Below are 72,089 nucleotides of genomic sequence, written 5' to 3'. Positions count from 1 at the left end.
AGAGAGAGAGAGAGAGAGAGAGAGAGAAGTGGCAAGGGAAGGTTTGAGAGATAGAAGAAAAGATAGAAATAGAGGTATTGTAGGGAGAAAGAGAGATATATATAGAGAAAGAGAGACAAGAAGATGGGAGATAGTGATAAGTTGAGAGGGGGAAAATATATAGAGAGAGGTGGACAGGGAAGGAGAGAGATAGAGATAGGTGATAAATACAAAAGTGGAGGGGAGACTTGGAGTGAGGGAGAGAATAAGAGGTATTTAAAGATAGCTTCTGGGTAGATAGAGATAAATAGATAGAGAGAGAGCATGGAGATGGAAGGAGGAAGAGAGAGAGATAAAGGGAGAGCTCGAGAGAGACAAAGAGGTGAGATAAATAGTAGAATGGAGGGAAGGAGGTAGAGAATTAGGGGAGATAAAAATAGATAGGGATGGAAAGAGAAGTAGGTAGAGAGAGAGAGAGGGGAGATAAAGAGAACAAGAGGGAAGATGGATACCCATACAAAGAGAAGAGATAAATACATAAAGGGAGAGGTGATATAGAGAGTATAGATATATGGGAACTTGATAGAGAGGTAGAGTAAAGATTGCCTCTCCTTCCCTCCCTCTCTTTGAATACCTCTTCTTCTCTCCCTCACTCCAACTCTCCCCTCCACTTTTGTATATCTCATCTTCCTCTATCTGCTTCCCTCTCCACCTCTCTTTATCTATTTCCTCCCTCTAAACTTATCACTATCTCCCCTCTTCCTCTCTATCTTCCTCTCTCTCTTCCTCTCTCTATTCATACTTCCCTCCACCTCTCTACTTACCCCTCAGGACACCATATAACCCCTTTTAACATCCTAGTACACGACGTGACCCCTTAGGAGACCATATGACCCCTTAGGATAATATGATGTCCTAAAGGGTCATATTGTGTCCTAAGGGGTCATATGGTGTTATAACACATGTGTGGCCCCTTACGACCTCATATGACCCCTCAAGACACCATATGACCCTTTTTAATATCTTGATATGTACAACATGACCCCTTAGGAGAATATGATATCCTAAGGGGTCATATGGTGTCTTAAGGGGTCATATGGAATTCTAACACGTGTGGCCCCTTAGGACCCCATATGACCCCTCGGGACACCATATGACCCTTTTTAACATCATGGTATGTATGACATGACCCCATAGGACACCATATGAAACTCTAAGGGGACAATCTAAGGGGCCATATGGTTTTCTAACACATGTGTGGCCCCTTAGGACCCCATATGACCCCTTACGACACCATGTGATCCCTTAGGACCATATGATGTCCTAATGGGTCATGTAGTGTTCTTAGGGGTCATATGGTGTTCTAACACATGTGTCCCCCCTTAGGATCCCATATGACCCCAAATGACACCTATGACCCCTTAGGACACCATATAACCCCTAATGACACCTTATGACCCCTTAGGACACTATGACCCCTTAGGACACTATGACCCCTCAAGACACCATATGCCCCCCTAGGTAACTATATGACCCCTTAGCACACCATATGATCCACTTTAACATCCTAGTACACGACATGACTCCTTAAGATGCCATATGAACCCTTAGAACACCATATGATCCTTTAGGACAATATGACATGTCCTAAGGGGTCATATAGTGTTCTAACACATGTGTGGCCCCATATGACCCCTAATGACACCATATGACCCCTTAGGACCCCATATGACTCCTAATGATACCATATGACCCCTTAGGACACCACATGACTCCTTGAGACACCATATAATCCCTTTTAACATTATAGTACATGACACAACGCCTTAGGACACCATATGACCCCTTAAAACACCATATAAACCCTTAGGACAATATGATGTTCTAAGAAGTCATATAGTGTTCTAACACATGTGTGGCCCCTTAAGACACCATATGACACCTTAGGACACTATATGACCCCTAAAGACACTATATAACCCCTTAGGAAAACATATGACCCCTTTTAACATCATAGTACATATAATGAGCCCTTAGGACACCTTATGACCCTTTACGACACCATATGACCCCTTACGCCAATATGACGTCCTAACGAGTCATACGGTGTATAAAAGGGTCATATGGTATTCTAACACATACCATATGACCCATAGCAATACCATATGACCCCTCAGGACACCATATGATCCCTAACGAGACCATATGATCCCTTAAGACACTACATGATCCCTCAAGACACCATATGACCCATTAGGACACCATATGACCTCTAATTACACCATATGACCCCGAACAACACCATATCACCCCTTTTAACATCTTTGTACATGATATGACCCCTTAGGATAACATTTGACCCCTTAGGACACCATATGATGTCCTAAGGGGTCATATTGTGTTCTAACACATGTGTGGCCCTTTAAGACTCCATATAACCCCTAATGACACCATATGACCCCTTAGGACCCCATATGACATCTAACGACACCATATGACTTCTAAAAACACCATATGACCCTTTAAGACCCCATATGACCCTTAACAACACCATATGACCGCTTAGGATAACATATGATACCTAATAACACAATATGACCCCTTTTAACATCCTAGTACATGACATGAGCCCTTAGGACACCATATGATGTCGTAAGGGGTCATATGTTTTCCTAAGGGGTCATATGGTGTTATAACACATGTGTGGCCCCGTAGGACCTCATATGACCCCTAGCAACACCATATGATCCATGTGGACATTGTATGACCCCTTAGGATACCATATGATGTCCTAATGGGCGATATGGTGTCTTGAGGGGTCATATAGTGTCCTAAGGGGTAATATGGTGTTGTTACGGGTCAAATGATGTCGTTAAGGGTAAAATTGGGTCCTAATGGGCCACACATGTGTTAGAACACCATATGACTCCTTTAGACACTATATTGTCCTAAGGGGTCATATGGTGTACTAAAAGGGTCATATGGTGTCCTAAGGGGTCATGTCGTGCACTAGGATGTTAAAAGGGGTCATGTGGTGTCCTAAGGAGTCATGTCATGCACTAGGATGTTAAAAGGGGTCATGTGGTGTCCTAAGGGGTCATGTCATGTACTGGGATGTTAAAAGGGGTCATATGGCATCCTAAGGGGTCATATAGTGTCCTAAGGGGTCATATGGTGTCTTGAAGGGTCATATAGTTTCCTAAGGGGTCATATGGTGTTTTTAGGGTCATATGGGGTCCTAAGGGGCCACACATGTGTTATAACACAATATGACCCCTTAGGACACCATATGACCCATTAGAACATCATATTATCCTAAGGGGTCATATGGTATCCTAAGGGGTCATGTCGTGTACTAGAATGTTAAAAGGGGTCATATGGTATTTAGAGCAGTCATGTGGTGTCCCTAAGGCTCATACGGTGTCGTGAGGGTTCATAAGGGTAACTAAGGGGCCACACATGTGTTAGAACACCATATGACCCCTTAGGACAATATGATGTCTTAAGGGGCCATATGGTGCCCTAAGGGGTCATGTCATGTACTAGGATGCTAAAAGGGGTCATATGCTGTCCTGAGGGGTCATATGGTGTCGTAAGGGGTTATATGGTTTTATTCATGGTCATGTGGGGTCGTAAGGGGCAACACAAGTGTTAGAACACCATATGACCCTTTAGGACACCATATGACCTATAAGGACATCATATTGTTCTAATGGGTTATATGGTGTCCTCAGGGGTCATGTCGTGTACTAGTATGTTAAAAGGGTTGATATGGTGTCCTAAGGGGTCATGTCGTGTACTAGGATGTTAAAAGGGGTCATATGGTGTCCCAAGGGTCATATGGTGTTGTTAGGAGTAATAAGGGTTCCTAAGGGGTCACACATGTGTTAGAACACCATATGTCCCCTTAGGAAACCATAAGAGAGAGAAAGAGTATTAAAAAGGCTAAATGGGGACAAAGGGAGAGAGGTCCTAAGAGGATTTAAGGGGAGAGAGAGAAAGTATTAGGACATATGACCCCTTAGGACACCATATGACCCATCAGGACATCATATTGTCATAAGGGGTCATATGGTGTCCTAAGGGGTCATGTCGTGTACTAGGATGTTAAAAGTGGTCATATGGTGTTCTAAGGGGTCATATAGTGTCCTAAGGGGTCATATGGTGTCATTAGGGGTCATATGCGGTCCTAAGGAGCCACACATATGCTAGAACACCATATAACCCCTTATGACACCATATGATCATTAGAATCCATCATATGGTGTCCTAAGGGGTCATGTCATGTACTAGGATGTTAAAAGGTTATATGGTGTCCTGCGGGGTCACATGGTGTCTTGAGGGGTCATATGGGGTCCTAAGGGGTGAGACATGTGTTAGAACACCATATGATCCCTTAGGATACCATATGACCCATTGGGACATCATATTATTCTAAGGGGTCATATGGTGTCCTAAGGGATCATATGGTGTCCTAAAGGTCATATATTGTCTTATGGGGTCATATGATGTTATGAGGGATCATATGGTGTTGTTAGGGGTCATATGGGGTAATAAGGGGCCACACATGTGTTAGAACACCATATGACCCCTTAGGACACCATATGACCCATTAGGACATCTTATTGATCTAAGGGGTCATATGGTGTCCTAAGGGGTCATGTCACATACTAGGATGTTAAAAGGGGTTATATGGTGTTATATGGGGTCACATGGTGTCTTAAGGGGTCATATGGTATCGTTAGGGGTCATATGGTGTCGTTAGGGGTCATATTAGGTCCTAAGGGGCTACGCATGTGTTAGAACACCATATGACCCATTAAGATCCATTATATAGTCCTAAGGGGTCATATGGTGTCCTAAGGGGTCATGTTGTGTACTAGGATGTTAAAAGGGGTCATATGGTATTGTGAGGGGTCATATGGTGTCCTAAGGGGTCATATGGTATTGTTAGCAGTCATAAGGGGTGAAACATGTTAGAACACCATATGACCCATTAGGACATCATAATTTCATATGGTTCCCTAAGGGGTCATGTCATGTACTAGGGGGTTAAAAGGGTTCATATGGGTTCTTAAGGGGCCGAACATGTGTTAGAACACCATATGACCCCTTACGACCCATATGAGAGAGAGTATTAAAAAGGATAAAAGGGGATAAGGGAGAGTGACCCTAAAAGGACTTAAGGGGGAGAGAGAGAGAGAGAGAGAGAGAGAGAGAGAGAGAGAGAGAGAGAGAGAGGGGAGGACAAAGGGAGAGAGGTCCTAAAAAGACTTAAGGGGAGGGACACTATGTGACCCCTTAGGAAAATATGATGTTCTAAGGGGTCATATGGTGTCCTAAGGGATCATATAGTGTTCCAGTTCACATGTGTGGCCCCTTAGGACCCCATATGACCCTTGACGATGCCATGTGACTCCTTAGGACTCCATACTATGAGATTTTTCCAAGATCAAGAGGCAATGGAAAGCACAAATAAGAGAGACAAAATAGATGATAGGAATAAACTTTATTCTATCAAGAGACAAAATATGATCAACTGGATCATTACAAGATATAGATTGTCCATACAAACAATGTAGATTAGCCTGCTTATATAGGCAAGGATTATGGATATGTGAGCACACAAAAATGACATGTGGATCAATAAGAAACAAGGGTAGGTAGGAAATAGGTATGGGTAGGTAGGAGAAACAATATAATATTCCACATGAGGTGGAATGTAACAACAAAATAAGATCAACACCATAAAAGGTGGAAATTCTCCTACACACACTATCCCAATGTGGCACAAACACCCAAGTGTCTCATACCCAAACTACTATGAAATGCATGTACCTAAGTAAACTTAAGTAAGGTGTAATAATATCCAAAATGAATAATTATTTACACAAACACCCCCCCTTAAGTGCAACTTAGGGGAATGCACTTAAGTCTACAATGCAACTAAGCAATGCAAGATGGGTCCTGGCTATGAGGCCATGTTAGGTACCCATGTACAAATGCAAATGCAATCTCCCATAAACGGAGAAAGAGAGAAAAACCCAATGGGAAAAAACCCTCACCCAAAAGAGAGATGAAGAAAGCACACAATGCTCTCAATGATAAAAAGAAGAGACCATGAAGTCCCCCCTCAATGTCAAATCTCCTGCAAGGATGGTCCAATGATGATGACCAAAAATACCTTTCCATAAGGAAGAAAGAGAGCCAATGTTGCACAAATAATGTCAAAGTGTGACAAAACCAAGTACCAAGTCGATGATGATGAATCACTCACTGCAACAAAAAGAAGATCAGGCATGGAGACAACCTCTTGTGAGCATCATCTGGATACTCAAAAATAGCAGAAATACCGGTACAATCAAAGTCTCATGGGAGCCATGCACAAATGTGTACAATCTAAGTATCAACTGGAGCCATGCACCAAGTCTCACAAGATATTCCTAATCTACGTGTACAAGAGGATTACATCAAATAGTCAACAATAACAAGATACAAAGAGGTGTGACACTTTATGATAGTGCAAGTACAACATTGCTCAAGCAAGAGAATACATCATGATAAAATATTCAAATGTGGAAACATGAAAATGATGCCACCAACAAAGAAGCCCTGTAGAATACTGTAGATGAAGATGTCTCCGAATGGAATTTCACCAAGAGATATAAATGAACAATTGACCCCCCATAAAAAGATCATGTTGGCACTTGTAAATAATGGCAAAGTGGACTTCTGATTCCAATGATTACAACTTCTCAAAATGAGATATAAGAGACTTCAACAAATACTGCTAGTGATCCAAACTGAGATCCAAGCAAAATACAAGTACCAAATAGGCCAAAAATGACCAAATACTGAAAGTACAATATCCACTAAAAATCACTACAAAATAATGGCAGATTATGAAAGTAGACAAAAAATTATACACTTTCAAAAAAAACGGCACCTGAAAAGGAGTCCATATGAGCCCAAATGAAGTCTCCAAAGTTGAAAAAATCAGAATTTCACAATTTTAGAGAATCTGTATCTGAAAATCAGAAAACTCCTATACCACTATATAGATCACAAAATTCCACCCCAAAACAAAAAAAATTGCTCGAAAAAAGGAGTCTGGATGAGTGAGATATCACTATTTGAAAATTGCCTACAAAATTATAATTTCTGGAAAATTTCCGTCGAAGCTTCAAACTTCAAATGTCTCTAGATTTGGCCTCCGAAGTCCGATTTGGATGAAACCAAAGGCAAAACTGACTTTCTTGGACCTCCTCAATCCAATGGTAACCTCAGATTTGAACCATCAAGCTTCAATAATAACCTATAATAGAAAGCTCCAAAATACACAATCCCAAATAACTTCAAATTTCTCTCAATTGACAAACCAATGACACTCTAATGGCTCTGATACCATGCGAGACATGGACCAGCTCTGATACCATGTGATATTTTGCCAAGATCAAGAGGCAATGAAAAGCACAAATAAGAGAGACAAAATAGATGATAGGAATAAACTATATTCTATCAAGAGACAAAATATGATCAACTGGATCATTACAAGATATAGATTGTCCGTACAAACAATGTAGATGAGACTGCTTATATAGGCAAGGCTTATGGATATGTAAGCACACAAAAATGACATGTGGCTCAATAAGAAACAAGGGTAGGTAGGAAAATAGGTGTGGGTAGGTAGGAGAAACAATATAATATTCCACATGACGTGGAATGCAACAACAAAATAAGATCAACACCATAAAAGGTGGAAATTCTCCTACACACACTATCCCAATGTGGCACAAACACCCAAGTGTCTCATACCCAAACTACTATGAAATGCATGTACCTAAGTAAACTTAAGTAAGGTGTAATAATATCCAAAATGAATAATTATTTACACCAACACATACGACCCCTTAGGACACCATATGACAAAGATATATATATATATATATGATGCTCTGTAAAAAGGATTAGAAAATCTGTTTGATGGCAATAAACACAAGAGCACAAGAAACAAACGTTAGTGTTAGCAACAAAAGATTATCCTAAACAGGCATATCAAGAGAGATATTGAGCATGAAATAGAAAGAATACAAACATAGAATAGATAAATTATACTCCTCCAAATGCTGATCAAGATGCTCATAGTTGCTCCTCCCTTGTTCCTCTCCTCTCCAAGTTCCATATAAGTGTAGCTCTCAGCTTTTAACACTAGCCATGGATGCCATATGGAGATCCAAGATGGTTGAATATGATAAACAAATGCTATGCAAGTGTAGATAGTGATGCTATGAAAAAGCTCTATGCTAATACCAGTAAAACAACAATACTCTAATGCTTCCTTCTTTGTTTGAAAAGCAGGGTTCTATTTATAGAAGAAATAGGGAAATGAAGGGTTAAGATTGAGCAATCTTAACAAGGGTTAGGATTGAAAGATATTCAATCCAAGTGAGACTTTCAACCCAATCCCATGTTGACAAGTGTCACCATGAGGAGGCTTGAGAGGAGAGATAAGGAGCATTAAATTCTTGAGGGGACATGATGGTTACCCTAGGGGGTTGGGTTAGAGTTAGGTTAATGGATATTCCTTTTATCCAAGGGATAAATGAATGTGCAAGGGTTAAATGGTTACCTTAATCAAAGAAATAAATGCTTTGAAGAGACCCATGAGTCAAAAGGATGGCTAAGTTAGAGGAAAGTCTCTAACCAAAGGTAAAAGGTGAGTTAACCATAAATGGTTATGTAAGAGCCTTTAATGGTTTGGAAGACTTTAGAGGTTAACCATTTGAAGACATAAAGCCTTTAATGGTTATTGAAGACTTTGGAGGTTTTGAGAAGTGACTCCAAGTTGCTTAGGAATGTGACAATATTTAGGGGATGGATTAGGCTAATTAGAAGGAGTTAGAAGAATCTAGAAGGAATTTAGGCATGCAAGTGGATTTTGTAGGAGAATGCAAGTGGGAGGAATTTTGGGATTTTCAATTAAAATAAAATCATTTATTTCAATTAAATGGTGTAATTTGCATTTGGATAGATATTTAAATAAATATTAATTTATTTAAATGTGAATGTGAATTTTGGATTTTATTTAAATAAATCTTAATTTATTTATATGAGAAAAAGGAAGATAAAACATTAAATGCTTGAAGACTTTTAGGGAAACCATTAAAGGCTTGAGAAGACTCTAGAAGGAAGCCATTAAGTTTGGAGACTTTAAGGGAAACCATTAAAGGCTTAAGAAGACTCTAGAAGGAAGCCATTAAGTTTGGAGACTTTAAGGGAAACCATTAAAGGTTTCAAGTGGGTGAGGATAAATAGGATTTTAAATAAATAATTTATTTATTTAAAATAATTGTGCAACTTGCATTTGTAGGAAAATGCAAGTGGGTGGAGGATAAAGGTGATTTAAATAAATGTTAATTTATTTAAATGTGAGAGATGAGATTTTGGGGGATTTTAATAAATATTAATTTATTTAAATATGATAGAAGATTTAATTAAACAAATATGATTTAGTTATTTAATTAATAGTCTGAATTTGGTTAAGTGAATTAAATCAAATAAATTGAATAATTTATTTAATTAATAGGAGAAGAGGGTTAAGATGAATTAATTAAATATTAATTTAATTAATTATTGATTGATGGTTAAATAATCAAATAAATACTAAATATTCATTTAATTAAGTGGACAAATTTATGTGACTACATTTGCCCCTCTTTGAGATGATGTGGTTTTATCTCGTCGTTTCAAAGAAAGAAAAATAGGTGTGAAGAAATATGCCCTATAAATGTTAATTTAGTGGGTGGTATGCCCCCTCGAAAGATGGGCCAATTTTTTTTTAAGAATCGAGCGATCTCTCGAAAAAGAACGAGAAGTGGAGTGGAGGTAGAATAAAAGAAATGAGCAATAACGGTGAAAGAATGGAATAAAACATAGTGAATACGGAGAAATAGCAAGCCAGTGAGTACCCGTAGGTTATGCAGGAGATACAGTGCAAATGTGGTGTTGTGGTTTTGATTGATACTATACAATTGATCAAAATTGGTTTGGACAATCTAGTGCAGATGGTTTAATTACCCCGGTCGAGTCAAAGCATGACAATTGATGTCAGTTGTTCGCTTGGACATGATAAAGTTTGAGTAAGTGAATCAAAGTGACCTGATGGTGACTTAGACAATTGATGTAATTGCCCGATGAAGTCAAGGTATTTGAAGCAAAATACTCGTTGAGACTTAGACAATTGATGTAATTGTCTGTTATGATTTTGTTTGATTGGTTGATCAATTGATAGTGTGTGTGTGTGATGGATAGTTGTGATAAATCATAGCAGCCCCGTTGAGACTAGGTCATTATGATAAATGTTTGTTGTAGTCTAGGTTTGCCATAATCGATTACCTGTTGAGACCCAAAGATACTTGATCAGATTATCTGTTGATAGTCTAGGTGTGTGTGAGTCGATGTGCCTATGTAGACAGAGTAATTGGCTTGATTGGTTTGATGGGAGATGATGTAGGGTATGTGATGTTGATTACCAAGATGGGGAGGGTGAGGGTGGGGTTCGATGTTAGATAGAAGAAATGGAGGGCTTATGACGCATTCCTATGGAAGAAGAGGAAAATAGAGTATCCATTGTCATTACTATGTATGCATGATATGCATCTAATATGAATGTATGGATGGATGGAATGCAACGGAATGCAATATATACAGATGAGGTGAAATGACGATCCATGGTGCTTTATTTTTCATCATTGAGCTTTAAAATGTTGTAAGAAAACACAAGCAACTTGACATAATGATTCAAGATGACCTGAGTATTCCTTACATAGATTTTGATATAGAAAGTTAATACAAGAAACTTGATATAATGGATCAAGTTGACCTGAGTATTGCTTGTGGAATAGACAAGGATTATCTCCTTTCATGCATGACTTGGAACGTCCTCCTTGATCTTTTGTTGATCATATCCTGAGACAAGTTCATACCGTAGTAAGAGACAAATCATTATCAAGCATGGATGAGGCAGTAGGAACCAAAGATAGAGCATTGTACCTGTAAGCAAACAACATATATAAAGAATAAAGAATATGGACCCGTGATAATGGTTCATGCTCATATGGTCGAGGTATACGCTGTAGTCAGCAAGCCGTAGTGATCTATGACTGTATTTGGCATATGATCACGTAACTTAGTGAACTTCCCACATAGACACCATTAGTACATGCCCCAAAACTTCATCAGAATAATTCGTAGAAGACTTACAAACAATGCTTAGGAACCGTCCCAGCCACTCTAATCACTTGTGGATATCCCAGAGTAGCATAGGAACCTGATATATATAAATGAATCAATAACCTATAAATCAACCAAGTATTTGATAGCTTAAACATAATTTTATTGTCAAAGAAAATGTCATCTTGTCTTTGTTTTGGTAAGGAAGGATGCATCCTTGTTTAAATAGTTTGCGTGTTTGATGTTGATTGTTTGGTCGATGTGATAAGTGGTGATCGTTTTGAGTATGTCACAGTGTTTGTTTGGTATCTGCTTTGAAAAACATATGTACAAGGTGTTGCCATGTTTTTGATTGATTTTGATGTTTTTGAAATATTTTTGGATTTTGTGAGATAGTTTTCCAATGTTTTTGGATTTTGATGATTGTTTTCCAATGTTTTTGGTATTTTGTGAGATAGTTTTCCAATGTTTTTGGATTTTGTGAGATAGTTTTGAATGAAGAACTCAATGAATCATAAAAATAATGTATAATCCACTTCCATCAAACAAATTAAGGGCATTGCCCTCAGTTTAGACATGACTATGAAAAAGCGGGATGCGAGACACGTGAAGTACTATCCTTGATTGCAAATCAATAACAAGCCATGGTTTGGATGGATGGATGAGTGGATGAATGTGAATGTGATCGTAACAATTTTGAAAGACAATGGAGCCATAGTTGTTACGAGTGGTGCCTGTTTGCCAGGTTTTCACCATCACACTTACCCAAGGTGCAACCGGAGTGGTTGTTCACCATTTGCATGCATGACTTTTCTTTACTATTTTGATGTTTTTGTATTTTCTTCAGGATATTTATCTGAATGTTTTTGGTGTTTTTCTGTACAACTTTTAGGTATAAAACCGTTTGAGGTGCATGTTGTTGATTGAATCTGCTAGCAGTTCTCCTTCTCAAGTAGCCAACTGATATGCCCCAGACCCAAATACAGTAGTGATAACATATGGACCCAACAAGTTTGATTCAACCTTCCCCTGATGTTCTCGGTTTGGTTGGTTACGAGGATTCTCTCGAAGAACAAGATCACCTACCTCAAATGTGTGAGGTCTAACTTGATGATTATAGCTTCTGCTCATACGCTGTTGATAGACCTTGAGGTAATTGTATGCAGCTTGTCGTTTCTCATCAAGTAGCTCTAAGTCTTGGAGACGGGATACTCTATATGCTTCATCATTGATGATATTATGCAAGGAAACCCATAGAGATGGTATCTCAACCTTGATAGGTAAGATAGCTTCTACGCCATAGACTAGTGAGTAGGGAGTTGCGCCTGTAGGGGTTCGAATGCTAGTTCGATACGCCCATAATGCTAGATTCAATTGAACATGCCAATCACGACTAGCATCATTGACTGTCTTCTTGAGGATTCTTAATATGTTCTTATTTGATGCTTTGACCTGACCATTGCCTTGTGGGTAATAGGGAGTGGAAAAGCAGTGTTGGATGTGAAATTTCTCATAGAGTTCACATACATCTTGATTTTTTAAAGGAAGACTGTTATCTGTGATGATGGACATGGGTACACCATACCGGGAGATGATGTAATTAAGGATGAATGAGGCGATCTGCTTGCTAGTGACTTGGGTAAGTGGAATAGCTTCGATCCACTTTGTGAAGTACTCGGTGGTGGTAATAATGAATTTGTGGTCGTTGGATGAAGATAGATGGATTTTACCCACAAGGTCAAGGCCCCATTGACAAAAAGGCCATGGTGTTGTGATTGGTTGCAATTCCTATGCTGGTGCATGTATCAGGTCTCCATGAACTTAGCATTTCTTGCACTTTCTGACAAAGTAGTAGGATTCTTTTTCCATGGATGGCCAATAGTATCCAGTGCGCATGAGTTTCTTGGCTAGTGAAGGACCGCTTGCATGAGTTCCACAAATTCCTTCATGTACTTCTTCCAAGGCCTTTGTTATCTCATCCCGCTCTAGACATCGAAGGAGAGTACCATCAAGACTGAGTCGGTATAGGGTTTCAGCAATAACAGTATATCGAGCAGTTTGGCGAATGAAGGTTTTACGTTGGTTATTCGATTGGTTAGGAGGAAGTGTGTGATCACGGAGGTAGGTGTAGAACTCACCGTACCATGGGGATTTGGAACCGATAAGGCGACATATCATCTTGGATTTGGGGATATCATAAGCAGGAATCCAAAGCTGTTCGACCAAGAACTCGTGGCATGTTGAATTATGTGGAAGATCTAGGAGAGATGCAATGGTAGCCATAGCGTTAGCAGCTCAATTCTGATCTATGGGTATCTACTCAAAGGTGATAGTGAATGATGCCTTTAATTTGTCCACCATTTGTTTGTATAGCATGAGTTTGTCATCCTTTGTCTAATATTCATCTGTTGCTTGTCGAATGACCAGTTGGGAGTCGCCATATACTTGTAGTTCTTGTAACTTCCATTGTATGGCTACCCTGAGTCCTATGATCAAGGCCTCATATTCAGCTATGTTGTTTGTGCATGGAAATGTGAGCCTGTAAGACTTCAGGATGTTGTCACCTTGAGGTGTGATAAATAGAATGCCTGCCCCCGAGCCATGCCTAGTATATGAACCATCAAAGTATAGTTTCCATGGTTGTGCTGTTGTGATCATGAATATCTCTTCATCTGGAAAATTGGAAATGAGAGGATGATCGCCCATGAGGGGAGCATCGGCCAACTGATCTGCAATAACTTGGCCTTTGATAGCCTTACGGTCCACATACTCGATGTCAAGTTCACTTAGAATCATCACCCACTTGGCCAAGTGGCCTGTCAATGTTGCTTTGTTGAGTAAGTACTTGAGTGGATCAATCTTTGCAATGAGCTGTACCTTGTGTGTTAACAGATAGTGCCTCAATTTAGTAGCTGCCAAGATTACTACTAGGAAAGCTCGCTCAATAGGTGTGTAATTGAGTTCATAGTGAACCAGTGTGCGAGAGATATAGTAAACAACACACTCTTTCCCTTCTGCATTGTGTTTTGCCAATAGTACACCCAATGCTGTATTTGTTGCTAATATATAGAGTAGTAAAGGCCTACTTGGATCTGGTGGGACCAGCAATGGTGTATTCATGAGATATTCTTTAAGCATCCGGAATGCTTATTGGCATCTGGTATCCCATTGAAAGCAGATGTTCTTGTGTAACAGGTGTGTAAATGGGCGACACTTATCTGCCAGTTGTGCAATGAATCTTCGGATGGATTGTAGCCATCCTTGTAATGTCCTTAGCTGACTGATGTTCTTTGGTGGTGGCATATCCATGATTGCTTTGACCTTTACTAGATCGAACTCAATGCCTTTGCTTGAGACAATGTATCCTAGAAGCTTCCCTAAGGTTACCCCAAAGACACATTTCTTTGGGTTGAGTCGCACATGATATTGTTCCAGTCTATCAAAGATTTTCTCTAATATTTCTAGATAACCTTCTCTTGTGAGTGATTTTGCTAGTAAATCATCAACATAATCTTCCATTATGGTATGCATCATATCATGGAAGATAGTGGTCATTTCCCTTTGATAGGTCGCTCCTGCATTCTTGAGACCAAAAGGCATTACATTCCAGCAGTATGTGCCCCATGGACATGTAAAGGTTGTCTTATGTTGATCCTCTGGTGCGATCTTTATCTGATTGTACCCTAACAAGCCATCCATGAGTGAAAGCATGGCTTGTCTTGTTGTTAGGTCCATTATTATGTCGATGTTTGGTAGGGGGAAGTCATCTTTAGGACATGCCTTGTTCAGATCTCTAAAGTCAGTACAAATATGGATGCCCCCATTTAGTTTGCCGACAGGCACAATATTGGAGATCCAATCTGCATAATCAATTGATCTAATAAAACCAACATCCAACAATTTCTTAAGTTCTGCTTTGACTAGTACAACAATCTGAGGATGCATCTTGCGAAGTTTATGCTTGACAGGCTTGGCTCCTGCAACAACGGTGAGGTGATGCATGACTAAATCTAGATCAAGACCAGGCATGTCTCCATATGACCATGCAAAGTTAATCTGACGTTTCTGGAAGAATTCAACAAACTTGGGTTGTTCCTCTGAAGTCAAAAGAGATTTTAGATGTATGTGGTGAGGAGTTTCAGGAGTCCCCACGTTGTATTCTTTTGTTTCTTCAATGAGAATCGTTGATCGTTCCTAGTGTGTACTAGAGGGGAGGATGTCAAACCTTTCATCCTTAGGCACCTCAGAGAGGTTTTCACCATTGGATACACTCTTTCTTTTTACTTTTGTGGGATCAAACAGTGCCACAATGTGGTTTTCACTAGAAGATCCATGTTCTATTGTTATATTTTTGTAGCTGAAAGGTTTGGCATCCGCCCCAAAGTATGTTGCGCTACTAGGTTCTATGGCAAATCCAGCTTTGTGATCCCCCCTTGGTATGTTATCCCGTAATTCCAAAAATTCAATGATCACCTCATCGTTTTGGAAGTGGTCAAGGCATGGGGGATTAGGTTGGTTCCATTCGATGAGTTCAGGATGGATAATGGGCATTACCTCATTGATTAGGTTAAGTTTGTTAGATGTGACAGTGAGGGTTAAGACATTGTGGTGAAGGTTGTTGATGGTACTCTCCCTATCAGAATCAAGCGTAGGATGTGATGTAGGGTCTGTGGAAGATGTTTCTAGCTCAGGAACCCAAGAGGTCTTTATCTGTGCTTCTCCGTAAACAGGGATGTCTTTGCGGGGTGGAAGTAGTGATGTGTCTTCCTCATCTGAAGTATTAAGCTAGATGGAATCAAATTCCCATTCATGTGAGTCAGTCTCTGAGTTGCTTTCCAGTATCTGATTACTATACCATACTGGGATGTCCTTTGAGTTAAACACTATAGGTGTGATCAGTTTTGTAGATGAAATGATTGGTGTTGCAGGAAGGATTATGGGGATCAATGAATCTGATATGAGAGTATTGGTAGTGTTTACTCTGCTGCTTCTGCTGGAACTACTGGTGTTGTAGATACTGTTGTGGGTTCTGATACAGTTGCTGCTGCTAATGGTGTTATTGATGTTATTGCTACTGCTGATGGGATCGCTGGTTTGATTGGTGGGATGAAGGGTGTTGTGGATGGTTTTGCTGAGATTTTTTGCCTCGATGGGGCAATTGCCATGGTGTTTTATGTTGCTTTTATAATCAAAGGTGACCTCTTTGTAATAGGCTGATATAGAGGTTGGTTGGGTTTACCTTTGAATCTGAGCTTAGGAAAGATCTCCTTTTGAAAGCCTAGGCCAGTGTTATCTTTGGGCTTTAATTCCGGCTGTAGTGGTTCATGTTATCCTTGCTTGCAAGGTCCTAGACCACTCTGACCATCATAACCCATTCTTTGCATAATGAGAAGGCCTTTGCCATACTGATCTGTGCAAAGCTTATCTTGTGGGATGTCCATGGTGATTGGGTCTTTATAGATCCATTCTGCTAAGTCCTCATCTCTGGTTTCTTCTTCTTGACTCTTTCCAAGGATGAACGACGTCAAAGTGCATGCTGGCTTGATCAATGACATTTGAAGTAACCATTGAGGTTTATCATGAGTTCTAGGAGAAGTAGGCATTTGTCCAACACAAAAGAGTTGGCTGAGATTGTATTCCCCAAGACCTTCCTCTGCTATTTTCATCTTGAGCTTCTCTTGCTTGAGTATAGTGGTGTTTGAACTAGAAAGAGAGGCTGGACTTAAGTATGATGTGGATGAGATGGCTTCTCTATTGTTGGGAATGGTAATCTCTGGTTGATGACTTATATTATGACAATATGAAAAGGGGTTTGCATCGCCCAAGATTGTAATTTCTACACCATTATGCGGGAACTTGATACATTGATGGTAGGTGGATGGAACGACTTGCATGGCATGTATCCAAGGTCTTCCTAATAATAAATTGTATGGCAGAGGAAGGTCCAGAACTTGATAGATGATGTGTTTCACCACAGGGCCCACTCGGATTGGTAGCACTACAGCTCCTTTGGATGAACGCTCTGCATCATCATAGGCTTTGATTGTTATCTTCTTGTGGGGATCCACTGATTCAATTGCATATCCCAAAGCTGTGACTAATTGTAGCTTATAGATATTTAGGCCTGCTCCATTATCGATCAAGACTCACTTGATCCTATGCTGGTTGATAAACCCTTCAATGTGGAGTGAGGCATTATGAGGTTGCTGGAAGGATGTGTTGTCACTTTCAGAGAAAGTGAGACAAGGTGATGACCTTAGATTTTCGACCATGGCTTGGAACTAATCTGTATTTAGGTTTGTAGGAACTAACGCCTCTTGGAGAGCTTGATCCAAGTTTGTTTTATGGGATGGAGATAGGCGCAATAGCTCTAAGATAGATATCAATGCGGGCGTTTTGTCTAACTGTTCCACAAGGTTATACTACTTTGGGATAGATGGGGTGCCTTGTCGAGCTGCTTTTATGGTAATCTCACCGCGACGTGTAACAACATTGCAAGTGGAGCTGGGATTTTTGATGGTGATAGTTGCAATTTGTTCACTGGCATCATATAGGTGATTCACAGTGTAATTATATGCAGCTTGCATATAATTGGTGGTATCTGTGTTTTGCCCTGAAGTGGAAGGACCGCTTTGATCTTGTGATGGAAGTGGATTTTTAAACATGAGATGATCATTGTTTCTTGTCTTTGGGTCATGTCCTTCGATTTTGATTTCACCTCGGTCAATAAGATCCTGAATAAGATCTTTTAATCTGTGACAATTGCTTGTCTTATGTCCTTTCCCTTGATGGAAGTCACAATGTTCAGTATCCCTCCACCATGAAGGTTTGACCATGAAGGTTTGACTTGAGGTTCATAATTTGATGTTTTGGGTAAGGTCACCAGATTTTGAGAAACCAACTGACGTAACATTGTTTCAATGGGTTCCCCTAAGGGAGTGTATGTTCATTTTGGTTTAAAATTTTGTTGACGTTGTCTGGGTTCCTCTTGAGATGTATTATGTCCTTGACTTGGAGGAGCAATTGTGTTATTCTTGGGTGGGGGGTTCTGTCCTGCAAATCGTACCACAGGTTGTGCACTTTATCCACAACCTCGTCATTGATGACATTTTTGTTTTTGTTCCAGAAGTTAGGCTTGTCACTATTGAAGCATGGGTGAGGGTTGTCCTTTGGCTCATTATATATCTTGATAAACCCTTTTTTTATGAGAGCCTGCTCACATTTTAAGCCTTTTGTGATCATGTCATTGAAAGAGTTTGTGTCTTTTACGTCTAGGTGAAATTCCATTTCTTCGTTTAAGTTGGAAATAAATATTTCCACTAGTTCTTGTTCAGGTAACTGAAGAGAACGTCTGCTAGACATTTGACGCCATCGTTGCAGAAAGACTGAAAATAGCTCACTTGGTTTTTGTTTAGTGTTACATAGATCAGCCATTGTGATATCACGTTCAATGTTGTGTGAGTAATAAGCCAGGAATTTCTGGATGAGTTCTTCAAATGTCCTAATGCCACCTGGTAACGGGAAAACCATGATGTGGTTGTTCCTCCCAAGCTTTGGGAAAAAGTCGCATTAGGTATGTATCCTCGTATGCCACTTTGAGGCAAGCTGAATGGAATTCTCTAACATGATCACGAGGATCTCCTTTTCCTCGGTACTTTTCAAACTAGGGTGTTTCAAACCCTCGCGGAAAAGGTGGCATATGAAGATTCCTATCAAAGGGATAGGGACAAATGTCATTAAGTGAAAACTGATTAATTTTCGCACCACTATGAAGTTGTTGGGCGAGATTCTCAACTTGTTGCCGCAACATTTCTATTTCATTTGGAGGAGGAGGAGGTGGGGGATTACCTTGATGAAGGTTGTATTTGATATGTTCTCGACCTCTTTCATCCTCATAACAACTTTGGCGTTATGATGCTTGTCTTAGTTGTGCAACATCAAATTCAGAGGGTAGTTTAGCCCCCTCTTGAGCAAGTCTTAAAAAGTGAGCATCAGTGTTGCTCCTGAGTATTTCATCAAAAAGTTTTTTAAAGAGAGGGTTGTGTTGTGCCCTTTCTATTGCCGCCGGAGTAGGAGTGCCTGGATTTTCATCACTTATATTTCCTCCTAGGGCTTCTTGGAACTCATTGATATTTTCTTCCTCTTCCTCTTCAATTTCTTGTTGTCTAGATCTTGATCTGGTATGAGCCATTTTGTTTATAAGTTTTTGTTAAAGTTTGATGAAAATGATGATGAGTTGGTGATGAAATGAAAGATTGATGTTTGATGAAGTGTTTCGCATATGAATCTCTAGCACTAAAGGTAGATGGTACCAAAGTTCTTTCTTGAATTGCTTGTTGTGTTTGATTGACAAAGTTTGATGTGATAAGGTTTAGAGAGATCTAAGATGTGTTATAGACTCAACTGCCTAGTAATGAGAGGATTCACTCATAGACTAGTTTTAACCTGCATAGAAATGCCTCTTAGGATGAGTTTATCCTAGATGTAGAGACACTCTAAAAAGTGATGTTTTTGTGTTTGATTCAAGCAATATCGAAATAGAACTTAGGACAAAAACCTCTTTAATGTTTTGAGAGTTGGAATGGATTTGATGAGATGTGATTGTGGTAATGGATGAAATGTTAACTTCAATAAAAGCTTTGTGTCACATATAGCTACGTTATATGTGATGCAAATATCTGGAAAGAAGTCAGGATTGATCTTGCCTCCTTTATTTTTGTGATAACTCAAAGCACGATATTGCATAAAAGCTCGGTGGTTTAATGACTCTTGATCAAACTCGTTTGATTTCCCTTGAAGATAGAGACGCATGTGATGTAGAAAAGCTCTATTAGAGACACAGATTTGTCTATTAAGATAGAAGAATTTCCTCCTTTTGATAAGAGCCTTTGAGCTCAATGGTCTTTTATTCAAGTTGATGTGTTGATGAAGATTCTTCTTTCTCAAGATGTGAAGAATGGTCATATAGTTTGATACTTTTGCTGTTTGATTTTGATCCTTTGTTGGTTTTTGAAAAATGTTTGTGTTGGATGAATAGTTGTTTTGGAATTGATTTTTTATTTTTCTTTGACAAGAAAACAAAGCAAGCACACAAACACAAGAATGTCGCCTAAAAAAGGTACAAATAAGTGTGGGTCTAGATCAATCCAATCCTTGGACTTTTATGACCCTTTCCTTCAAATGTATTTTAGGTGTTTTCCAAAGCCTAAAGTCGGCTCAATTTGCACTTGGTCTTGACTCAAAATGAAAACACTTCAAACACTCTTTATCCCTAAGGCCAAATGGCTAGTTGCGATAAGTTCAACCCACATCTTGATATTTCTTTGACTTTGGTACTACATACCTTATGAATCTCGCCATGGTAGGTAAGGATGTGATATACTAAGTCTTGCATGAGCATAACAAATAGATGATCCCTATGATGGGGGAGTCACCACTCTTATCGGGCTACAAGTAACCTTTCAAAAAGCTATTTTTCTACTCAAGGAAATATGTATGGTGAGTATCTTGGGAGCAAAACCTTCTATGCTCTTGCACTGAATTTATCATAAATATCCTCAATCAATAGAACACGTGGGCTACTACTTAAAGGTGTTTAGTAATGTTCAATGTTTTTGGACATAAGTTCATTCTGCAGTGACTCACTTAAGAGCCTTATAACTTGTGGTGGGGCCCATTTGCCCGTTCGGCAAGTTACACTGTAGGAACAACTATACCCAAGGCTACAACTTTCGCTCTCACCTGATTTCTATAGCGGCTTGAAGGATTTACCACGCGAGGTCATTCCCAAGAGTGATGTGTCTCTTGGCAGATCTCTCTTAAAAATATAAACTTTGAGTGTTACTAACACTTTTCTCTTGCACCTAGGACCATGAAAGCCAAGGGAGAGGATAGTGTGTGTTAGAAGTAGGACCACTCGACAAACTGTGCACAAGCATGCCAAACACAAAAGATACATGTTCTTTTTAACTCATCATTTGCAATGTGATCTAACTATTTGGAGATGTTGCTCCAACAGTCATGGTGTTCTTTTTATCCTTCAATGGCAAAATGTGTTGTAATCTAGGAATTGGAAATCTTGGTCAACTGAATTAAGAACACGTTTTGCTTGAAGTAAATCGATTTGAGAATAACTTTGACAAATTGGGGATTCTTTTTAACTTGCACAAAATGAAGTGTTGATTGTGAATTTTAGTTTGATGCAAGAAATAAAATTTGCCTTGTTGATTTTAAGCACCAAAAAAAATTGTTCCTAACTTTGCAAAAAAATAATTTTTTGTGTTTGTTTTTGTGATTCTTTTTAACTTTGAACAAGTGTGATTCTTTTTTAGAGCTCCAAACGAAAAGATGTGGTTCTTTTTAAAACTCCAAATGAAAGTGTAGTTGATTTTAACCCAAAAAGAAAATGAATTTATTTTATCCTAACTTGAAAGACAAAGTTAGCAATATGAACAAATTTATTTCCTAAGCTAAAATTGCTATAAAAAAAAATCCTATTGTAGGGGTTAGTTAAAACTTGCACAAAAGATAATTAGTTAGAAAAATCCGCATGTTTTGGTGGGCTTCTACAAGCCTAAAAAATTTTGGTTTTCGGTTACAAGAAATTTTCTTACAACTCTCTGTTACAATAGCCCTACTCTGTGTGAAAACAGAAGCACTATTTAACACGAAAGAGCAACAATATAGACAATAGCGCTAAAATATCAATTTGTGAAGGCGCTAAACTAAGAACAAAAGCGTAAGAGCATGACCTGTGTGTCAATTAAAACATTCAAAAGTTAGTAGCCAGAAAAATGGTTGCTCTTTGATTCACGCCGGGTTCACCAAATGATGCTTTGCAAAAAGGATTAGAAAATCTGTTTGATGGCAATAAACACAAGAGCACAAGAAACAAACGTTAGTGTTAGCAACAAAAGATTATCCTAAACAGGCATATCAAGAGAGATATTGAGCATGAAATAGAAAGAATACAAACATAGAATAGATAAACTATACTCCTCCAAATGCTGATCAAGATGCTCATAGTTGCTCCTCCCTTGTTCCTCTCCTCTCCAAGTTCCATATAAGTGTAGCTCTCAGCTTTTAACACTAGCCATGGATGCCATATGGAGATCCAAGATGGTTGAATATGATAAACAAATGCTATGCAAGTGTAGATAGTGATGCTATGAAAAAGCTCTATGCTAATACCAGTAAAACAACAATACTCTAATGCTTCCTTCTTTGTTTGAAAAGCAGGGTTCTATTTATAGAAGAAATAGGGAAATGAAGGGTTAAGATTGAGCAATCTTAACAAGGGTTAGGATTGAAAGATATTCAATCCAAGTGAGACTTTCAACCCAATCCCATGTTGACAAGTGTCACCATGAGGAGGCTTGAGAGGAGAGATAAGGAGCATTAAATTCTTGAGGGGACATGATGGTTACCCTAGGGGGTTGGGTTAGAGTTAGGTTAATGGATATTCCTTTTATCCAAGGGATAAATGAATGTGCAAGGGTTAAATGGTTACCTTAATCAAAGAAATAAATGCTTTGAAGAGACCCATGAGTCAAAAGGATGGCTAAGTTAGAGGAAAGTCTCTAACCAAAGGTAAAAGGTGAGTTAACCATAAATGGTTATGTAAGAGCCTTTAATGGTTTGGAAGACTTTAGAGGTTAACCATTTGAAGACATAAAGCCTTTAATGGTTATTGAAGACTTTGGAGGTTTTGAGAAGTGACTCCAAGTTGCTTAGGAATGTGACAATATTTAGGGAATGGATTAGGCTAATTAGAAGGAGTTAGAAGAATCTAGAAGGGATTTAAGCATGCAAGTGGATTTTGTAGGAGAATGCAAGTGGGAGGAATTTTGGGATTTTCAATTGAAATAAAATCATTTATTTCAATTAAATGGTGTAATTTGCATTTGGATAGATATTTAAATAAATATTAATTTATTTAAATGTGAATGTGAATTTTGGATTTTATTTAAATAAATCTTAATTTATTTACATGAGAAAAAGGAAGATAAAGCATTAAATGCTTGAAGACTTTTAGGGAAACCATTAAAGGCTTGAGAAGACTCTAGAAAGAAGCCATTAATTTTGAAGACTTTAAGGGAAACCATTAAAGGCTTGAGAAGACTCTTGAAAGAAGCCATTAAGTTTGAAGACTTTAAGGGAAACCATTAAAGGTTTCAAGTGGGTGATGATAAATAGGATTTTAAATAAATAATTTATTTATTTAAAATAGTTGTGCAACTTGCATTTGTAGGAAAATGCAAGTGGGTGGAGGATAAAGGTGATTTAAATAAATGTTAATTTATTTAAATGTGAGAGATGAGATTTTGGGGGATTTAAATAAATATTAATTTATTTAAATGTGACAGAAGATTTAATTAAACACATATGATTTATTTATTTAATTAATAGTTTGAATTTGGTTAAGTGAATTAAATAAAATAAATTGAATAATTTATTTAATTAATAGGAGAAGAGGGTTAAGATGAATTAATTAAATATTAATTTAATTAATTATTGATTGATGGTTAAATAATCAAATAAATACTAAATATTCATTTAATTAAGTGGACAGATTTATGTGACTGCAATATATATATATATATATAGAGAGAGAGAGAGAGAGAGAGAGAGAGAGAGAGAGAGAGAGAGAGATGTATTTAGAGAATAAAGGGGAGATATAAAGAAGGGTGAGAAAGATAGGTTTAAATCTTGGAGAGGGGAGAGTGAGATAAAGAGATGGGGGAGAGAAGGGGAGAGGGGGAGTGATAGGTCTAGAAATGAGCGCGCGCGCGCGAGAGAGAGAGAGGGAGAGAGAGAGAGAGAGAGAGAGAGAGAGAGAGAGAGAGAGAGAGAGAGAGAGAGAGAGAGAGAGAGAGAGAGAGAGAGAGAGAGAGTGTGTGCTTAATGATTACTGAAATTTGATTATGTCTAAGAAATTATAACATCTAAAGCTTGGGGAGAGATGAGAAAGTGAGATAGAGAAAGGTGAAGAGAGGAGGAAAGAGATAGGAAAATAGATAGGTCTAGAGCTTAGGGGAGGCAAAGACCGTGTGATAGAGAGATAACAATTGAATGATGATATAAGTCTATTGATTATGGAAATTTGACTATGTTTAAAAAATTATAAGATCTCTTAAAATCTAGAATCTGCTTTCTGACTCCTAGAGATTTGATACCACTCTCAAACATCCTGACAATATATACATAAAATATAACTTATACTTAAATGTTATATTTTATGTATATTACATGCTAAAAAAACTAAGGGAATGCTAAATGAATTGCATACAAGTCCATGTTACTAGTCTAACTTTATGTAAGCAAAACACATACATGTTTTGTATTTTTAAAAATATGAATGCGTTTTTATTTATTTTTAAACATGATCGTGTTTTTGTTTTAAAAAACTCATAAACGTTTTTAATTTAAATAAACCATACGCATGTCGCCTTGTACTTAGGCTTGGGAGCCTTTTTCCCTCCTTTTTACGTGTTTTCTTCTTCAAGTCTGGTTTCTCAATTTCATTGTCATCAGGTTTACATGTTATCAAGTGAGTATTTTTAAAATTTCCAATATAATTTCACCCATCTTTTGAGCTTTCTAACCATATAATTTTTTTAAAATTTGAGCAACATTAACATATTAACCTTGAATTTCTTTTACCAATGTCTCCATAGTTCTCAGAGACATGTGTACCATTTTTTTTGATCTACTTATCCAAATTTAAAATTTACTTTATATATTATTGTAGTGCACTTGATTCTTTACACTTTAAAAAAAAATTACGTTTTCGATTATTTTGGTGCAGGTTATGCTTCGCACATGAACAGGTACCTGATTTTTAGGATGTGCCTGTTTCAAAAAATCATTACAAAAAAAATACATAACTTGTGGTGTTCACTCTTAACTATCTTTCTACCAAAATATTTGTCAAAATACTAAATCTAACTATGACTTTTTTGATGCGCACGCAAGACACTATGTTATGTTTTTAAGAAAAAATCAGGATCTGTTTTTTGTGCGTGAAGGATTGGACCCCCTTAATCTTATCCAATTTTGAAAAAAAATAGTAGTTTGGAAACTAGATTTAAAGTAATACAATCTTTGTTCTTTGTGTATCCTCATATTTTGAGTGGAATAGTCTTCATATTTTGGTTTAGCTGATTTCAGAAAAAAGGTGTCCACTTATATCCCCCTTTTTGCACACCATCTTGGTGCACTTACCCTTTATATATTGTGAGTTGATTGTCAGTGTGGTTTCTCCCTGTTTGAGTTTTCCACATAAATATGGTGTTCTCTTATGCATGGTGATTCATTATTTCATATTTCACTTTTGTTGCTAAGAATAAGGTTAATTTGATTGTGGATTGTGAAATAAAGTTTAAGTATTTTGTTCGGACTGATTCACCCCCCTCTCAATCCTAAAGTGTGTTCAATGGCTACCACATTTCGATACAATCATGTGTCGGCATTTATTTCTTTACACAACAATTTCATTCTTGAGGATGCTCTTTTTGTAAAAAAATTCCCTAAATCCTTGAAAGATACTATTTTGGATTGGTTATTCTTATTCAATATCAATAAAATATTATCTCATAATCTATCTAGAATAATAATAACATATTTTTCCTCAATTCTTCATGGATGCCCAAGTTATGCATTTCAAGAATGATGGAGAGATAATATTATACACTAGAATTGTAATTTAAAATCATACTATAGATTATAATAGGAACTTGCTATATAAATTAGAACAACTTAGAAAGCTAATAAGGAAAAATATAAGGAAGCTAAGGTAATGAAACAACTTCCTACACTAATCTTGAGGGGAAGGTTGTGAAAAGCTTTTTAGACCTTTCCAACAATTACAAAAATAAACAAAAAAAACATTCTTGCCACAACAATGACAACATAATGATTTATGTGACAAACACCCTTTTAGGAGGAAAATCCACACTCCAAAAATTGCTCAATTATATATTAATCAAAAAAATTACAAGATTAAAATATACTTGTAGAGCAATCCTTTCATAGAAGTATCACCAACCAGAGATTCAAAGGAAACACAACAACCGTCAGACTCTCAGTATACATTACAATGTCCATCCATAATATCCTTGACATAATCTCTACTATCAGATGTGAGACCTAATGATGAAAAATCCAAATTCACAATAATAAAAAATTAAGTAAAGTTTGGCTTTCAAAGACACTACCTCTAGACATCCCAACGAGATGCCCTCTACACACTCCCCCACCTCTCACCCATGCGCTCAACTATCAACAATAACATTTTGTAATTTTAAGGTTGTGACTCTATTTTCCTAACAAAAAATATTTTAGATAGAGAAAAATTCCATGAAGTTGCAAGAGAATAAAGTTATCACTAGATAGTAAATTGGAGCTTAAAAACCTACAAGATAAGAAATAAAGAATAAAGAAAAGGGTGGAGATACTTTGATTCATTGGAATAAATATCGAGATATAGTCCAATATTACAAGATGGGGTAGTTAAAATGGAAGAATATGATTATAGAATTTTGTAAAAATAAAGAAAACAACAATAACTGCAACTCCACAAAAAATTTAAATAGAAGAGGAGACTTGAAATATACAAGGTGAAACATGTTTTTGTGGTATAAATATCATAGATGAAGTTAGATAAAGTATTAAAGAGGAAATGAGAGAACACACATAAGAAGAAAAAAAGGCATGGAGGAGGAAAATATGTGAGAAGTGTTGGAAACTTGAGTTGTTGTAATGTGTTGTCATTGATGTCAACATGTCTTGTGTTGTCATTGATGTCACTACGTATTGCAGATGGTCAGAAAGTGAATGTTTTGGTATTATTGAGTGGTCTAGTGAAGATGTTGAGGTGTTTCCGAAAGGATGGTGTAGTGGAAGTTTCAATATGCAGGAAAAAGTATTTAATGTCCTAGTGGAAGAATGCTTTGCATTCCTCTAGTATGTGGAGATTGTGTTGTGGCTCTCGATATATTGTTTATGTTTTGTGTATATTGCACTATCAAGTTTGCAGGTCCTTTGTTTATTAGATGGTAGAGTTGGTTGTTGATGTTTTTGACAATGAGTTTTTATGTCAGAGTTGGTTTGGAGAATGCTTGGTGGCTTCCAAATATGTGGATTCAAGTGTTGCGGTTTGGAGGACATATTTTTGTGGTTTGTGTAGTGTTCCAATTCAATTTTTAGGTGATGATTTGATTGGCAAGTGGAGTTATAATGTTTAGAGTTCAATGTTGTCAATCGGTTTGTTTTTTGGTTGATTGTGGTGGTTTATCCTACTTGGATCATATTATTTTGGTTTGAGTTTGATTTGTATAATGAGTTTGGTTGGTGTTTTGGGTCTCAACATGGTGTGTGGAGATCCACATTCTATAATTTGCATTGGTGATTAGTTCTGGGTCGACTAGCTATGCTTTAATGTTTATCTACATGATTCATTTGATACCGACTTTGGAGGATGTGTTGTTGTGTATGGTTCACTGGAATCATATGGAAAGGATGTTTTGTGATGCATTTAGGTCTTCTCTATCTCCTGGATTGGACCAGAATGGATATTTTAGGTCTAGGTGGCGAAATTTGTGTAATATTTTTTATTTTGTATGTGGTCGACCTAGTTAAGGGTTTTAATGATTAATCTTGTGTATAAAGGAGTGTGGATGTGTGTGAATTGACAAGTAGCCGATGTGAATGATTTGCAAGCAAATTTGATGTTAGAAATGTGTGAAAGTTAGTTGTGAAGAGCTTTGATGATGATATCTTCAATGTGGCATTTTTTTGAGATAGTATTTGAAATTAGATGTGTTTTCCATGATATTGGTCACTTGACACAATGTTTCAAGGACAATTTCATGAGATCAAGAGATCTTATTATTTTCAATCCAGTTATTCCTTTCTCTGTCGAAAGATAGTGAGTCTCTTGGCAACTTTCTATATCTTGCCTTGGGACAATATGTCTTAGTTCTGCAAGTCATTTGTATCTTGCCCTAAGGTTGTGCACCTTAGTTCTGCAAATCATTTGCATCTTTCCCTAAGGTTGTGCACCTTAGTTCTGCAAGACCTCTTAGGAGCAGTGGGTTCTAGAGGCAACATTGTAAAAAAATATATTCATATTGTGAGTGATTCTCATCGTTGCTTTTCCTTGCTTAGGGTTTTCCATGGAAATCTAGTTTTCATGTGTTTGTTGTGCCTTGTGATTTCATAATTTATTATTGCTGTAATTATATAGTTGTGGTTTGAAGTTTAAAGATAAAAAATTAAGTATTTTGAGGCCAGGACTGATTTACCCCCTCCCCTACCCCTCCCTCTTAGTCCCGTGGTATGTTCAACAAGAAGAAGAAACAAAGGATGATTTTCAAGAAAATAAGTATACAAAATAAGGTGACTAAAAATACTTATAACTCCAATAACTCAATTGGAAAATTACCCAATGGAAAATATTTGAGAGTATATGGAAAAATGACGTAGATAGTACCAATGATAAGGTCAAATATCATTCTTGGCACACTTATAGGGCCATAGATTGATGTAACATAAATTCACCACTACAAAAATTCGAAATTACTAAAGCATTTGGGAGTGTTGCCAAATAAGATTTCATGCATAAATGCTTATCATTAGAGAAAAAAATGGACAAATTTATTTCTATGATCCAACAACAATTACCACACATTCAAGAGACCCCTCAATAGATGTCATATGATACTAAAAGAATATAGAGGATGTGGTACACACCTACTTATTTAAGTTGTGAATGGACCGTAACTTAGAAATGGTGAAATTGTTAGGAGTTAGATAAACAAAAATGTATGGAATAGAGGACTAAAAGAGATTACAAAAGAGTGAATGGGCTAAGCATATCTATGCTTGTGGTATAAATATAAGATGTATATTACATGGATAATATATGAAAGGTTGTATCTTACTTTGTTGTGTTAGTAACTGACTATTTTCTTGTGTGTGTGTATATAATCTACAACACTTATTTTGATTACTTTCTCATTGTATCATGTTGGGTTAACTAGAAGCATAGATACAAGTTTAGACTCTTGATCTATATTTTATGTAAATACATACTAATCTAGAGTTACTAACAAATATAATTCAAATGAATGACACCTAATCAAGTGTCGACATTCATATTCCAATTTAATATAAAATAAAATAAAAAAACCTAATTTTAATCCAACAATATAATCCACTTATATGCTTTCTTTAATAAATTATACAACAACATAATTGAACATATTCCATATTATCTTTTCTTCTTACATATTTTAAAACTTGTGCTAAATCAATTTCAATTAAATATTATTTATTTTTGTAAATTCCAAATAATTTAAACTATTTTTTTTTCATTATTTTAAATCACATTATTAAATAAATATATCATATTTAATAATTAAAGAAAAATAACTTAGTAAATGTTTTGCTTTTTAGTTTCATTATTTGATCCATCATTTAGTGAAATTCTTGTCTATTTAAATTAGTTATACACATCCATCAAAATAATGTTTTTTATTTTTTATTTTTAAAAGATTATTAAGCATGACCTCATTTGAAGTGGTCACTCTATTCATATCAAAACACATAATGATATCTATCTTATAGATCAGTAGTGGATTCATTACACCTAGCTATGGTTGATCTTTATCCCATATAGTTAATTTAATAATTGGTGTCATCATTTTTATATTATACAACAATATTGTTGCAGATGGACCTCTTTATTTTTATATAACATTGTTGTTCATAAAATATTGTCATAAATGCACATAAAAGTTTGGTGATGCTACTTTTTGAACACTTCTAGGAAATTCATAACTTCATCATTTATTTCTAAATATTAAAAAAACACTAAACACAATTTATTTCTAAATATTTAAAAAAACACTAAACACAATCTATTTCTAAATATTTAAAAAAACACTAAACACAAACGGATATTAGAAATTTAGAAAATAAGAAGTGCTCAAGTAGAAAATAATATACATTAAAAAAATTATACATGCCATTTTGTTGGTGGGCAGCTATCAAGAATCAAATTTCTTTTGGACCATTGAACTGGAAGACAAAAGATGCCCCTAAAAGTGATCCAAGTGGAAGGAGATCCTCCACAAATGATCTCTCTGAAAACGAACCAGACTAAAAACTCAGATTTTCCAAACGAAAAAATAAAAAACAGCTTGTTTACAGTGATGAACTTTTAACAGAAAAGCAAGGGTATCCAACAGCATGTTTAGGAGAGAATCAAAGAATAAATTTGCAAAGTAGGGTATATCTGATACAATGAAGAACAAGTATACAAGATAAGGGAACGGCAGGATCCGCTAATTGACCATCGGTGGTGGGAAAAGGGCAAAAAAAGAACAACTACTATTTTCCAACTCTCCAAATACGTCATCATTGTAATCTTCGTCATCATTGTAATCTTCCTTCTTTCCAGTTTTAATCTTTCTGTAGGGCGGTGGCTCCACTTCCGATTACGCTTCGTCTCTAATTCTCTTTTTGGCCTCCATGTGATCACCGCTAGCGTAGGAGGCGGCATCGAGGGGAAAATTGAGCAGAGCCTTAGCCCCTCTCATCTTAAAGGCAGCACGGTCATATGCCACGGCGGCGGCCTCTGCAGTGTCGAAAGTTCCAAGCCACGTGCGGGCTCCCTGCTTCGTGGAGTCCCTGATTTCTGCAGCATATGTTCCCCAAGGTCTGCGCCGCACTCCCCTGTAATGTCGCTCACACGGAACAGAAATCTCAACCGACGAACTAACAGTCCGTCTATTGCCGCATTTCAATTTCTGTTTTCCGTCAACGGGGTCTTTTCTTGCAGAGGGAGTTATGGGCGGGGAGTCATCGCTGAGCAAATGCAAGGCAATCTGTTGCAGAGCCCCTTTGAATTCTTCGTTCGATATCGTCAAAGCCATTTGTGTGGTCATTTTTGGGCATTGTTGGGTTTGTGTTATATAGAAAAAGGAGAAGAGAGAGTCGGCAATGGCAATTGTGAGGTGTAATCCATTAATGATTGAAGTGTCTGTGAACAAGTTGGCAAGTTGCAACACGTCAGACAATGAATGATAAGCTTCACCGATATTAATGGTCGTTGACAAACCGTGAGTCATTTGAGTAAAGGAACTGAAATGAGTGGACGACAATCCAAGGGGTAGATTCATTCCGACCTTATCGTTATTGTTATTATTACTAATTTTTGAAGCGACCGTACCATTATTTGAGCCTCCCTCGGGGATTTCGTGTTCAGACTGAATAAAAAAAGAAAGATTTCAATGTCTGCTATTTGGTGAAACTGCTGGTTCAATACCATGGGCAACCGCTATCTGCCATAGTTTCTAGACAGATCTATTATCTTTTTTAAGAGTGGATAAGATAACTTTTTCCTTGTTATATTGAACAAAAAAGAGTTTTATAAAGAATATTCTATTATCAGGTAGCTCAAAAAAAAATTTAGTCTAATTAAATTAGCAATAGTCACTATAAGATTGAAAGAAACAGTCCTTTCATCAATTTTAACAATCTTTGATTTGATCAAAAATTATTACAATAGTTTCTAGACAGATCTATTATTCTTAAATTAGCAATAGTCACTAGAAGATTGAAAGAAACAGTCCTTTCATCAATTTTAACAATCTTTGATTTGATCTCAATTTATTACAATAGTTTCTAGACAGATCTATTATTCTTAAATTAGCAATAGTCACTAGAAGATTCAAAGAAATAGTCCTTTCATCAATTTTAACAATCTTTGATTTGATCTCAATTTATTACAATAGTTTCTAGACAGATCTATTATCTTTTCTAAGAATGGATAAGATAACTTTTTTCTTTTTATATTGAACAAAGGAGTTTTATAAAGAATATTCTATCATCAAGTAGCTCAAAAAAAAAAAAAAAAGTCTAATTAAACTAGCAATAGTCACTAGAAGATTGAAAGAAAGAGTCCTTTCATCAATTTTAACAATCTTTGATTTGGTTTCAATTTATGACATCTTTGAAATTGTATTGCTTGCTTTTTGATACATTGAAGCTGGTCTATGACATTGATATTCAAATTTGATAGGGACTCGGCTGCGAGAAAAGAGAAGCAATTAAAAAAAAATGTCAGAGTAAACCCTGAGAATTATAGTTGCTTGATAAAAATTGTTGGAGAACACAAGAGAGTATCTAGTTTTGTAGATATTTGGGACTTCAAAGCTCTTAACTAGAGCAGTTGACAAATTTCCAAAAATTCGTTTTGTCTAAATAATAAAGTTAAGAAGCTCTTGGTTTTTTGTTAAATTATTGGTTCCTATGGGACTTCTTTTGAAACTATGCACACTCCTACAATGTATTATCATTTGCTTGTTTTTCTTTGAAGAGAATCTATCTTAACTTGCTTCCAACATTGAAATTAAATGCATGACTTAATAACAAATAAATGTAGTATGACCAAAAAACAATTGGAGGAGCATAAGTGCTCAAATTTGAATGTCTTAAGGCATAAGAAAATGCACAAATTGTCGTGGAAAATCTTACACCATAAGTTACTTGTAGGGGATAAACTAAATTATTTGAAATTACAATCAGCCAAGTGCCCTTTTTGTTAGTGTAGGCAAAATTTAAAACATATTTAAAAAATATATTTTGAAGTAATAATCAAATCTAGATATCTTATGTGGGTCGAGTTTCCCTTTCCTAAACTAGTCTTTTGTTCCTTCTTGCAAGACATTGCAATCCAACTAGGTAGAGTTTTATGGTGTAAACAACACTCTAACAAGACTCCCTTATCTCATTCTTGAAGAATGTATTGTGGGTTAACATTCCATAAAAAATAGATCCTAAGAACAACAAATGCCTTGACCACTTTCTCTTTATATTGAAGTGATTGTTGACACCTTGCAATGTATGGCCTTAAAAAAAATATTGGGAATTGATGGTTTACTTGTTGAATTTTGAAGAGCTCTCTCCCCCATATTCGAGAGGATTTTTATAGTATGTGTACCTTTAAGGCATTGAAATTGGTTCTTTGGGTGTAATTATCAATCAGGAACTAATTAAATTGATTCCCAAAGGTAAAAATGAAAACACAATTAGTGTTGGAGATCTATTAGCATCCTCAATACATCAAATAAAATCATTGCTAAAGTTTTAGCAAGAAGAATCAAAGCCATCACATGAGTGATTGTTTGTCTAGAGTGGACCAACTTCTTAGGAGGAATATTCATATCAGACAACTTGGTCCTTGCTTGGGAGACAATTGAATGGGATCAACAATTTGCCTAGGATTCTTTTATCATAAAACATGATTTTGATAAAGCCTTAGTTAGTGCAAAACTTGGTCCTCCTTCATTGATATTAATGCTAAATAACTATTAATGCAATCATCTCACCTCATTTCACCTTACAAAACTCCCCTTTGCACCATTCTTTTATGTGCTCGCAAAAAATGCTCTTGGAAATCTTTCTTAGCATGCTCTATCCAGTATCAACTAAGCTTATTCATAAGCTTATTCAGGGTTAATCACCCGTAATATAGCTAAAGTGGCCCACACTTAATGCATATTGGATCTTTTTTGTTTTGTTTCCGGTTCTAACACAATCATGCATAAAATTGAGTTTTCATGACCTCCTCTAGCCCTCGGCCACCTTGGGTTCCTACTTTTTTATATAAAAGAAAAATACAAAATATTATATATAAAAATATAACGCTAAATAAAAAAATTATATTATTTATAAATCAATATAGATATCTTAAATAAAAACACTGATCTAAATAAAACTAGAAATATTGAAATGTTAAGTTACTTTTTTATTTAAATAACTATTTTAATATACTGTTAATTATTTATGTAGGATTTTTTTTTAAACTTAGATTTTATGTAATTTTAACTTTGTAATATTTGTAACAAATTAAAATGAACAATAATTTTTTTTTAATATATTTCTATTAAATATTTTATTATAAAACAAGTGCTTCTTCAAAGATACTAATTATCACTTATGGGGAGTCTTAAATCCCACACACTAAGCAATATATTAAGCCTAGAGAATGTTAGTCAATTCGAGTGTTTAACGCTGCCTAGAAAATGTTAAGTCAATTCGAGTGTTTAACACTTCTAAGTGTGTGACCACACACCTTAAACAATATAATAAACTTAGAAAATGTAAGTCAACTCTGAATATAACACTTTTAAACCTAAAAGTGTAAACTTAATCTGTGTGATTTAAACCATTCTAAAACAGAATACTTCATCACTATATTATTTTTGAAGATATAATACAATATCGTTTACATGTAATGGGAAACATCATCCACGATTTGAAACCATCTCTGTACAATTAATAATATGGGTTTTAAAAATATGTAGGTAAAGCAGATGAGAGAAACAGGGGAGGAGTTGTTATTATGCAATAATAAAATATATACAAGAGACTCAGCGTTACGTTCCCATAGCTTTTCCAACAACTTACTTTCAACAAAATATATACAAGGGACTCAGCGTTACGTTCACATCACTTTTCCAACAACTTACTTTTCATCTTCATTTCTTGTGCTTTTGGCCTCCACGTGACCACACCCTGAGCGAGACTCAGTGTGGGAGTTGGCCTCAAGGGGAAAGTTAAGCAAAGCCTTAGCTCCTCTCATTCTGAAAGCGGCACGGTCATATGCAGCAGCGGCGGCCTCCGCTGTACTAAAAGTGCCGAGCCAAGTGCGGGCTCCATGCCTGCTGGAGTCCCGAATCTCCGCCGCAAATTTCCCCCATGGCCTGCGTCGCACTCCTCTGTAGCGTCTCTTAACGGGAACAGAAATCTTAAGCGACGAAATGTAACTGTCACTTTCACTGCGTCTGGTGCCGCCGCCCGCTTTCAAATGTTCTCCGTGATCTGACGGCAATGCAGTCTCGTCTACTCCCGCAGAGGAAATGGCAGGAGTGTAGGACTCGCCGAGCAAATATAATGCGATCTGTTGCAGAGCCGCATGATACTCTTCACTCATCATTCTCAAAGCCTAAAAGATTTTCCTTTTCTTCTTCTTTTCCTCTTATTTTTTTCTTCCCAAGGAAATGAGTTCGTATATATAAAAAAATTGGGATAGTCAGAAGACCATACCCAGGGTTTCGCAAATTGCAGAAATAAATGTCTGACATTGACTGAAGAGTAAATTTAAATGTGACAAGTGGTGTCCGGAATGGTCTGAAGCATTGAGTAAATCTGCAAGTGGCTTAGATCACTTACACGTTGCAACACAGTACAGATGATATTTGTAGGATGATTGATATGTGTGTCTTTTTCCAGTAGAGGGCGTTGTCAGGGAAGGTATCACGGGACAATTCTGTTCAGATCAGATCAGATCATCTGTACATTATTTAACACTAAGGCCAAGAAATGACAGCTAACGTAAACTGAAAAAAAAAATCCCCTTAGATATTTTTAGCATGGTCTGGAATTTCAAACAAACTTGGCTGTCAATTTGAAAATTTGATTGTCGGTGGTAAATTCCGATTGCCTGCCACTGTCATTATATAAATGGAAGTATATTTTATTGTCAGATCTTTTATTAATTTAAGTTAATTTATTTATTTATTAAATTAGTAATTGTATTGTAGGTACTTTTTAGAAAGAAGTAAATTTTATTGTCAGATCTTTTATTAATTTAAGTTAATTTATTTATTAAATAAGTACTTGTATGGTTCTTACTAGAAAGAAGCTTTCTTCTTGTACATTCTAATTATTATTCTAATTATTAATAGGGGAAAGGACCCAGTAGTTGTGCACCCTAACTTCGCGCTTCTCAAAATCTTACTTGAAAATTTCAAATCACTCTGATTTTTTTACAGCAGCTTACTTGGCAAGTCCCCTGCTTATAACTAAGGTTTCAGGGCCACATCATCAAATATGATGCCACATCAGCATGCTTTTTGCCAACGTGTCCAAAATAGCCCCCAAAAAAAGTGAGACCAATAGGCGTGCAAAAAAGACCCCAATAGTTGTGCAGCTGACATGGCATCACCTGATTGGTTACTTTTTACAATATTAGTACATTTCTTAACAACTATTGGTACATTTCCTAACAACTGTTGGCACATTTCCTAACAAAAAATGGTATTTTTTGTTTCAAACAATAGATTTTATTTGTTCAATTTTTGGAACAAAAGGTGTCAACAACCCTCACAACAATTGGTACATGCTCAACTATTGGGTCCTTTCCCCTATATGTTTTTCAATAAAGATTGGTGCTATCTTATATGAGGTGGACGAATTCTATTTATCTATCAACGGTGCACAATTGTAGAGAGACAGTGCAAGACGATTGCACTCCCTACAACCATCTATTCGTTTTTTGTCATCATCATCTTTTGTGTACACGATTTGACGGCAAAAAAGTGACATTTTCTAGAATTCGCTTTCATCGTTTCCCTCCACCACTAGTTGAATTCATATATATTTCCGAACGACCCATCTACACAATTTATTACTTGCAACCTCACTTTAAATTCTATTGTTTTTCGATGACAGTTTTCTTTTGCTCACTATTTTTGTCAGCTCTTTCTTTTTTTTCCATCCCCGCAATTCATATTTTCGATTTTCTGCCTTCTATTATATGCTTTGGTAGGGCTTTGTACATCTATGTCAAACATGCACGGAAAAAACATTGCTGTAACGTCAGAATCCACCTTCCGTGATGTCTCACGCCGAACTTTTTTTCACGGTGAACCCTGTGGGACTTGCATGATATCTCAAGCCGAACTTTTTTTCACGGTGCCCGCAAAAATATTTTTGGAGCCGTCGTTTTGTCGATGCCGTCGCAGGTAAAAAATAAACTAAGATCTCTTGTGGCGTGTTTGCAGTTTTTAGTTATTCGTCTTTGAGGTCATTTGTTGACGTCATTTCAAGTAAATCAAGATAGCATAATGGAAGGGTAATATTTGTCAGACGTTTTAGTTACACGTTCTCTGGTAGACATGTATTTGAAATGTGGAAGCATACATAAGGTGTGTGCACTATTTGGCAAAATGCTTCAAAGAGACGTAGTCTCAGAGAATGCGATGAGTGCAAGATATGTTCAAAATGGGCGTTTTGAGAAGGTTTTAGAAACCTTTGAGCAAATGCAACTGGCGAGTGTAAAGTCGGTCATTTTCCACAACCTTTGCCACCGTCCTCCTTCCCTCTACTCGAATGGGACCTTTGGAACTGGGTATGTGAATTGTTTGACATAATGCCTTAAAGAAATGTGGTGTCGTGGTTTGCATTGATCATAGGTTCATAGGATATGCTCAAAATGGATTTGTTGAAAAGGCTTTAGAAAGTTTCAGACAAATGCAATTGGAATGTGTAAAACCAAATTTCACAACCTTTGCTAGCATCCTTCCAGTCTGTGCCAATTTAGGGGCTTTAGAGAAGGGTAATCCGTAAAAGCATAACGGAAGTAAGGTTTTTGTCAGCTGTCGTAGTTGCAACTACCCTAGTAGACATATAAGCAAAATGTGGAATAGAAGAAAGTAATGAAGTTGTCCTCCATTTCATGTTTCGTTTTTTAATGAGACGTTTTGAAAATTTATAGTGAAGTGCTATTATTATTTTATAGCTTCCTCCCGTGCAACATGTTTCATGGGTTAAATGGAAATATTCTCCCCATTTGATATGATTTTTGTCCAAGAATATTTCTAATAATTACATACATTACAAGAAATTTAACAAATCCGATAATATTTTTGGAGCAAATTTTAATTATTAATCAAGATACAATCATTTTTCACTGATAAGGGAGGCACAAAACCAATTGATTAAGGTATCGTATGTCAAGCGGTACCTCATTCACCTTTAAAGATCACTATAGGTAGGTGTAGATCTATAAACATGACCACTTTCCTAAATGAATATTTAATATTCATTTTAATCTCATTTCTCTATTTAATTAAATTATTCACGTTCATCTATTTGATTAAATAAATTACTCAATTTATTTAATTAAATTCACCTAAGTCTTTCATAGGCTTTAATTAAATAAATCACTTTATTTAATTAATTCCCCTTTCTCCCCTTTTAATTAAATTTACATTTAATTAAAATTATTAATTGCAAATAAATAAATCTAATTTATTCATTTAAATCCCTCTCTTGTATTTATGCAAGTTGCATCATTTTTGTTGAAATAAAGTAATTTAAAAAAATTAAAATTCCCCTCCATCCACTTGCAAAATCCTACATAGCCCACTTGCCTCTCTAAACCCCCTTCTAGATTCTTCTAATCACTTCTAAATTAGCCTAACCTATCTCCTAAATATTGTCACATCCCTAAGCAAAGGGAAGTCACTTCTCAAACCCTCAAAGTCTTTGAAAACCATTAAAGGCTTTATGTCTTCAACAAGTTAACCTTGAAAGTATTCCAAACCATTAATGGTTAACTCAACCCTCTTGCATGATTAGAGACTTTCTCTCTAACTAAACCTTCATCTAACTCAAGGGCCTCATCAAGCATTCATTGCTTTGACCATGGTTATCCTATTAACCCTTGCACAAGAGTTTATCCTTTGGATAAAAGCTTTATCCAATGGATAACCCTAACCTAACCTTAACCCTTACCTCCTAAGGTAACCATGAGGTCTTCTCAAGCATTAAATTCTTCTTACATCTCCTCTCAAGCAGTCTTATGTTGACAATTGTCACCATTTCATTGGTGAGAATTGTAAACATGGATTGATATCTTTCAATCGTAGCCCTTGATAAGATCATCCAATCTTGACCATCCATTGCCCTGTTTTCCCTATAAATAGAGCCTTTCTTCTCTCATTTTCATATACAAGTCCTTAGTATCAAACTTATAGACATTTTACTAAGCATCTAATATAATCATTTTAAATCAGGCATTTAGCCTCTCTTTGAATAGAAATCATCTAAATAAGCATTTTTAGAAGCATTTCTATTATCATAAGCATTCTCATATTAGACTAGTATATCATGTTAGGATAGATTTTACTAATCTCTTATCTTATCATCATATCCATGCTAGTTAAAGTCATACTAGATTTAATATCATGCACAACTAGGATTGCATTCATATTAAGTTGATCAATATCCCTCGTTCTCATAGTTGTCATTCCTAAGTCACTTTGCTCAGTGATCTAAGAGAAAAGGCATTGGCTTGAGGGATCCTGTGAGATAGAGAACAATGGAATGTCACTTGGGGAGTTGAGCTATTCAACATAGCTCCATAACTTGCACCAAGAGTCCCATTGGTGTGTGGACTTGTCTAGAAACCGAAATTTCCGTTTCATTGCACCACTTTTCCCGCACATAGTAGGTATGTAATTTTGTAATCAAAATCTGTCCAAACATAGCTCGGGACCTTCTTATCAACGTCAGCTAAGGATCCTGATTAATAATTAAAATCTACTCCAATAATATTATCGGATTTGTTAAATTTCTTGTAATGGATGTAATTATTTTATCAACAAATAGTACAACTTTTATTTAAAATCCTCAACACAGTAGAAATAGTATATATGCAAACAATTTATTAGTCCTAATAATTTTGTAACTTCTTGCAAGGATATTTCTTTATGAAACACTAGATTTGAACTTGGACTAAGCTTGAAATTTACAGTTAAATTTCTTATTTTAGCTAAATTACAATGGTAAACATTTTTAATCAAAGTCATATACCAAATGAATAATCTAACATCATTCATGTTAAAGGACACAAATTATATAAAGAAGAATATTTTCTGTAAACATCCATTCAAATTCTTAAACATTGCAAATTTTGCAGATTCGATAAAGGGATGTTTATTTGTTAGCAACCATTCATGTCAAGCTCCTTAAAACAACAAATCTATCTATTGTAATCTATATTTCATAAGTTAAATGTTTTCTTATATTGTAAACAAATACATATATATCAATAAAGTACACAACTTACGTGACCTCAGTGCAATTTTTAGCCTAATCATCATATTTTAATTCACTGCTAAGTTCAATTTTCACATTAATTGATACATACTCTCCAATATATTATATAATGTATATTTTACTATCATTCTAATCATGATAGACTCTTACGCGAAAGCACATTAGGAACTTTGACAATCAAATATCTCAGGAACAACCTACCCTATAACAATAAAGACAATTTTTTTTTCATGTCATTTATTTCTGCCCTCCAATATATTATCCAGATTATATTTTAGTCATATTTAGATTCTTGTAAGTGGATGCATAGTTGATTTGAAGCTATCAGTTATTCAATGAGACCTATTTTATACAAACAATATCATTTGGTAAATGGCTTACTGTTAATCCTATGTATGAGGATCTAGTTAATACTGAGGAGGGGGAGGGGGGTGAATCAATATTAAGACCAATTCAACTAAAACTCAAAATCAAACTTATTTCAGCTTATCTCAGATTTGAAAATATCTCAACTTTTGTAATCAGATCTAATAACCTCTTTACCAGATTTGCTTAACACATTAATCAAATCATTTACCAATACTTTCACCACCAAAGTAATCATATAAACTTGATCAATTACCAATTCATTTACCTTATCAATAAGATCAAAAACTTTCTCAAACAATTTCTTATCAGTACCGGTAACCTCTGATAAACTTTTGATAAAACATCATAACCGGTTTCTCAGAAATAATGCATGAAATGAAATATAAACAAGAACATTACATGAAAAACATTCCACACATGAACACCATAAGTTTTTGATGTGGAAACCGAAATAGGGAAAAAAACATGGTGGGAGTTGGCACCCACAAATATTTGTACTCTTTTGAAGTATGCCTTGTTAGGAGCTTAGCCTTGTTAGAATCTTACAATACGCCTGGTTAAGACCAGACCCTGTCAGGAGTCACCTAGTTAGGGGATTTGCCTTGCAAATCGATTAGGAGCTTGATGATCTGTTAGGATCAACCTAGTGAGAGGATTTAATACTCTTTTGAGAGTTGTCCTGTTAGGGGACTTAAATGATTAAGGCCTATTAGAACCTACCCAGTCAAGGGATTTAACCTTCTGCAACTGTTAGGGAACAATAATAAGAAAATGATCTATTTTCTTGCACTTCACTGCTTGCTTGATCAGATCCAGTTATACACATAACTCTGCTACTCTCAGGCAGATTACACGCTTCACTTAGATGACTTAACACATTCTCTAAGACCACCGACTCAATAAACATCGATTGTGTCTACATAAATAACCATCACAACTAGGTCGACCACAAAACCTAATTACATCAAGAATTTAAAATAAGATCACAAAAGATCATCGTAGATCACTATCCACATCATAACAACAAATTACAATGCAATATCAATTGTTGATTGATCACAACTCATCATAGAAATCTGATCTGTATCTCAAAACACTCTCCAAAGCATTTTGTTGGTTTCCAAGAAAATCTTTCATGCGGGTTGTGCTATATTACCAACTTTAAGTAGACTCGTTGTCAATCACCGTCATAACATAAATCATTACCGATTTAAATATTTCTTCACCGGTCCTTAAACCCTACTAAAACCTTAGAAAAAATTCATTAGAAATTGAAACACGCCTTCCAATAATAATCACAAGTTCTGGTTCCGATCACATACATCTTTGCATGATACAAGTTCACCATTCAAACCACAAATCACCAATCATTTCCAATCGATCGATCCAATCAAAATAATTCTACTTTACCGGTTAAAGTCCTAATTCACAGACTTTAGATCACTGTCGGTAAACCCTATCATCTGGTAAACCAAATCACTTAGATGCTAAAAAAAAACAGCAGGAACATCATGATCATCAGTTGCCTGCAATGACAACACAAATAACTCAGCATGTCATTTATTCATAGAATCTCAATCTCTTCATCACAAATAGACTTCTATCCTTTACTGGTGTAGTCATCCAACTTCAACTACATGACCTGATCTGCATCAGTTATGCCAAATGCCAACACTTACCAATTCACATGATGAACTACACAAATATATGAAAACAATAGACAACAATCTTTCTTCTCACTATCAATCCACATCTCTCCCTATCTCTCACCCTTTCCATCTTCCTAGACCTTTATATCTAGATTTATTTGCCTCTTTATCTTCATCTCTTCCTTTATTTGTTTTTCTCCTCTATTTTCATCCCTCCATATTTCATCTTTTATCTCTTCCCTTATCTCTATCTTACTATTTCCTAATTCAAAGATTTTATTTAAATCATGTTTGGATCTACTTGAGTGGATACATAGCTAATTTGAAGCTATCACTTCTCCATTGAGACTATTGTTGCACAAACAACATCATTTTCTAAAGGTCCTACCAATTTACCTCACGTATTACACATATGTGTACAAAAAATAGATTAAAAAAAATTGAATTGACCTTCCACACCTTTTCAGCGTACCCATTGAACACCAAGGTGCAATTGCTAGTATAATTTATACTGATATTATAATATGTATAGTTCAATGTAACATTTGAATCAAAGTGACGTTTTATATAAAACATTAACATGTAGGGTAAGGGGTCTTGTTACTAACCATGTTTTAATGAGTGTTCACTTCTTGTTTATTCAATTAAAAAATTGATAACTTAAAGTTCATTACTAAATCTTATATTTACTAATAGCCGCCCACTCCTACCCCTAGTAATTAAAATTAATAGACTTTAATTGGAGGAGCTTGCAACTTTATTGGTGTCCATAGTGCATAATATTTGGGGCATTTGTGCATAAGTATTGACAATTTTTGAAATAGTTGTAGTGCACAGTTGTTGGGGCATCTTTAAGTAGCTATCGGCGACACTTCTAAATGACCATGTTTTTTACCCGTGTGTCCATAACAAATCACACAACGTTCGTCTTTACTACCTAGAAGCTAAAAATTGTTAAAATTTTATGTACCGTTTAGGACTTGTGGGTGTGCAAAGTTAGCTATTATGGCTACTGGCACTCTTCCCCTATAGGAATGTTTTTTATAAGATATAGTTGATTCGTATTACTAGTTAAAATATTAGAGCAATTAACAAAAAAATTAGATTATTTATGAGAAATACTTTGTACAAGTAGTCGTCAATCCGAATCAACAACTTAAGCTTGAAGAAACACATTTTGTCATTTAGAATGTATCGAACAAAATACCATACTCTCTTGAAACAATATAATACTAAGATCAATTAATGAGAACTAACAAAAGTGGAAAGAATCAACTTAGATATTTTGAGTTGGGCCTACCATTTCAAACAAATGTGGTTGTCGATTAGAAAATTTGTTTGTTGGTTGTAAATTTTCTTTGCATGTCATTTTCATAATATAGAGGGAAGCAGACTTTTTAACAATGTTTATGAATCTATACATTAATTCAAGTTAATTTATTTATTTAGTTAGTGCATGTATAGTAAGTATGAGAATTTTGTAATCTATAAAAATGATTATAATATATTGTTTGTATAATTCTATTATCATTATATAAATTGAGGTAAACATTTTCAACAATATTTATGAACATTTTTAATTCAAATTAATTAATTTAATTAATTAGTACTTGTATAGTAGGTATGAGAATTTCCTAATCCATTAAAATGATTATAATATGTTGTTCAATGTAACACTTAAGTCCTAGTGATGTCTTCTATAAATTTATAACATATATAGGAATGCATTTCATAGGAGGAAGTAAATTCAAATTACTAAAAAGAATATTGGAGTGATTAACAAAAAGAATTGGATTATTGATGAGAAATACTTTATACACGTAGTTGACAATACATGCCAACAACTTAAGCTTGATTAAAAGTATTTTGTCAATTAGATTGTATTGAATTAAAAGTTATACTCTCCTAAAATGATATAACACTAAGGCCAAGAGAGGACGACTGACATAAATGAAAATATCACCTTAGATATTTTGAGTGAGGCTCGAAATTTCAAACAAGCATGCCTATCAATTAAATTTTTTTATTGTTAATTGTAAATTTCTATTGCCTACTATTGTCGTTATATAAATGAAAGTAACTATTTCTAAAAATGTTAATAAATCTTTTTAATTCAAGTTAATTAATTTATCTAATTAGTACTTGTATAATAGGTATAATAATTTCATAATTCTATAAAAATGATTATAATGTATTGTTCAATATAAAATTTGAGTCACACTAATGTTCTATATAAAGTTATAACATGTATAGGATCTTTTTTTATAAGAGGTAATTGATTCAAATTACTAATAAGAATATTGGAGCGGTTAACAAAAAAATGGATTATTTATGAGAAATAATTTGTACAAGTAATTATCATATGAGTCAACAACTTAAAAAGGATGAACACATTTTGTCTATTAGAATGCATTGAACAAAATAGGTCATACTCTTCTAAGATGTTGCCAACACTAGACAGGCTCAAAAGAATCTCTCTCTTTTAATGAAATGTGAAAGGTATCATGGATAGTGGATGCATTAATGTTGAATGTTTGTGATGGGGTAAAATAGGTTTTGAGGGTACCCGGAACCCCTTACAATAGGTTTGAAAATGACATAAAACCTTATGGAATTAGCAAGATTCCAAAACCCCAAAATAGAATGTTGCAAAAGATAGAACAAAGATAAACAACAACCCACAAATAACCAAGAACAAGAACTAAGCTTCAAAGATCTGGTTGTAACCACCACAAAGCCTACCAAGCCAGCTTTGCATTTTAGTGATGATATTTTGGAAATATGTTATTCATGATCTTTGTTGGTGTAATTATTTATTCATGTTGGATATAATTACACTTTACTTAAGTTTACTTAGGTACATGCATAACATAGTAGTTTGCATATGAGACACTTAGGGAGATGTGCTACATTAGGAGTGTGTATGCAGGAGAATTTCCACCTTTTATGGTGTGATCTTGTTATTACTTATCATATCCACTTATTGTGGAGTGATAATTCCACCTTCGGTGGGTGATCCACCTCATGTGGAATATTTTACTATTTCTCCTACTACCCTTGCATCTCATTGAGCCACATATCATGATTGTGTGCTCATATATCCATATGGCCTTGCTTTTATAAGAAGGCTCATCTACATTGTATGTAATAATTCTTAATGATCTAGTTGATTAGTATTTTGCTCTTGATTTGAATATAGTTTATTCTTATTAAATTTATTTTGTCTCTCTATTGTGCTATTCATTGTGCCCTAGATCTTGGCTATTTTCAACAAATTCTCACATGGTATCAGAGCCTATAGGGCTTCATTGATTAGTCATTTTGGAGAGCTTTTGGAGGCTTTCTTTTTCAGATATGGGGAGTTTCTCATTATAGGTGCATCCTATGGCGATTTCGACCTCACGGTTGCATCCGAGAGGCCATTTCCATGAATTTTGAGTATAAATTTGATATATTTTGGAGAAAAGTGATTTCGGGGCTTTGGAGAAATTTTTCAGACTATTTGGTTAGTGGTACGGATTTTTCAATAGAAAAAATAAAAAATAAAACATTTTTTATTTTCTGTGGAAAAGTTTCACATCTCATTATTTATTCTGCAGAATTTTGATTTATCTAAAAGTTTTTATTATTATTAAAAAATAAAAAATAAATATTATTTTGTTTGTGGGGGGCGTCGTGTCACCCCCGCCCCTGTACTCCTCCCTCCGTCATTTCTTGCAGGGCCACCGTCATATGACTATCGACAACTGCTTCCACCGTGACCCACCCAACCTCCTTACCGCCCGACTTCCTCTAGTCTCTGGCTTTATTTCTAGCAACCGTTTCTTCTACTTCAGCAAGCACCCGACGACGGTATCTGCACTCCTCCCGTGCCCCTCCACGAAGGTCACCTTGAACTTCACTAGTGCCACACATATCTCCTGCCCCGGTCAACATTTTTGATGATCCCTCGCACACAGGTATTCTCCACGACGACGGGCCACCGAACACCGTCCGAGCTCCCTGCGCTGTACCCCAACCGACACATGTCGACTTTAGGCTTGTCATGCAGACCTTCACTGACAATCACGTAAGTGCCATGCGGCGTTTTTGTTTGCACTGTACAACCCTGTCACCTGCCACCTCATCATTCCATGTGGCAGGAACGTCAGCGCACAGTAGGAACAATTAGCATATCCGTACATTTAGCTGGCCACCAACATCACCCTGTCGTACTGACATGTCAGATCCCAGTCAGCCTGATCGTACTTGCAACGTCATCACCGTATGATACTTGACAACATCTGATTCGTCCACGCCAGTTTGCCCATACTGTATAGACGCCCAGTCAACAGGGTGGTGAAGTTTTTGTGATGACCATACGGTCGTCCAATTTAAGCTTGTAGAATGATATCTTCAGCCTGCATCAACAATTTTTTGAAAATTTTTGGACCCCCTCACCATTTGGTTTTTTGATTTTGCTGTTCAACTTCGAGAGGTCATATCTTGATCATTTTTGCTCCTTTTTGGGTGCAATTTTTTTTTATTTGGGCTAATGTTTTGTGCTCTTCACAGTGGTGGAGGAATTTTCTCATTTTGATGGACATATTTTTCACAATTTTCAGTTTTTGATGATTGTACCTATCTAATCCTCAATTTGGCAACTTCAGAGGTTTCGTTTGGGGTCATATGACCTTTTCACGTGCCATTTTTTTTTAAAGTGCATAATTTTTTTGTCTACTTTCATAATCTACCATTATTTTGCAATGATTTTGAGTAGAAATTGTACTTTCTGTATTTGGTCATTTTTGGCCTTTTTGGTACTTGTATTATGCTTGGATCTCAGTTTAGATCACTTGCAGTATTTTTTGAGGTCTCTTATAACCTATTTGAGGCAGTTGTAAAGTTGAAATCAGAAGTCCACCTTGCCTTATTTTGCAAGTGGCCCATTGTACATGCACTAAGTATAAAGTGTCAAGTCATCATTTGGGGGGGGGGGGGTTTCTTGATTGGGGGGTGTCTTGTGTGATTGTGCCTCTCTCTATCTTGCGTTTTTTCACTTTGGTGCTATGGATTCTCCTAAATTTCTGCTTTTAACTCCTCATAATTATGCATCATGGAAGATTAAGCCATGGAGTAAACTAATGGAAAAATGACCCATTCATTATGTAAATGGTGTTACTACTTATCAAGTTGCCATTAGTTTTATGTTCAAAGTTATTCTATATACTCTAGTTGGTTATCTCTACTGAGATATTCAGTCGATATGCATAGTCTAGTCGGTTATTGAAGAAAGTAGTCTCACAGCGTAGTATACACCGAGCTGTCTACCGAGTATCATTCCATGTTTACCGAGCAGTAAAGATGACACACCAAGTTGTTATACACTGAGTGAAACATGTTACCAGATTCATTGAACCTGGACATACATATGAAAATGTGTTACAAGATCGAGGAACTTCTAACCGTTATCACATTGGAAATTGCACTTAAAGATTGTGTATGATTTTGAGGTCATCTAACCAATGAAATATTTTGTATGGTTATTCATTCGATAAAACATGTTTGTAAGATTGAAGCAATGAATGGATCACCATCATAAGAGATCTATTTATACAACATGGATTAAGATCAGAAATATACAAGTAGCATGATAGAAAGGAAGATATAGAGATATATGAAGCAAGACATGTGAAAGCACTAAGTGTTATGACTGTTATAGAGACACAGAGGTCACCGAGAAGGATTTCAGAGAACAGTCAAAGAACAGAGTAAACAGAAGGTTTTACCAAGTTACTATATGGGTTACCGAGGTATGCTATAAGCAAGGTAATCTATTCTGAGCACATAGAATCTGCTATAACATTCCAGATGTAAAGTTGCAGATATTTGTAATGATTTTATTGTAATATTTTGAAGTTGTAAGAGAAACCTTTAATAGGGTAAAAGACTCTAATCAGGTCTATAAATTGTGAAGCCTCTAACCAGTTGCAACATTTAGTTTAAGTGTTGTAAAATCCTTTAGCAAGGTAGATCTAACAGATCTTGATACTCCTAATAGGGTAAGCTATCAGAAATAGCTAAATATGTAGCTCTAACCGAGCACTCTTTATTATTGCAGTAGTGAAGTTGTGGGTGTCATCCCCACTGCAGTTTTTCTCTCTAACCAAGAGTTTCTGTGTAACCAAAATATATGTGTTATGGAGTGAATCATGTATGATTGTTATCTATTTGTTTTAGCTTTATATTATAATACTGCACTATTTGGTTTATGCATAACAGTAAAGTTATTATTGAAGAAAAGTTTTGAAGTACTGATTCACCCCTCCCCTGTCAGTACATTAGCTTTCCATATTGGGCCTAACAATTGGTATCAGAGCTTGAATCTTGGAAAAAGGTTTAATTGCCTAAAGAGAAAGATCTTATCAATGGAAGACTATAAACAATCTCGGAGGATTGTGTATCTGCAAGAAGAGCTAGATCATGCTAATCAAGTAATTGCAGACATGCAAAGACAAATGCAAAAATCTCTGAAAGTGGGAAGAAGATTATCTGATGATTTGCAGGACTCTCAAGAGTTAGTGGAACAAATTGAGACATCATCTGAGAACAGTATATCTGAAGAAACTGAAGAAATGATTGGAGTATTGAGAGAAAAGAACAAAGCACTGGCTGATCAACTAAAAGCAATGAAAAGAGAACATGAACATTTCAGCACACAGATGACTGAAAATCTTGATGCATTAAGGACAGGCAAGGATAAAGTAAGAGATCTACAAAGAGAGAAACAACAACTTGAAGTCTTAATATATGATAAGAATGATGAAATCACAAGGATGACTGGAATTCAACAAAACCTGTCAGATCAACTAGGTTATGCACATCATGAAGCAAATCTGAAATATGATGAGAATCAAGCATTGAAACTTGAAGTATCAAGGTTGACCGATGAACTTGAAACATAGAAGAAATCCAAAGAAACACTGAAGAAGAGTTATGAAGCATCAAAGATGTTGGATGAGCACCTGAATACAAGAAGACCCAACAAAGATACAAGACTCGGTTACAAAGGAAAAGACTTTACCGAGAAGGGAATTCATACTATCGAGAGAGGGGAATCATCAAAGCAAGCTGGAAACAAGAATAACATCAAAAGAAAGAAGTCTATTTGCAACTACTGTGGAAATCAAGGTCACACTGCCAACATGTGCCAAATTAGAAAAGGTAAGCAACAGAATGTCACTAAGTCCAAAGGTTATTGTTACAATTGCAATAAATATGGTCACACATCTAATCAATGTAGGACAAAGTCTTTCAACAATTATCAAAAGGAAAAATTCAAAGGGTTTTGTAAAAACTGCAATAGATATGGACATAGTACTGAGAAGTGTTGGCTTAAGTAAAAGAACTATATGTGGTATGCACACTGAGCAAATGCTAGAGGTTACTGAACTCACACACATCCTTACCGACAATATTCTGCAGTACCATGGGATTACAATACAAGGATATGGTGTGAATGTTGTGGAAGATATGGACATATAAGTCCCAACTGTTTTATAAGGTTTGGGATGTACAACTGAAGATCATGGAGAAATCCTAGTATGGCATGTTTTCATTGTCACAAAGTTGGACACTTAGCTGGAGATTGCAAAGATCAACCTAGACAAGACACTGAGGAAATAAAAGACAAATTAAAGATGATTTAGAAAAAGAAGGAAATTGTGTCAAATGAAGAAAACACCTTACCTACTGAGTTAGGTGCTCCTATTCCAAATTAATCAGTAAATGTATGAAGGGACTGCATTATCTCAAAGTTAAATCTTAACAGTTCCTATTTTATTATGTACTTAATTCAAAATCTGCATAATTAAGATGTAATAGTAAGTTTGAAATTCTATCAAAGTCTTTTGAAGCACTTTAGAGGAAACCTATCAAGTCGGTGAATACAGGAAGCTTGTCAAGTCGGTAAATGAAGAAAGTTTGGTTACTCGGTTAAAACGAAAAAGGAGAGTAAATCGGTTAAATGGAACCAAGTGCAATTAATGTTTTTGACCTAACCTGCATGGAGCCTGATAAGGCATATTGTGTACTTAAAAGCATTTTCGCAGTCATTTTCAACTCACCAAGTTTTCAAGAGAGTAGAGAAAAGCGAATCTAAGGTGATCAAACCTCCTACAAAGCAAATTCAAGGTATTTACATCAATCTCAACGCATTGTTAAGTTGGTTTACCAATCTTATCAAGTTGCTATTATTTGCTAAGTGTGAAGCGTCTGCCGTTTGAAATCCTAAAACCCGAAGGATCCTTTGTTAGCTTTTATCTAAAATCTAAAATGGTGCCTAAGATCCAAGATCCCATTATTGTCAAGAATGTAGAGAAGCCCTCACTAAAATACTCTTTGACTCCCAAAGTTGCATTTGAACCAGATGACAAAACCGCATTTTCACTCATCCCGGATAGAGTGTTATTAGTCAAGGATGTGAGATTCTTCACCAAATGTCGTGTTGAAGAACTCGGTCATGTTGAAATCAAATACACCTATGATGAGTTGTGTACCGATGGTAAGTTGAATAGCAAGTATGAGCACATTAAGATCAAGGGATTAACTGAAGCCCTAACCTATCCTTGTGTGTTCAAACTATTGGCATTATGTGAACCGGTATGAAGACATAATGATATTGTATGTTGTCATTGATGTCAATATGTGACATGATGTGAACCGGCACATGTGATATGTGAGAAGGGAGAACCGGCATATGTATGAACCGGTATATATGCCAAAGTGAAGCGGTATATTTATTCAAGATGAACCGGCATGTCAAGATGAACCGACATGTAGTTATGGAAACCGACACATGGAAGCATTGTGTGACTACTGGTTGGTAGGTAGTTTCCACTTCAGGAGTTCCGGTTGGAGTACCTCAAGCCTATGCAACTCAATCGGTGATCTTTGTGTGATGAGTTAGTAGTATAATGGAGAATAGATCGTGTTGCCAAGTAAGCCCTATGCACGTGAAGGATCTTGCATAAAGAAGACCATCCCTATCCACCTTGGGAATGTGTGAAGTTTGTCAAACGGTGATAACGCGTGATGGGTTATCAGCCGCCATGAAATCGGTGGATAATGGACGATGGAGAATGTCTTGAGATGGATTCAAGAGTGTTGCATTTAATGCAGTATGATTCAACGGTCAGGATTGAACCATTCGAATTGCTTAACCTAATAGGTTTAGGGTTTAGGGTTTTTGCTACCAACTTGTCTGTTTCCTATAAGGTCGATGTTGTGTTTCTTTCTAAAGTTGCTGGCAAAAGTTGTATGTGTGTATCCAAGGGAAGTGATACATGATCCTTGCCAGACCAAAGGAGAGAAGAGATATCTGCAAAGTGAATGTGCAGAAGGTGAAGAGGAGCCGAAACGGATCTGCATTAGCATTGAGTGCTGTTACCAGATCATTGTAATTCCTATTGATCTTTAACCACTTCAACAGTTGTGAAATCCCTTAACAGGGTAGCCTTAACCGGCTTGATACAAATCCGTTAATAGGGTAACTTGAAGTTATTGAGTTCTGAGAAGCTATGGAGCTCTGGAGATCCTTTAGCTATTGAGTTCTTGAAATCCTCTAACAAGGTAACCCTAACTGGGTTTAACCCTTAACTAGGTATTATAGCCATCCCTTAACCGGGTTATCCCTGATAGGATTGGTTCCTAGGAGAACCTATTGTAATGTCTTTAACTAGACAAGGCTCCTAACATAGCAGACTTCTAAAGAGTTCAAAAAGCAGCTTGTGGGTATTCATCCCCATCGTGGTTTTTCCCAGTTGGGTTTCCACGTGAAAAATATGTGTGTCATGTGAGATGCTTTTATCTTATGATGCTTTGTTATTACTTGTTGAGCATATGATGGTTCTGTGTTTTATGCTTGTCTATAAAATATATTGAACTAACTATTGTGAAGATCAGATGATAGTTTACCTGTTCATGCATGAGGGTGTAATGGTGTTGTAGTATTGAGCTAAGAGGACAGCTTAGTGAGTAACCGGTTTATGATTGTTTTAGTTGTTTTGGGTCTTACCGGTTGCACTCTGTTTCAACCAGTATCACTGTTTGCTAGTCATTCAGAGTATTTGCTTTCAAACTGGTTTTGGACTGTATTTTTGTCTATACTGATTCACCCCCCCCTTTCAGTACTAGTTTGGTACTATTCGTTCATCTTTGAGTTATCACAAACCCCAGTGGGTCAATTTTGTTCTAAGCAGAGTTCACGATGATTTCACATGGCTAGAAGAGCAACCATTTAAGATTACCAAGGAAATCATTCATCTGATTACCGGTTACCCTATTTATGATCGTGCTCAAGCCTAAAAGATGATATCATAGAAGGAATTGATCAGTTTAACCAGAGTGGAATCAGATTGTAGAGGATTGAAATTGAACAATGTCATAGATGAAGAACTAAAATTTGCCATAAGAGTAATAGGTTACTATTTCTTCCAATCAGCAAGGGATAACAGTGTACCCTATGCAACAATAGACCTAGCATACAAAATTGTGAAAAAGGGAATGAAAATTGATCTATGTGAGGTGTTGCTGAAGAACCTGTTTGAGAATCTGAACACCATCAGGAAGCCAAAGAAGAACAACTTGGCTAATACACTAAAGTTTGGATCATTACTTGTATGCATGTTTTTCTATTTTGAAAAATTATTTCCATCAGTCAGTAAAGTTGTTTGGGAACTACACCAACCAATCACCCATCAGATCAATGACTTCATCAAGAAGTTAGGTGATAATTTCAATGATATTATGGATGATTACTTCAGTAAATTTCAAGAAAAAATGCATAACAGGTACCGGATTCCACCCCAGCTAGTGGAGAAATACAAAAATGACATATGTTTTGAAGTTGACACTGATTACTGTTATGTGAATGCTGTGGAACCAAGAACTCAATCTTTGTCACCGATGGGTTACGAGATTGATTTTGACATCACAACAGCAAATTGATGCATTTCTTACATTGCTAAGACATGCTACCGAGTTGAGGTATGGAACCTATGAAGAAGTAAAGGAAAAAGTAAAAATGAGCATTGTAGTACCCAAAGCTACAAGAAAGGCAACAAAGATGATAAAGGCATTATCGAAGAAATTCGGAGAAGACTCTTCCTCTACACCTGTTAAAGGCACCATTGCCATTACCGAAGAGGAATCTGAATCCCAAGAGGCAGCTATAACATTGAGCACCGAATTGCCTAAGGGAAAAGTGTTGAAGAGAAAGAAACAGGACACATCAAAGGCCTCACTGACTCCACCTCCAAAGCGACCTAACACTAGAGCATCTGCAGCTTCACCGAGTAATAAAACAAAGAGTGTTACTATTCCCAAGGTAACAAAGACCTACAAGAAATCTACTCGGAGACTCATTTTGGCAAAAGAGTCTAGTGATACCGAATCAGAGGATGCAAGCAAATTTCAGATTGTCAAGAGCAAGAAGGTAAATGTACATAGTGTTGAAAATTTTTGTGCTAATTTGAAAGAATATGGAGGATTTGGATCATTTAGATATGTAAAGTATGAAACCAGAAATAATGATGAGAAGAGACAAATTGAAGAAGCTGTCATCTGCACACTTCTAAAATTCCGGTTGGCTCCATTGGAACTAGCTGAGTTCTGAATGAACTTTATTTGCATATTGATAATAGGTGGAAGTATGCAATGGACTCGGAGAAACAGATCAGAGAAAGAAGTCTAGTACATCTCTTTCCTGACATGTCAGTAGTTGAAATAAAAGAACATCTGACAACCTACAACTCAAAGTTTCTTGTCAAACAAAGAGCTTTAAAACTGATGAATGGGCTGTATATTGAAGTGGAAAATGAGACAAAAGCAAAGTGGTAGGAAATCTTTAAAATCAAGGATGTTGGTGAGCAAGCTACAGTTGAAATTGTTGATGTCACCGAGCAAGATCCTGATGTTACCGAGCAAGACCCTGCTGACACCACTCAAATAGATGAAGATGTCATGGATACAGAGGCACCATAATAGGAAATGATAGAAGGCAATGCATATGCAAAACTTGTATCTAGTGAATCAGTCTTGGAACAAGTTCAGCCTTATCCACCTGTCAAACAACCTGTCTCAACCGAAACCCCTCATGACATGGATCAAGCCATCGAAGGCCACAAGTGTACAGCAGGAGAAGGTACTACTCAAGAACAAACATCTCAAGCACGTTCTAGCACTAAGAATGTTGCAACTAAGACACCAAGTACCGAGACACCAAAGGACTCTATAGAGGCTAAAGAAATCAACCAAAGTGTTGCCTCTACCGAGCAACCTACCGAGGGTCATCAAGCCTCACAAGCCATTGTCTTAGTTCCATTGGTGAAAGGTAAAGAAAAGAAGATGAAAAAGCATAGTTTTAAAGTTGATTTGTCAAAACCAATAGTGTTGCTCAATGTAGACATATCAAAATTAAAGGGGCAAGCACTCATTGATTTCGGTGAACTATGCAAAGTAAAGGCCGAACAAGAAAAGCAAATGGCAATTCAAAAGAAAAATAAAGTACTTTAGAAGGTGAAAGCACTCTTAATAGATATGCTACCTAAAGCTACAGTGTCAACAGATGCAGCCATCCACATTCAACTAGATGAACTCCTAAAAAAGATAGAGACATCTGGAGTAGATGCATCAGAGTATTTGAGCAAGCTAAAAGACAAAGAGCTCACTGCAAAAATGATAGAAGAGGTATAGAAAGCTATAGCTATTGGCAAAGTTAAACTTGTCAAATTTATTGCTGAGTTGACTCCTCAACTCAAGCACATTCTTTATTTATTTCATAAACTTTGCACATTTTCTTTATTCATTAAAGACATTAAGAATAAAACAGAGGCAATTGAGAAAGAGATCACCGATCTCTCAAATAAGTTGACCACAGAGCCAAATTCAGTTCAAAATTTTTATACAAAGCTACAACAGCTCATGGCTCAACAATTGGACCTAAGAAATGAAGAACACAAGATCAAGATGGACATAATGACACTTCAAACATTATTCCTTCCTCATCTTTCATCCATCCAAGAACAGATCAACCGAGCCACTTCCTTATCTACTACATAAGAGGGAAGCACTCTAGATGGCTTAATATCATTATTGGCTAATATTCAAGCACATAATTCTTTAATGGACAGTGTAAAGATTGCACTCTCTGTTGCTCTCACTGAAGCATAGACCAAGTACAAATCCATTTTTGACCAATTACCACCCCCGAATGGTAATTAAGTTTTGATGTTTGTCAAAAAGGGGGAGTGATATAGTATTGGGGGAGTGTAGTATTCAAAGTATCAAACAAAAGGAGTATAGTATACAGGGGGAGTATACCGAGCAAAGTAAGCAGAGTATCCAAGAGTAGTGAACTGAGCAGTAAACAAAACAGTAAACAAAGAATGAGAACAGATCACCGAGCATGCAAAATCAGAGTTTTGTACAGTATATCGATAAGGGGAGTATATCTGGATTTATTACTTTATTCACTATTGTATATACTGTCAGTATAGTCAAATTTTGCAAGTATATAGATTATTGAGTTATAACTTTGAAAGTAGTTTTTGTCAAACATCTCAACTAATGTCAAAATGGGAGATTGTTACTACTTATCAAGTTTCCATTAGTTTTATGTTCAAAGTTATTCTATATACTCTAGTCTGTTATCTCTACTGAGATATTTAGTCGGTATGCACAGTCTAGTCAGTTATTGAAGAAAGTAGTCTCAAAGCGTAGTATACACCGAGCTGTCTACTGAGTATCATTTCATGTCTACCGAGCAGCAAAGATGACACACCAAGTTGTTATACACCGATTAAAATGTGTTACCAGATTCATTGAACCTAGACATACATATGAAAACGTGTTACAAGATCGAGGAACATCTAACCCTTATCACATTGGAAATTGCACTTAAAGATTGTGTATGATTTTGAGGTCATCTAACCAATGAAATATTTTGCGTGGTTATTCATTCGATAAAACATGTTTGTAAGATCGAAGCAATGAATGGATCACCGTCATAAGAGATCTATTTATACAACATGGATTAAGATCAGAAATATACAAGTAGCATGACAGAAAGGAAGTGTGTGGGGGAAAAAGTGACACTAAGCAAACATGCCCTAATCTCACTTTCAATCACACACTTGCGGAATACGAAAGAGCCTAGAGGTATCACACAATTGGCTACTTCTTTTTGTAGAAGAGAGAGCCACGGGCTACCTATTAGAACTTCTATTCTTTTGTTGCAAATGATAGATAAAATGATGCAAGCTCAACTACTAGCCCTAGAGTGCAAGTATGAACTAGTAACAAGATTGCAAGATTGAGATTAAGTGATGAAAAGCTGTAAACACAAGGATAAAAGGAGAATGCAGATGTGTACCTGGGGTTAAAATCTGAGTGGAAACATTCGGGATGGGGGCGCGGGCGCCACTATCCTGATTCTGCACTTGAAACTGCTATTTTGCAACTTGAAAAGCTGTCGGAAATGCTGAACTTGTTGTCTGATAGAAGGACCAGGGCGCCCAGCGCCCCTGTCCTGGCAGGACCAGGGTGCCCCACGCCCCTGTCCTAGCTTTCTGGGTTGGAATTTGGTGTGAAGTTCCGTCTCAGTCTACTTCCGTCGGATCTGCAACTTGCGGCGTTGTTCGAATCCCGAAACCTGCACTTATATCTGAAAAGGTGTGGTGGGCGGCTATATAGGGTTTTACCTTAGTCAAACCCCCGCTTTGGTGATTTCCACCTCCACGAATAGCCAAGTTGTATTGTAAAAGTAGTGTGTGTGCAGACCTTGTGTGTGTGCAAGATCCTAAAATGCAAGTAAGCAAACTAGAGCAACCTAGAAACTAAACCCTAATTGCTTGTAAATGATAATGTAAATGCTCCAAATCAAGATGTATAGAGATCTAAAGCATGAATACAAGTGATATAATGAGGCTTATGCAAAGACATGAAAACAACATGAAATCATACCCAACCCCCAAGGGAGGGGTACAAGCCAATCTTCAGTCGGTGATCCCTTATTGTTCTTCAATGCCTTCAAAGCCCTAAATGGATGAATGAAATTGATGGATGCTTGATGGATGGATGTTGAATGTTGTTGAAGTCTTCAAAGATCTTCTCTTTCGCTGCATAGAAGGTCCTTGAAACCCAAAAATTCTGACCCTTTCCAATGAAGAAAGAGAGCTCTTATATATGAAACCCTAGGTCTTAATTTCAACTTTTGGCCGACCTAGAGATTGAATCTCCCACCAATTTCTTGGGGTTAAGCTTTATTTTATGATTGGATTATGCTCCTAAAATTTTGGGAAAAATGTCCGGGACCATGTGCACGCCGAGCGCCATGGTCCCGACAACTTTTTACCAAATTTTCAAGGCCGTTGGATATGATGATTTTAGAGCGAATCCCAAAGTTACAGCTGATTTTGAGATGTTTTGACCCCCGAAATCAAGCCCCCAAGTTCAAAAGAAGGCCTAATTAGGGTTTTTGATTAGATGATGTATTGGAGGAATAAAATGAAAAGGGGCACACTTTAATGAAAGGGCCCAACTTTATGATATGGGAGATGATAAAATAGAACCCTAGACCTAATTACTTTAATTAATTAAGTGCTAAAGGGGAAATGCAATGCAAAATGCAAAATGTGCCAAGGCGGGTGCTAAACTAGGTGTGAAATTGTACCACCCTAGCAAGTGCGTACAATTTATGACGCTACATTTAGCCCCCACTTTAGCGGTCATATGAACACTACGTGCATATGCAAGCTAAAGTACAGAAAAGTAAACATTATTTGAAAAAGGATATATCCATAAGTCTGTTGAACGAAGCCCCTAGCGGTATCTGCAGTACACAGCTAGGAACCACAACCTACAAAACCACATGTTAGATCACAAAATCACCTAATGCTTACTAAGGAAGGTGATGAAAATTCGAGGGTAGTTATATGCCCCCCCTGTTTTGGCTTGCTAATTTTAGTGAGTTGAAACAGGGTATCATGTTTACCACTTCGAATTGTTAAAGAATATTGATGACAAATGCTCACAAGAAGATTTGATATGAGATCAGAAACTAATGGAGAATCATTTGGTAAGAAAGAGGACCAAATCTCAATTCCAACACAACAAAGAGTGTGAGGATTTGAGAGTTCTCTAACACAAGATGAAGGATGTAAATGGAAACAAAATGCAAAGAGAAGAAAAGAAAGGAAAAAAAGCATGAATACACACATTGGTGATCCATGAGAAGAATAGTGAGAGAAAACATGGACTTCTCACCCCTAGATCTTGTCTAGGTGATCCATGGTAAATGGACATGGAAAACTAGCCCCTAGAGTCTGTATAGGTGATCCATGTAAATGAGGAGAGTGAGAAAGTCTAGCCTTATGCTGCTAGTTCCACTCAACCTCGTGCATGTGTGTGTAAGTGAGGTTAGAAGCACCTCATAGGAGTCTATGCCCGAGTATGCTACAACCTGTATATGTATAGTACAAAAGCGTGACATCTCGCTCTAAGAGTCTGTGCTCTGGTTCCGAGAATAATCACCTTGCATAAAAGAAAAATGGAGACATCTCGCTCTAAGAGTCTGTGCTCTCGTTCCGAGAATGACCCATTGCTCAAAAAGTGTAATGTTTATGTCATAAGCAAAGTAGAACAAGGATACCTACCTTCATCACAAAGGAAGATACCCCAAAAATGCAACAATGTCATAGATCCAAGCAAGGGAGTTTTTGCACTCTTTAAGCAAGGATAAGATAGTTGAAAAAGGGATATCTTGTAGTATGTGTAAAGGAGATCCTTAGAGGAGAAGAGATCTTTGTACAAAAGATACCTATCCCCGAGAGGAATTGTCTTAGACAAATATAACATCTTCTAGGATAAGACAAAGAAGAGAATAAGAATGCAATACTTCCTTCTTTTGCGAGGTGAAAGTGATTCTTAATGAAGGATGACGCTTTTTTTAACCCAATTGGGAGAGTGAATTCATTATGGATGTATTTTACCAAGTGCAAAAGAGGTCGTGGTCAAGGACTTACACCTCTTGTAAGAGAGAAACAAATGCATACAAGGAATAACATCAAGTAATAAAGTTCACACCATCCATGGAATAGGAAAAAGTGGATCCTTAGATAAAAATAAGAAAAGATCATTGCCTCCCAAGGATAAGGACAATAAGAAGGACTTACACAATCTTCTAGGGAGAGATTTAGACATAAGCAAAATGTACTACATACTCACATGAGTTCATGCAAGCAAGACATTAGTGTATGTAAAATGCTCCTCACAAGAAGTGGGTAGGATAAGAAAGAGAATACACATCTTCTCCCATATCTAGAAAAAGAGGATTCTAAAGAAAAGATGATCAATATTTCCATACTATTACCTCATAGGAACAAGAGATAACATAGAAAAATTAGGCTATTATGTTGCTTCAAAAAAAATATGATTGCACTTGAAATTGTACCATCATGAATGACAATGAGCCCCCAGTAAATGAGCTACCAATGTCACATAATGATGAGCAACATAATAGAAATTAATGTTATTTAAAGACATGATAGATTGAATGAGGTATTTGAATATGACATGTTGAATGCTCAACTATAAGTGAGATCAAAAACATGTATAAAATGATAACAATTGAAGAAGAAAAGTCACAAGAAATCTTAGAAGAGGGATGAGTGTAATTTATTAGAGCCTTATCCCTGGAGGAAAGGACTTTATGATGAATAGGAGATAAAGATTCATAAGTGGATTTAGAAACTTGAGGGGATTCATAAAGAGATTTGTTCATCGCCAAGATTTCCTTATGAGGGGAATGAGAGCTGATAGAAGTAGAAGATGATTTAGTTGAAGTGAGATCATCATCACTACTAAATATAGCATTCACATTGAGAGATGGTCTTTTAGATGCTTTGGTGGGCTTAGAAAGATTATATCCAAGTCCACATGAATATTCATGCATGTTATGTTCTAAAGGAACTTTAATTCTTTGTTCATTTGCGCCACAACCGTTTCCACTATAGCCACTCTTAGCCAAAATATGAAAACCACGACCATAACGATTAGCCATTTCAGAAAGAGAGGGATGTTTTTCATAAGACAAAGAATCAAATTCTTCAGAATTAGAGGTGTGAGGAGAAGAAGTTTGAGAAGCGGCCACAAAATTATTGCTCATAGGCTCAGGTAAGACTGATTGATCTCTAGTTTCTTCCTTCTTTTTAACTTTAAGCTCTCTAGGAGGAACCCTATACTCACCTACAAAGGTGGGATTGAAATCAAGGGATCCCCAATCATCTTCTGTGAGAACCTTCTCAGGATCAAAAGCCTTTTCATGTGTAGATTCAAGTTGAGAAGAATCTTCTTCAGGAACTTCAGACTCATCCAAAGAATTTTGATTATCAGAGGGTGATGATTCATCCAAAGGTATCTTGTTTAACGAGTCATCACTAGAAGAGGAAGGCTTAGAAGAACTCCCTTTGGAAGTAGATGTTTGCAAACAAGCTTGAAAATTAGTATCACCTATCAAGGTATATGTCTTATTATTATAAATAAATTTAACTTGTTTATGCAATGTAGAGGGGACAACTTGCATACTGTGAATCCAAGGTCTCCCTAATAACAAGTTGTATGTTAGATTTCTCGACATAACATGGATAGGAGTAGGCAAAGTAACCCGTCCCACTGTGATGGGTAAGGTGATAATACCTAATGAAGACTTAGCCACATTATCAAAGCCTCGAATGGGATGAGAGTCAGGCTCAATAAGGGATGTATCCACATTCATCTTATGCAATAGATTAACGCTACACACATTAAGGCCAGAACCATTATCTACCAGTGTTCGTCTTATAGCAGTGTCATTTATGATAACCACAATCATCAAGGGATCATATTGATGTTGAATTTCACTAGTAGGCAATTCATCTTGAGTAAACATAATTTGAGCTTTAGGATTCATCACAGAGTTAACCAAAGACACTATATTACTAGATGTATTAGGTGGAGGAACATTCAAATATTTCAAGGCATCTTGTAACATTCCATGATGAGTGGAAGAAGTTTGGATCAAATCCCAAAGGGATATCTTAGCAGGGGTAGCTTTAAGTTGTTCTATGAGATCATATTCCTTACCAAGAACGTGTGAAATACGAGGAGCTTGAGGAAGAATAGGTTGGGAAGGAGGAAGTGAAGTTGGGATAACTAGAGGAGGATTAGGTTGCCTATTATTTCTAGTATTATAGGTATGAGCAACCGCATTATAACTCTCTCTAGTCAGTTGCTTAGCATACTCATAAGGGCTCTTAGTAGAATAACCTCCTTGCACAGTAATAATAGTTTTCTTAGGAGTGCAAAAAGAATCATTAGCATAACCACCTTGAACCACTAAGATAGGCTTATTTAGAGGTTGAGAATTTTGAGAAGGACAAGCACCTTGGACAGTGAAGAGAGGTTTGTTAAGTGTTTCATTCACATGTATCAAATTGATTGAGGATGGTTTAGAGGAATGAACAAAAGTGTTGGAAGAATTGTTGATAGTCTTCTCTTGCACTAAAATCTCATCACGGAGTAAATCAATTTTAGGAGAGAGACAAGGGGTAGGCATTGATGTTCTAGTAGGTAGAGTAATACTAGGAAAGGTCATATAATCCTTTATCATCAAAGGATCTACATGGGGAATAAACTCTCTAGGAGAAGGATCAACATTACTCTCTAAAGTCTCACTTTTGAGAGGGAGATCTTTGAAAGAGATGTTAACCATCTTGCTTTGAACTAGGGTTTCCTTATGAGTAGAACCAAGTTGAGGAAAGGGAGAATAATTGAGATTCAAGGAAGGTGAGAAACTATCAAGGGAGTTTTCAATCTTGATTTCATCCCCTTTGGCTAGGGGTCTCTCATGGGGAAGAGAATAATCTACACCTTCTTCTAATGGTTCATCCCAAATAGTGAGGTTGTCGAAAGGAATGTTTGAAGTATTGTCAATTTCGAGAGAGTAGATAACATTGTTCATTAATTCCTCATCCTTAGGAGGGAGAGCATCAATAGATGTGTTAAACTCATCCTCTTTCCTCAAAATATATTCAATATGATCTTTAGGGGAGAGAGAATTAAGGAAATTGCTTATTATTTCATCTTCTTTCTCTAAGGGATGCTTATGGGTAAGACAAACTTTAGGAGAAGGATAAGCATTTATCATTAATTCATCATCTCTAGTGAGAATTTTGTTGGAAAAGGAAATGCCATCACTAGGAAATGTAGGGATAATGTCATCTTCTTGCACAAAAGGATCCTCATGAAGGGAGTGTTTTTTAGGAGGAACATGGACATATTTCTCCAAAGATTCATGCTTAGGAAGGAGATCTTTGAAAGAAGTGTTCATAACCTCTTGTTGTACTAACATGCCCCCATTGGAAGGACCAACTTTAGGAGAAAATAAGTCAATGTCCATCAATACCTTTTCACTTAGAGAGGCATCATGTAGGGAAGGTGAAGTAACATTAAGAAAGGTGTTTATGATATCATTCTCTTCCTCTAGGATAGCTAAATAAGAAGGGCACATTTTAGGAGAATTGTCAAGATCACTCTTAAAGTCTTCATCCTTAGAGCATGGGAGAGTCTCAAAGGGATCGGTAGCAACTCTTTTAGGCACTAAAACGTTGTTATAGACGGGGGGAGGTTCTTTAGGAGAAGGAAAAATTGAAACAAGGGAAGCTAACCCATTATCACATCTATGAAATGAATGCATCATGACAACAATTTTCCTCTTTCAAATGATAACACATGCAAAATAGAAGGAAATGTTTAATTTTAACCAATGCACTTAGAATGTAGATTTAGAAAATGAAATTTATGATTCAAATGAGTTCCTAAATCAGATTTGAAATTATTGATCCCTAGTTAAGCTATCCACAAGTTCAACTTTGAATTGAAAAATTAGCAAAAATTTCCTCTAAATTTTTGAATCTTGCAAGAAATTAAAACTTGTAAATGCAAATTTGAATTTGAAATAGCATAAACACTCAAATTTGAAAACATAAGTCAGAATTAGAGAAGATTGGAATTCACGTCGGGTTCACCAAAAATGTGTGGGGGAAAAAGTGACACTAAGCAAACATGCCCTAATCTCACTTTCAATCACACACTTGCGGAATACGAAAGAGCCTAGAGGTATCACACAATTGGCTACTTCTTTTTGTAGAAGAGAGAGCCACGGGCTACCTATTAGGATTTCTATTCCTTTGTTGCAAATGATAGATAAAATGATGCAAGCTCAACTACTAGCCCTAGAGTGCAAGTATGAACTAGTAACAAGATTGCAAGATTGAGATTAAGTGATGAAAAGCTGTAAACACAAGGATAAAAGGAGAATGCAGATGTGTACTTGGGGTTAAAATCTGAGTGGAAATGTTCGGGACGGGGGCGCGGGCGCCACTGTCCTGATTCTGCACTTGAAACTGCTGTTTTGCAACTTGAAAAGCTATCGGAAATGCTGAACTTGTTGTCTGACAGAAGGACCAGGGCGCCCAGCGCCCCTGTCCCAGGGACCAGGGCGCCCAGCGCCCCTGTCCTGGCAGGACCAGGGTGCCCCACGCCACTGTCCTAGCTTTCTGGGTTGGAATTTGGTGTGAAGTTCCGTCTCAGTCTGCTTTCGTCGGATCTGCAACTTGCAGCGTTGTCCGAATCCTGAAACCTGCACTTATATCTGAAAAGGTGTGGTGGGCGGCTATATAGGGTTTTGCCTTAGTCAAACCCCCGCTTTGGTGATTTCCACCTCCACGAATAGCCAAGTTGTATTGTAAAAGTAGTGTGTGTGCAGACCTTGTGTGTGTGCAAGATCCTAAAATGCAAGTAAGCAAACTAGAGCAACCTAGAAACTAAACCCTAATTGCTTGTAAATGATAATGTAAATGCTCCAAATCAAGATGTAAAGAGATCTAAAGCATGAATACAAGTGATATAATGAGGCTTATGCAAAGACATGAAAACAACATGAAATCATACCCAACCCCCAAGGGAGGGGTACAAGCCAATCTTCAGTCGGTGATCCCTTATTGTTCTTCAATGCCTTCAAAGCCCTAAATGGATGAATGAAATTGATGGATGCTTGATGGATGGATGTTGAATGTTGTTGAAGTCTTCAAAGATATGCTCTTTCGCTACATAGAAGGTCCTTGAAACCCAAAAATTCTGACCCTTTCCAATGAAGAAAGAGAGCTCTTATATATGAAACCCTAGGTCTTAATTTCAACTTTTGGCCGACCTAGAGATTGAATCTCCCACCAATTTCTTGGGGTTAAGCTTTATTTTATGATTGGATTATGCTCCTAAAATTTTGGGAAAAATGTCCGGGACCATGTGCACGCTGAGCGCCATGGTCCCGACAACTTTTTACCAAATTTTCAAGGCCGTTGGATATGATGATTTTAGAGCGAATCTCGAAGTTATAGCTGATTTCGAGATGTTTTGACCCCCGAAATCAAGCCCCCAAGTTCAAAAGAAGGCCTAATTAGGGTTTTTGATTAGATGATGTATTGGAGGAATAAAATGAAAAGGGGCACACTTTAATGAAAGGGCCCGACTTTATGATATGGGAGATGATAAAATAGAACCCTAGACCTAATTACTTTAATTAATTAAGTGCTAAAGGGGAAATGCAATGCAAAATGCAAAATGCGCCAAGGCGGGTGCTAAACTAGGTGTGAAATTGTACCACCCTAGCAAGTGCGTACAATTTATGACGCTACAGGAAGATATAGAGATATATGAAGCAAGACATGTGAAAGCACTAAGTGTTATGAATGTTACAGAGACATAGAGGTCACCAAGAAGGATTTCAAAGAACAGTCAAAGAATAGATTAAACATAAGGGTTTACCGAGTTACTATATGGGTTACCGAGGTATGCTATAAGCAAGGTAATCTATTCTGAGCACATAGAATCTGCTATAACATTCTAGATGTAAAGTTGTAGATATTTGTAATGATTTTATTTTAATATTTTGAAGTTGTAAGAGAAACCTTTAACAGGGTAAAAGACTCTAATCAAGTCTATAAATTATAAAGCCTCTTACCAGGTGCAACATTTAGTTTAAGTGTTGTAAAATCCTTTAGCAAGGTAGATCTAACAGATCTTGATACTCCTAACAGGGTAAGCTATCAGAAATAGCTAAATATGTAGCTCTAACCGAGCACTCTTTATTATTGCAGTAGTGAAGTTGTGGGTGTCATCCCCACTGCAATTTTTCTCTCTAACCAAGAGTTTCTGCGTAACCAAAATATATGTGTTATGGAGTGAATCATGTACGATTGTTATCTATTTGTTTTAGCCTTATATTACGTTACTGCACCTTTCGGTTTATGCATAATAGTAAAGTTATTATTCAAGAAAAGTTTTGAAGTACCGATTCACCCCTCCCCTCTCAGTACATTAGCTTTCCATATTGGGCCTAACAAATGGAACTATAACAACACCACCCAATCCTAAGGCTGATCCTAATGCTCAAGTTGAATGGCTCACTAAAAATTCTATGGCACTTGGAATATTAAGAAAGTATGTATTAGATGACCTCATTTTTCACATTGAGAAGTGTACTACAATTAAAGAGGCTTGGAATATTTATGACAAATTGTATGGTCAAGTTGATGAGATTAAGGGCTACAAGCTTGATAGTGAACTCACAACATTGGATCCCAAGGATTTTGAAACAATCCAAGATTTTTTCATAAAAGAAAATGAGCTAAGGGAAAAGATTAAGGATTGTGGCATTGACAAAAAGGATGCTCAATTGGTTTACAACTTGTTGGACAAGCTTCCATAAAAGTATGCAGCCTTTGTATCTAGCTTTCACACCCATCGATTGGCTCAAGGTTCCTCCTACACTCCACCATCTTTTGATGCATTCACGAAGATGTTGATACTTGAGAAATCTAAGTTGACCAAGATGGGAATTCTCAAATCTTCAAAGTCACAAGATTTGGTGGCTAATAAAGGGAATCGAAGAAATCAAGAAAAAAGAAAGAACCAAAAGCAACCTAAGCCTAAGCCACAACAAGATGGAGCATAATCCTCCTCTCCACAACAAGGTGATTCTACATCCTCACCTAAGAGGAAATCACATAAGGACAATATTTTTTGTGCATATTGCAAGAAGTCAGGACATGATGAACAACATTATTACAAGAGGGATATTGATGAATTGAAACATCTTCTTAAGAAGAAAAAAATCCGTTTGCCTTCTAGAATGTCTACATCAGCTTCTTCTTCCAAAGAAAAGGATAAAGGGAAGGATCACACTTTTGGGATAGATAAAGGAAAGGGACAAGCTCTTTGTGCTACTACAAGTCATGATTTAGGGATATGGCTTCTAGATTCAGGGGCTTCTCATCATATGACATCTTCGCAGTCTATTTTCTCTTCATTTGAGCCTTGCACCATGCAACCAATTTCGATGGGCAACCATACATACATGGATGTGATTGGGAAAGGATTTATTGCCATTGGGGATAACTCCTTCAATGATGTGTTGTGTGTACCCCATTTGGTAAACAATCTTCTTTCCATCTATCATATCACTCATGGGGCAACGAGGAAAACTGTGGAGTTCACACCTGATTTAGTTATCATTAGAGACTTGGAGACTAGAGCTATCATTGCGACTGGGGTGGTTGATCATGCATCTCGGTTGTACTCTTTTTCACATTTTGGTCCTATTGATGAGGTTGATTCTTCACTTGATGACTTATATTTGGAGAACTTTGGGTACTTGAACTTGGGGATTCTCACATATGACCCCATTCATGAGCCTTCCATTTCATCTCCTGTTATTGATATCACATCACCTATTGCACCTTATGATGCAGATAGTGCGACAATTTTGCCTTCTTGTGATTCAATGCAACAGGATATTCCTTGTCTTCCAGCTTCAGTTCATTGGGATGACTACTTGATAGACATTGCAGGTTTGTTTGTGGAGTCCTACATTGTAGATTTGGGAGACATCATTGATGATATTCATCTTCTCTTTGATGAAGATGATCCTTCTTCAATTGTTGCGAGGGAACACTCTGACCCTCTTGTGCATTCTCTACATGATCATTCTTTCGAGGTTGACATGATTATGGATACTTTTGTACAACAACTGGAGGAGGTCTCTTTATCCTTAGAGGAGACATGTGAGTCTTTGGATATTGTTCCACATTCATCTCCACTAGATCTTGGAGTGCCTTTTCCAACAATGTGGAGAAGTTCACCACCTTTGGAGGGGGTAACTTTTAGCATCGACATGGCGACACTTGAGCAGTTTTTAGAGACTTCATACATCATCAGTTTTTTTCCTACATCTTCCCTTCATGATTGGGGAGATTTCATGGATACACCTTTGGTTTTGTTTCTTCCTAAGGGGAGAAATTTTTTTTGATGTTCGTGGAGTAGTTTCTTCATTCAGCTTCGAGCTTCTACCATTGGTGTAGATTCTACATTGGGGGGGGGCTACTTGGTCTCTCTTCTTCTCTCATATGGGGGGACTTTTTCCTCACATGGGGTTTTGTCCTTCACATACTTATTTGAGAGTTCCTTTGTATATAGTTTTCATCTCTTTTTGGGGGGAGGGTTTTTTCCCATTGAGTTTTTTTCTCTTTCCTCACTTTATGGGAGATTGCATTTGCATTTGTACATGGGTACCTAACATGGCCTAGTTGTCGGGACCCATCTTGCATTGTTTTGTTGCATTATAGACTTAAGTGCATTCCCCTAAGTTGCACTTAAGGTGGGGTGTTGGTGTAATTATTTATTCATGTTGGATATATTTACACTATACTTAAGTTTACTTAGGTACATGCATAACATAGTAGTTTTCATATGAGACACTTAGGGAGATGTGCTACATTGGGAGTGTTTATGCAGGAGAATTTCCACCTTTTATGGTGTGATCTTGTTATTACTTATCATATCCACTTATTGTGGAGTGATAATTCCACCTTCGATGGATGATTCACCTTGTGTAGAATATTTTACTATTTCTCCTATCCACCCTTACCTACCCTTGCATCTCATTGAGCCACATATCATGATTGTGTGCTCAAATATCCATATGGCCTTTATAAGAAGGCTCATCTACATTGTATGTAACAATTCTCGATGGTCTAGTTGATTAGTATTTTTCTCTTGATTTGAATATAGTTTATTCTTATCAAATTTATTTTGTCTCTCTATTGTGCTATTCATTGTGCCCAAGGTCTTGACTATTTTCAACAAATTCTCACAATATTAATTTCTTTATGTCAAGTTGAATCATGTTTTTCTTCTCTAGAAGCATTCTTATGGGAGTTCAAGGATATGTTCATTATGGGTCTAGCCCACCTTGAATATTTTTGTTCTTGATATGGTTTGGTTCTTGTAATTTGTAATCTAACCATTAGAATATTCTTGAAGGAAATCATGTATAAGACCCATGAAGAAGTATTCTTGGGGAAAGTGTTCTTAAGGTCGACTTAATGCAAATACTGGTAGAATATATATGTTATGATCCAATCTAGTTGTGGTATGAGTTAAAGAAGTGTGTGTTAGTCCCAACCGGTGCTGAGAGGGGAGGGGTGAATTAACACTTTACTAGTTTTACAGAATTAAAACCTTTTAACTCAAGACTGCACTAACTTAATATTCATCAATATAAATAGTTATTGTAGAAGAACATGCATGCATGAAAAGATACACAATAACATCAAGATTTATCTCGTGAAAACCCAAATGGGAGAAAACCATGGTGTGAGTAGAAAATCACAAAATTTGCACTCTTCTGGAGTACGCCCAATGAGGAGCCATCCTTGTTAGGAGATTACAAAGACACTGTTAGGTGCCACCCAATTAAGGGATCTTGTTTAAGGCCTGTTAGTGGCTTTACCCTATTAGAGGTAGCCTTTTTAAAGATCTTAGGATCATCAATTAAGATTTCACCTGGTTAAGGGATCTTACAAAGGGACCCGTTGAAGTCCACCCGGTTAAGGGATTTTGAGTTGCAATGGTTAGAAAGCAACAAGAATTTGTTCTGCTGGAATAGCTACTGATATCTTGATCAGATCACAATGAAAATCACACTTTGTCTCCACCGGTCCTTTGCTCATAACCTCAGCTCTACACTCTGCTAGTCTACTTCACACACACTCTGCTATGCTAAATCATTTAGCACTTCCTCACTTTTCACTCTACACTTCGGAGCGCCTCTCATAGGATTTGCACTTTGCAAATTTTTTGATCAAGAATGTTTTGTATGAACTCAAAACACTTTATACTCTCTCTGTCGTCACCTTCAGGTGTTTCCTTAATCAATGTAATCATAGATTTTGGTAGATTTAAAATTCAAATCTTTCCGCTCTTTCTCTACGTGCCCTGCAATAATTCCACCAACTGCTCATCAAAATCTACCACTACATCCCTCCAAAATAGCGACTTCTGGGTCGAGTTCAGTCTTTTAAATACAAACCAGAAAATGCACAAGTAATCATGGCTTAACTGCATGATGACCGAAGTTAACTTCATAAACCTTTAGTTTGGCGTAGACAAAAGCTCACCAACTCACCTTTTTCCATCGCAACTGTGTAACCGATCACCGCTCTGATATTTATGGTGACCACCTATCTTCCTTCTGCTTCACCAATCTACTGGTATACCATTGTGCTCTTCATTACCAGTTCATCCTTTGATGTCGGTTTGCAGTGCTTCCATCAAGCCTCTTCTCCTGTTTTCCAATGAGGTTCCAGTTTGCATACAAACTCAAGCCTTCTTGCCCAAGTCACCTTCTGTGACTTCATCATCATCACAATGACCAACCTGAAGATCTGACCTCAACACCGATCTTCTTGACTGACAGGCCAGTTAGCTTAGTATGTCTTCCCTTGAGTTGATTGAACCTTGATCATTTGTCTCTTATGCTACTTCCATGTTTACAAGTCATCACCTTTGCTACTAAGATACACCACTCCAGTAGTACCACTCCACCGATCAGTGTTAGACATGAATGACAAATCTCAGCTAATATACCAGTTCTCTAGATTAACCGGTTTTGTCAATGCTAAGAGCGCAAGTGGAAGTGCAAGTACGGATGTTCATGAGATCTTATTGAAGGAGAAAGGAAAAATTGGTGCGAAAGTGATTGGAGAAGGCAAATTGAGTTACAATTGCAGAGATTCTTGACAGGGTCTTCTGCTGCAAGTAGTTGTTTGGATATCTGAGCTTATCAGTAACTGATCCCATGCATGTGTAGATGCAATTTTCTTAGTCCATTTTTTTTTCTATTTATTGGTAGTGAGCCATCTGAAAGTAAGTCGTTGTATTCTAGGTGGTGAGTCCACCAACAGTGAGTCTTGTAATCTTCATATAACTATTTATACTTTCCTGAGAGTTAACCCTCTTTGTGGCTTTTCTCGTTTGGGTTTTCCATGTATAAAAGTCTAGTCTCTCTTATGGTTGTGCATTTCTTTCTTTACAGTTATGTTGCATGCATTTATTTTGAGCTTAATTTTATTGATAATAAGTTAAGTTTCAAAAGTTTATTTTTAATCTCTCTAAAGGGGAATACTGATTCACCCCCTCTCAATATTATGGTCCATTCAATAGATACACCACCTCAATTAGCCAGAAATCAAACCAACTAATAGCACTGATCTTAGAACAATATAAATTCACTTGCCAATCCAAATAGCACTAGAAAACTGAATTAGAACATTGTAAAAACCAAATGAACGTTTCATCCAAGTCATAACACTTGAATTCACATATCAGAGAACCACAAAGCATTCTCTAGATCAATTCTGATAGAAAATCTCATTGTCAGAAATAGCAACAACCAACTCTACCATCTAAGTAATAGAGGACCTGTAAACCTGATAGTGCAAGATATATGGATCATAAACATTATATCTACAACCACAATCCATAATATTTTCAAACTGAAGGATAGCAAAGCATTCTTCCATTGGGACATTAAATACTCTTTCATGCATATAAATATTATTTCTTGCATATTGAAACTTCCACTACACCAACCATCTAGAAACACCTCAAACTTGCTCAACATCGCTACCAAACCACACAACTTCATAAACTCCTTTTTAGACTATCTACAACACATAGTGACATCAATGACAACACTAGATCGGTTGATATCAATGGAAACACAACTCACCATACCTCAAGTTTCCAACCAATACTTTCCTTTATCTCTCCATCTTTCTTTATATCTCTTCTTTCTCTCACCTCTCTCTGGGTACCTCCCTCCCTTTCTTCCTCTCTCCTTCTCTCTCCCCTCCCTCACCCACTAGCTCTTATTATCTCCCCCTCTATTATTCTCTTTCTCCATTGGGCAAGTTGTCACCTCTCCCTCCTTGGGGATCTCCCTACCTCCCTCTTTACCTCTCAACCTCTTCTTCCCTATCTCATTACCCACCTCTCTCTCCCCTCTATCTCTCTTACCTCTATCTCTCCTCCTAGGTCTTTCACCTATATCTCCCTAGGCTCTAGGTCTCTCACCTCTAGATCTCTCCCCTCTCTAATTCTTTCCCCCTCTCTCTACTTCACTCCCTCCTTGTTTACCCCTCTTTCTCTCTTTGTGAACATATCTCTCTCATTTTCTTGTCTCCATCTCTCCCTCACCTCTCTACCTCTCCATCTCTATGTCTCTTAGTCACTACCTGTCTACCTCTCCCTCCCTCCCTCTTCAAACCTCTCTTTCTTTTTGTTCTTTTCTCTCTCCTCTTTTTAGTCCCTCTCATCTCTAGATAATCACCTCTCATTCCCCTGTATAGGGTTTAGGTAATAGTGTAGGTCCCAGGGACAACTGAGAGGGGGGGGGGGGGGTGAATAAGTTGTCTAATAAATTCAAACCAAAATCTTATTAACCAACTTAATGCTTAATATTGGTAAGACAGT

At 36.6% G+C, this 72,089-nt stretch overlaps 2 protein-coding genes across 2 annotated transcripts; both read right to left on the bottom strand.

The window, feature by feature from the left end:
* Positions 1-30,196: 30,196 nt before the first annotated feature.
* Positions 30,197-31,248, bottom strand: LOC131072121 (ethylene-responsive transcription factor ERF105). The gene has a single exon (XM_058008181.2). The coding sequence runs from the start codon at positions 31,158-31,160 to the stop codon at positions 30,711-30,713; it is 450 nt and encodes a 149-aa protein (XP_057864164.1). The 5' UTR covers positions 31,161-31,248; the 3' UTR covers positions 30,197-30,710.
* Positions 31,249-34,593: 3,345 nt separating this feature from the next.
* Positions 34,594-35,282, bottom strand: LOC131072120 (ethylene-responsive transcription factor 14). The gene has a single exon (XM_058008180.2). It carries the CDS (start codon positions 35,213-35,215, stop codon positions 34,745-34,747), a length of 471 nt encoding a protein of 156 aa, XP_057864163.1. The 5' UTR covers positions 35,216-35,282; the 3' UTR covers positions 34,594-34,744.
* Between the last annotated feature and the right edge of the window lie 36,807 nt (positions 35,283-72,089).

The sequence above is a fragment of the Cryptomeria japonica genome, chromosome 6, assembly GCF_030272615.1.
Source record: "Cryptomeria japonica chromosome 6, Sugi_1.0, whole genome shotgun sequence".
NCBI classification, from domain to species: domain Eukaryota; kingdom Viridiplantae; phylum Streptophyta; class Pinopsida; order Cupressales; family Cupressaceae; genus Cryptomeria; species Cryptomeria japonica.
This window is presented reverse-complemented; position numbering and strand designations above follow the sequence as displayed.

Excerpts from the sequence above, each read along its gene's own strand:
- LOC131072121 (XM_058008181.2), bottom strand. The coding sequence starts at position 31,160 with ATGACCACACAAATGGCTTTGACGATATCGAACGAAGAATTCAAAGGG.
- LOC131072120 (XM_058008180.2), bottom strand. The coding sequence starts at position 35,215 with ATGATGAGTGAAGAGTATCATGCGGCTCTGCAACAGATCGCATTATAT.